General features: G+C 37.8%; 5 protein-coding genes and 1 non-coding gene across 7 annotated transcripts; 1 reads left to right on the top strand and 5 right to left on the bottom strand.

The window, feature by feature from the left end:
- The first annotated feature begins 3,039 nt into the window (after positions 1-3,039).
- LOC145209185 (kelch-like protein 12) lies at positions 3,040-10,447 on the top strand. 2 transcript variants are annotated; one of them, XM_080079453.1, is made up of 15 exons: positions 3,040-3,106; positions 3,255-3,343; positions 4,148-4,268; positions 4,502-4,655; positions 5,536-5,753; positions 5,936-6,085; positions 6,645-6,756; positions 7,018-7,097; positions 7,715-7,910; positions 8,066-8,206; positions 8,347-8,400; positions 9,083-9,208; positions 9,380-9,536; positions 9,604-9,677; positions 9,809-10,447. In XM_080079453.1, the coding sequence occupies exons 2-15, from the start codon at positions 3,279-3,281 to the stop codon at positions 9,865-9,867; spliced, it is 1,707 nt and encodes a 568-aa protein (XP_079935579.1). In that variant the 5' UTR covers positions 3,040-3,106; positions 3,255-3,278; the 3' UTR covers positions 9,868-10,447. The 2 variants fall into 2 exon arrangements, with proteins under 2 accessions (XP_079935579.1, XP_079935578.1); XM_080079452.1 differs by lacking the exon at positions 3,040-3,106 and having other exon boundaries at positions 3,148-3,343.
- Trnas-gga (transfer RNA serine (anticodon GGA)) lies at positions 6,258-6,331 on the bottom strand. The gene has a single exon. It is a non-coding gene; the product is annotated as a tRNA-Ser (tRNA).
- A 20,115-nt stretch (positions 10,448-30,562) lies between the features above and the next one.
- LOC145219444 (adhesion G protein-coupled receptor L1-like) lies at positions 30,563-35,735 on the bottom strand. The gene is made up of 12 exons (XM_080086841.1): positions 35,726-35,735; positions 35,345-35,380; positions 34,778-34,888; positions 34,479-34,517; positions 34,111-34,188; positions 33,912-33,989; positions 32,891-32,965; positions 32,699-32,776; positions 31,691-32,406; positions 31,407-31,632; positions 30,817-31,287; positions 30,563-30,750 (listed from the first exon to the last, which is right to left on the bottom strand). The coding sequence occupies exons 1-12, from the start codon at positions 35,733-35,735 to the stop codon at positions 30,563-30,565; spliced, it is 2,106 nt and encodes a 701-aa protein (XP_079942967.1).
- A 4,236-nt stretch (positions 35,736-39,971) lies between these two features.
- LOC145219347 (uncharacterized) lies at positions 39,972-44,678 on the bottom strand. Its single transcript, XM_080086753.1, has 7 exons — positions 44,627-44,678; positions 44,344-44,487; positions 43,970-44,101; positions 42,527-43,817; positions 42,236-42,338; positions 41,845-42,037; positions 39,972-41,413 (listed from the first exon to the last, which is right to left on the bottom strand). Exons 1-7 carry the CDS (start codon positions 44,676-44,678, stop codon positions 39,972-39,974), a joined length of 3,357 nt encoding a protein of 1,118 aa, XP_079942879.1.
- Positions 44,679-49,925: 5,247 nt separating this feature from the next.
- Positions 49,926-50,634, bottom strand: LOC145208882 (uncharacterized). Its single transcript, XM_080079129.1, has 2 exons — positions 50,306-50,634; positions 49,926-50,155 (listed from the first exon to the last, which is right to left on the bottom strand). The coding sequence occupies exons 1-2, from the start codon at positions 50,598-50,600 to the stop codon at positions 49,929-49,931; spliced, it is 522 nt and encodes a 173-aa protein (XP_079935255.1). The 5' UTR covers positions 50,601-50,634; the 3' UTR covers positions 49,926-49,928.
- A 7,059-nt stretch (positions 50,635-57,693) lies between these two features.
- Positions 57,694-62,421, bottom strand: LOC145219251 (uncharacterized). The gene is made up of 7 exons (XM_080086663.1): positions 62,370-62,421; positions 62,085-62,228; positions 61,711-61,842; positions 60,268-61,558; positions 59,968-60,070; positions 59,578-59,770; positions 57,694-59,135 (listed from the first exon to the last, which is right to left on the bottom strand). The coding sequence occupies exons 1-7, from the start codon at positions 62,419-62,421 to the stop codon at positions 57,694-57,696; spliced, it is 3,357 nt and encodes a 1,118-aa protein (XP_079942789.1).
- Between the last annotated feature and the right edge of the window lie 8,618 nt (positions 62,422-71,039).

Here is a 71,039-nt window from a genome sequence, read left to right as displayed (position 1 = left end):
CCACAAAGGGTTGAAAGTAGTCAATGGTTCAAAAGGACACATAGACACTAGGAAACAAATAAACAAACGGACAGTGAAACAATGGGTCACCACTGGGAACAAAGGAAGAGCACGTGGGCTTTTACTCCCCGCCTAGGCGGATATGCATTGGCCCGCGTCTCGATCGTAACAAAAACAAAATGGCGATTATATACATGCACAGGAAACACACAAAGCTTGAAACGAGGCCACTTATTGGACCACACTCGAAATTTCGAGAGGACCACACTCGAGAGCTCGAAATTTCCTTGAGAGTAAAGGTTTTCTGAGTCAAGTGCCAATTTACCGCTGTCTCTGTGGCCACTGAACGCCAACCCCAGTTTTCTGATATGTTCCACTGCTCGTATAATTTTCTTCAGAGCCTCTCTGTTTTTCTGTCGCTGCGTTTCAAAAGCCGAATTCGCTTGTTGGGAAACGTTGCCAATCCCATTTTTTATGCGCAATCGTAGTTCTGTTGCTTGTCGTATACATTCACTGTGAAAGCCATGCGCAAGATGAGACGTCAAATAACCATCTTTTCCGGTTAAATGTGTATATTTTTGCAAAGGAGTTTTGACTAATCGATTTAATATGACTTCGCGAATCTCCTGAGGAGCAAATATAACGCAATACAATACTCGCAGTAAAGTCCTTTCTTTAACTGTGAAAACGCAAAGCAATCGTAAAACCCGCTGATGTGCTGCTTTCCAAGATATTTTTGAGTTTTTTCACCTTCTTTGCGTTCGGAAAAAGGCCATACAAAACTGTCAGATCGAGACCAAACATTGTCAAGTAATTCCAATCGCTTTCTGTCATCAATAACTGGTGTATCAATCGCATGTCCAATATCTAATGGCGAAATAGCATCCGAAAGTAATTCAAAAGTCTTGGAAGATTTGTTACCCTGGCTTGTCGAGGCTATTTCTGTTTCTGAATTTTCCGAGGTGATTTTACGTTTTGGCAAAAATATGCGTTTATTTTATTACCTCGCTTCATTTTAAACAATAGTAGCCTACGCTGAATCTATCTCCACACAATTGTTTCTAACAAGTAACAATGGTTGCCTCCTAATCATACTGTTGTAGCGGCCTCTCTCACTACCGTTACCGTGTGCCTTCATACTACAGCGAACCGGACAGATTGCCTTCTTTCTCTGACTCTCGTCTTATGCGGCGTATTCGCTCATTGTGTTATTCTATTACCATGTACCTCGAATAAACACCTCGTACATTTGATGACTTATCTTCACTTATATGAGTGTGACTATTATAAAATCCATTGTAACATAATACGCGCAGTTGGACGCCAAGTGACCTAGATTGGCATGCATTGTTTATTGAGATGTGTGAATGTGATGAGCATCAATGCGTTACGCACATTGCGTTACAGTTTTGTCTGGAATTGCAAGATTCAATACTAAAACAGCCGGTCAAAATTTCTTGAGGGGGGAGGGGGCATGGCACGATGTCCCCCCCCCCTCCCTCCCATAAAATACGCTAATGGTCCCTCCCGTAAAACATGAATCAGGTACGATCATTTTGGATTTTTTTGCAATTATTTTCCTTCATTGACACCAACAAATATTAATAATGCAACATAAATTATCTAAAACACTTCATTTTGTAATTAGACATATGATTTCCATGAATCCGCGAATTATGACGATATTGGGTTCCTTTTATCTCTTATATCCCATACGAGCAAGAATGAGAAAGGTCAAACTTTCCACATTTAACCACTGGGGGTAGTATTTTATAAAGTCGTTCGTCCGCTTTTTATTGCAGAAATGGATAGTACTCGGGTATATGTTTCAAAAACACTTGTCAAACTTTTTCCTTCATTGCCGGAACATAATTTCGTTGTTCGTCAAACTTTCGAAAAATGTCTACTGAGCTGGGCCCCTTTGAACAAATGAACCACTTTTAACCACTGGGGGTAGTATTTTATAAAGTCGTTCGTCCGCTTTTTATTGCAGAAATGGATAGTACTCGGGTATATGTTTCAAAAACACTTGTCAAACTTTTTCCTTCATTGCCGGAACATAATTTCGTTGTTCGTCAAACTTTCGAAAAATGTCTACTGAGCTGGGCCCCTTTGAACAAATGAACCACTTTTAACCACTGGGGGTAGTATTTTATAAAGTCGTTCGTCCGCTTTTTATTGCAGAAATGGATAGTACTCGGGTATATGTTTCAAAAACACTTGTCAAACTTTTTCCTTCATTGCCGGAACATAATTTCGTTGTTCGTCAAACTTTCGAAAAATGTCTACTGAGCTGGGCCCCTTTGAACAAATGAACCACTTTTAACCACTGGGGGTAGTATTTTATAAAGTCGTTCGTCCGCTTTTTATTGCAGAAATGGATAGTACTCGGGTATATGTTTCAAAAACACTTGTCAAACTTTTTCCTTCATTGCCGGAACATAATTTCGTTGTTCGTCAAACTTTCGAAAAATGTCTACTGAGCTGGGCCCCTTTGAACAAATGAACCACTTTTAACCACTGGGGGTAGTATTTTATAAAGTCGTTCGTCCGCTTTTTATTGCAGAAATGGATAGTACTCGGGTATATGTTTCAAAAACACTTGTCAAACCTTTTCCTTCATTGCCGGAATATAATTTCGTTGTTCGTCAAACTTGTAACTTACGTTAACTTTTGACCTTCCTTTTAATTCACCACTGACTTGTAAAAGGATTTAGAGCTTTCCTTTTGGCTTTGTTTAAAAAAGTGTTTGTTTTTGATAATGAACAATGCTTGCAATGTGATTTTGCATAATGGTTGCGAAATCAAAAAAATTTCCTCTAAATATTTTTGACTTCCATTTCGGCGAAATGACATTTGTGAACAAATACTGGGTTATCTCATAAACATTCCTTATTCCTGAGAGGGAATTCCCCAGAAACAAAAGTAAACATAACAATCAAGACGGAAATTTAGTTTTGCTATTTTAGTAAAGTTTTATTTATTTAATTATTTCTTGATGTTGCAAAATTTCAGTAATATAAGGTGACACACGTAAAATATGTTGCATGGATTTGTGAATAAAACACGTTGTACTCAAGGGAATGGCGTAAAAGTTTTAAAACTGGTAAGCAAACAACTGTGATAAAGCAAGGTCGTACATCTGTACACAAAAATTGTTTCTGAGATGTTTATCTAAATATATGGTTGATAATTAACTTCAGAGTATAGATTCTTACACAGTGATGTGAGATTTGTCATTATATGTTTCAAAGAGATGTAGTCTGTAGTGCACAAAGATGAGCAATAAAAGACAGGTATCAATTGAAAACTATCCAGGACAATGCCTTGATTATCTAAATAGGTGAGTTTTGTTTTAATGGTTGATTTCTCGGCCTAAACGTTAATAGTAAAGGAACAGCTTCGAATAACTCATTTTGTTCGTTTATCAAACATTGCTGGTGGCTGACACTTACTTATAATACTTGTACCTCAAAATTGCATTTGAGAATGTTTAATGTGGGCCACTCTAAAATACGCAATCTACGCAATCTACTAACAAAAACTAACTAAGATGTTGACGGTTAGTGCTATTAGGGTCAGGGTGATGGTTTGTGATACAATTAACTTTATAATTTAACTTCAGATGCCTTTCAGGTCTAATTTTCTCTACAAGTGTTAACATGCGGTACCATACAGTGTTTAGTACCACTCTCAACACATATGAGAATATTAAGCCCAAACTGGACATCTAAAACTAAATTATAGTGTTAATTTTATTATAAACCCTCACCCAGACCCTAAAAGCCCTAACCGCCAACATTTTTTAAAGGTTGCATACGTTTTATAAGCAGATTGCGTACAGATTGCGTAGATTGCGTATTTTAGAGGAGCCCGTTTAATGTTGTATTTTTACCCCAGCCTACTTCCTAAGAAAAAAGCCGTTATTGTTTTGACAATAGCCAATCCCAAACCCAGTTTAAAAGTGAAACAAAACTATAATTTGCAAAAGTCAAACAATTCTAGAAGGGGCGAGTTAGTTATTGAGTTAAAAACAACAACTTTACATTTTTTATGAAAATTTTTTAATCATGTCATAAAACGTGCGTGAAAGCAGTATTTAAAGTAATACCATTCTAGTTGTTACTGATCAAGCTCTCACCTTTAGACAGAGAAAAGAAGGGTTTCTTTGTGATATTGAACTTGTGGTGAATGAAAAAAGATTTCCAGCTCATAGAAATGTGTTAGCAACAAGTTGTGATTACTTTGCAACAATGTTTCGAACAGATGTGAGTATTTAGAAATCGTACACCTTAATTTATATCCTTAAAACACATAGAATAAATTTAAGGTTTTTGTATTTACAGCGCTTGCATGCACAAATTTTATTTCACACACCATTGTTTGAGATTGTAATTAACATATCAAATGCTACAGCTACTGTTGGCAGCACAATCTATGTGTTTGTTAAGACTGTAAACACAATAGCCAATAATAAATGACTTAAACTTTCTTTGCTAAGATGATGGAAAAATACTCTGATACTGTTGAGCTGAAGGAGTTGTCTTGGCAAGCCATTGAACAAATATTGGATTTTATTTACTCTGGAAACATCTTTCTTTGTGTTGAAGATGTATTTGGCATTCTACAAGCTGCTTCTATGTTTCAAATGAAAAGTAAATGTTGTCACTTTAAATATTTTGGGTTGTGAACCTATAGCCCTAAAATAAACATGGCTTTGTAGTGGCTGTTTACAAAAGCATTAGATTTCACATCATAAAATTCTAAAATTGCCCAAGCTCTAAGTCATTTAAATGTAGCGTGATTTTGCATGTCCTAAATTTGATAGCTGTTCGTGTTTGTGTGTTGAGGATTAGGCCGTTACAATTTCTCTTTGTTATGACGTCAGAAAGCTTGTGTTTCCAGCCATGCCCCTGCAAATGGGATTTAGTGTTCCCTGCTGAATTTTGTACCACATGTTTTTTTCACTATATATAAAAATATGTGTTTCATTTAATAAAACACTCTACACTCCGCACTGGAAACACACTGGACAGTGTGAACTAGATACACACTGGACAGCAGAAACCAACTGGCCCTAGCCTACAATCATGACTATCGATGTGTTCAATCTAATGGCTGCGCCCAACAGCTTTGTTTCTGTATATAGTGGAATCACTCAAAAGAAAACTGACAGTATTCATTTTTTTCTTTTTAGGCCTCCATGCAATTTTTTGTAACCGAAAGTAATAGTATGTTGATTTCCATAGTTTGGTTTACATCAGCAATTTTTTTCACATTTATCACTTTAAATGCATCATTCACAAATTTGCCAGTGTTGGGACCTGTGAGCTTCTACCTGCAGAAACAAACAAAGGTTACAAAACTTAATTTGTGACCCAAGCAAAAATTGAAAGCATATAAGTCACAGTCTTACTGATGCACAAGCAGCAATGCGAGCTAAACCACCTTCTATTTTATTTTGTACCATTTCTTGCATTTAAAAACAGGGCCACTGATTTCTAGTAAATGTTTTAATTTTTTTCAACTATTTAGATTTGTTAGAAATGATTGATGAGTATTTGCTGGATGTTGTTGAACCCTCAAACTCATTAAACCTAAAGGAAATTAGTCATCTAGTTGCTTTGGTTTCTCTTCAACAAAAAACTGAGGAATGTACTTACAAAAACTTTAGTGAAGTTTGTCAATCAACAAAATTTTTGGATCTCCCTAAAAATGAAGTACAGATGTTTCTCCAATCTGATGAAATAAAAGTATGCACTCTATCATGACATTGATCCTGTAAAAAATGTTGTTGCTTTAAATTATTATTACAGAGCTAACAAATGTTTGTAAGAAAAAGATTACTTTTAATACTTTGTATTTGTAATGCATTACATATTTTAAGTAAAATTCAATTTGTCCGAACCAGTTTCTAATGCCATTTGAATGTCAGGTAGAAACAGAAGATGTGCTCTTTACTGCACTGATGAATTGGACTAATCACAATTTACCTAAAAGACAAGAAGCTTTCCCAGAACTTTTTGGTTTGCTGCGACTTCAGTTTGTCACAAAGCAATTTCTTTCCAACACTGTAAGAAAAGAGGTATGTGAAAATCCAGATGGTCGGTAAATATAAACCAAAAAAACCAGACAAGTCGAGTATGCGATATCAACTAATGAATCACAGTACGCCAGGCCCATTGAAGGCGCTATACCGAATCAGCCGGTCACCAAGCATTCACCACCATATGGCAAGGCGTAGGCTAGAAAAATCTAGCCTGCGGTGGGATTCGAACCCACGACAGGAGTCTTTCCGGGACTCGCGCTCTACCAACTGAGCTACACAGGCCCAGTGGAGAATCCGCCGAAAGTCGAATCACAAGCACCTCCCGGAAAGACTCCTGTCGTGGGTTCGAATCCCACCGCAGGCTAGATTTTTCTAGCCTACGCCTTGCCATATGGTGGTGAATGCTTGGTGACCGGCTGATTCGGTATAGCGCCTTCAATGGGCCTGGCGTACTGTGATTTATATATGAGTGTGCCGTGATCGCTGGTCTGCATCGACGCTTCAGGGCTGATCCCAGTTATGAATTTATGTTCATCAACTAATGAAATATGAAAATTTCTATTTATAATGATCATGTTTTTTTGTTGTTGATTAGAAACTTGTAAGAGACAATACAGCCTGTAGAGATTTGGTGGAAGATGCAATGCATTTTCACATTGAACCTGAACTTTTTGAGAAGCAGCAACCAAGAACAGGCCCAAGAAATGGTAAACTTTTGTGGACTTACAGGACCATGTCTGGCATGAATCACAATAGAAAAGCATGACAGAAAATAGTAAAATACTACACAACAGAAAATTTCATATATGCTCAATCCTTTTCTGGTTGCAAAGCAATTTTCTTATAATTTCTTCAAAAAACGCATATTACTTTAGATGGTAAAATATGTTTTGCTATTCCACAATTTTTTGTTAAGAAAATTTTGTTAAGAAAAATTCTTTTTTTACAGTTATCCCTTATTTTTTTAGTCAACAAGGGATTGTACATTTTGACACCACAAAATAGTGTTCAAACTCTCCAACTTACAGAAACCACTCCAAAAACGGAGGTATTGATATAAATTTTTGATTTTTTTTATCAATACAACTTCAATTTATAACACAATGGTTTTAACCACCATGCTTCAACATACTACCATGCCATGAGATAATGTATGGTTTGCCATTGAAAGTTGCTCAATCCTCACCTTGGTCAGGTGTCAGAACCTATGGCTGGCAAGCCAGAAGTTCCTCTTTTGATGATTGCCTCTGGCTCTCAGACAAATTTTAGTTCATATTTTTAAAGCAGTACAGTATGTCATAAAATATTTATTTTTGTAGTTGATTTCTTCAGTTAAAGGAAACAAAAAAATATTGTATGGCTCTCTAAGAAACACACTTTCAAATGCGTGGCTATATTGGCCCTCTTAGGACCCAGACCTAGGTGGTCTAAAACAGAGATCCTCACGGTGGGGATATCCCCCTTCTTGCATTACTGTAATGCTCATTAATGGCAATGGAGATCCTTTTTCACTTTTCTTAGACTATAGCATGAGCTGCTCAGTCAGATCATTGTTTATACCCAAATGAATCAAAAAATCATAGTTAATCCCAAGCATTTGATTAACATCTATGGATTGTATGCAATTACCCACATTTAGCTATAGTTATTTTTGGGTTTTGGTAGATTGTTCAACCACCTTTCCGTGTGAGCTACCACAGTGCAATTGTTCTGCATGAAAATAAAGTCATGTTTTGTGGAGGTCTTGATACCAATTGTAAAAGTGGGACAACATCAGTTATGTCATTTAATGGGAAATCTTGGACATTAGAGTGTAGTTTGAATTTTCATCGAGCTGGTGCAACTGCAGTATCAGTTAAGGGTATGAATTGGTCTGCATAGAGTGACAATCAATCCTTAATGTATAAAAATTGTTGTGACCTGATATTAGGAAGTTAAAAATAGTGTGAATCTTTTTAGGATTTTAATTACCAAAAATACAGTAACTTCACTATTGGGAATTCTCGGTTCATTTAGGTTCTGTTTACATTTTTGGTGGTTACTCAAATCAAAGATTTGAAAATCAAACGGAAAGGTATGTTGATGGTTGTTGGGAACATGATATGCAAAAGGATCAACAAAACAACAGGTCTGAGGCATGTGTTGTCGTTATTGGAGGTATGTAACTGTCAGGCATTTTTCAGCGTTTAGCTGTAACTAAAACTTATTAGATTTCCAAGGACTTTGGTAAAAAAGCATACATCCTTCTTAGTTCAAGATATTAGTTTTGACATAAAACAATTCCAAGTTTGTTTCAGAAAATGTTTTTCTACTTGGAGGAAGAGATACAAGACTTCTACGACCACGCCTATGTAAGAACTCATCAATGTTGCATTCCAACATTTTGCAAAATTTAATAGCAAATGAACATTTACAAAATAGAATAAACAAAGTTACATACTGATTAAAGCAGTGTTTTGCAACCTATAGGTCGAGATCCAAAGTTGGGTCGCCTGTTTTTTGGACAACAAGAGCATATAGTTTTTAACTTTATTTCGTAGCGTTTTTTTTAAAATTTCTCTACAGATTTAAATTGTTACCAAATAAACTTGGCATGCTATTGGTTAATTCTGTTTGTAACATCATAAGTTACATGTTAGCTGTCTGTTGAGCTTTGTCATGCTGATACCAGCTCTAAAGTTCGTGCTAAACTCAAAAGTTTGGTCAAAAAAGAAAACAAATACTATTTGTTTAATTTTTTGATTTTCTAAACTGGCATAGTTATTTTCAAAAGCATTACTAAATTATAGACTAAAATGCAAGCATGACAGTAAAAAAATATATATTATAGTGGAGAGAAATCACAAAACAAAATTTGCAAAGTATTTCGGTTGCTTTGAAAAATGGTTGGGAACCATTGGTTTAAAGAACCTAAAATGGAACAAGCAAACATTTATTAATCTGTATGTTTTTTACAATCACTGCATTTACTGCCAGTGCAGCATTTTAAAGGGGATAATAAGTGTGAAAGCTAAACAATTTGCTTTTGTACAGCTAGAATAATAAGTTCTGTTGATGCCGTAAATGTCAGGACAAACCAATGGAAAAAAGTTGCACCTCTTAATAATGCAAGAATGAATTTTGCTGCTTCCGCAGTTGGTGATGTGATCTACGTGTTTGGTAAAACATTGCAGCTTTTTAAACAAATTTTGTTATCAATTCAATATTTATCAAAATTCATTTTATTGAAGGTTGATGTACTATAGTGTTCTCATAACTAGCCAATCATTGATTGCCAATTTTAGCCAAACTGTGATTTGTCTAAATAATAATATGTGTGTATGTTCTTAGGCGGATGTTCTCACAGCAAGCAACCTTTCAATAGTTGTGAGTTCCTCGACACAAGTACTAAAAATCCCACCTGGACCACTTTGCCTTATGCACCATTTGTCTTGAACTATGCAACATCTTTTTTTATTTCAAATGATGAAATTATTGTTCTTGGAGGGTATGAATTTCTAATTTAAAGAAAGTAGCATTTCCTGAATCCTACTAACATCAACCATGTTTCACAGTCAAAGTACTCATTTATGTTGCTTCAGTACAAGAACACACACATGGAAAGACACATTCACCAACTCTCAGCAAGGTACATTTCTTGAAATACAATTCATGTTGTAATTTTAGATGTGTATTGAAAAGCGAAGGTTTAGTGCAACCTTGTAAATTTGAATCAAATTTGAAAAAAAAAACTTTAATTCAAATCATTACTTTACACAGAACAAGAAAAACTCGGAGAAGCTGTGATAAGTTCTAAAATTTTCGGATTCATAATGTAAATATTTAACCCAAGACTAAGTGAAAAATCATATATGGTCTGTTGACTGTCAAAAGATAGGCTCTTGTTTGAATCCAGTACCAGGTCGGATTTAACCTACCCAGATATACAAAGATGCCCAACATTGTATGCAAGTGCTTTAATGTTCTTTAATTCAAATAACAGATTCTAAATAGTAGTCTTGTATTTACTTATGTTTTATACACTTCAAGTGATAATTATGCACAATGTAACAGATAATTAAGTTTTTAAAGATATTTTTGTTGTGCTGTGCAATACAACATGTACATGTGTTTCTTCAACCACATTTTAATTATTTCTCAAACAAAATGTGCTGAGTCATGGTGCTTTTTTCCGCATAATCTATATGTCGGTCTTGTTTTACAATAGGGACAGTTAAAGTCAAAGACAGCTCCCTTTTTGTTCATTCATTAGTAGTTTTGGTAGGGGTTGGTTTATTCCAAAATTACACCCTTTGTGATGATTTTTTTTCTGGTTTGGTTTGTTCTAAGACTTCATACACTGTTCAACAATGTATCCCAATATTTTTTATAATTATGTTTTGTGCACTTTGTTTTCTGATTTATCACTGTTATATATTTATTTTCTTTCGTGCAATTTTAGTTTGTGGCACATTAGTAGCACTCAATTCCTTTGCCTGTTGAGGGGCATGAGTGTTAACCCAGAAATGCTGTTTTGCTAGTCAGGTACTTAAACCCCAAAAGTCTTGCAAGTTAGCTGCCAAAATAGATGCTTTTTGTAAAGAATACTTCCCTGTCGTTGACAATTGTTGTTTAGCCTTGTACATACGTAGGTGTTTAGCATGAAGTTCATTTTTTTTTTTTTTTTAAAGACAAGTTCATATTTTTATTTTATTTTTTCATTTTTTTTTTTTTTTTTTTAACTTTGCTAATTAATGTATGTGTGTCACATACGTCAATCAATTCAATCTCACACATTTTTGAATTACAGTTTTGAAACACCTCACTATCTTTTTTATGAGGTTTTTTTTATGTTTTTTTATGTAACGTTTCACACTTTTGTTGTTCATCAAATCACAAATATATTGCTACCTTGTTTCGTCTGATTCAAATGTAATACTAACGATTATAATCGATTATAACGTATAAAATCTGAGCAGCACTTTGCACGAAAACGAACGACAACACAACATGCAAAATCTCTATCCCAAAATCAAACACAGAAATCACCAGCCTTACAGGTAACATTAGTTTTTCAACGTGTTTAAGAACTCCCTAAATAATGAGATTTTAATTGCCAAAATACCAAACTTTGCTACATCACCGAACAAGTGAACTCGAGCATGCTTAAGTCGAAATTCCAAAAATGAAACTTGTCAATAAAATAAAAGAGAAAGGTGTATATGCAGTGGCGGCTCGTGCATAAAAATTGTGGGGTGCTGCTCCAAATTTTAGCCTTTGTTGAACAAATATAAGTTAGCAATATATAGAAAAGCTACATTTCTAATTTTCTAGCCATTGTTTTGTGTAGAAAAACAAGTCCATTGTGACGTAATTTTTGTTACGCAATAATGTACATGAGTGTAAACAGCATATGATATCATTTGTGTATTTTGTTTACTTGCACAGCGACGGGCCAAACCCAATAATGTGCAACAAAAACACACGTTACACGGACTCGAAACAAAGCGGTTGTAAATACGGTAAAACACGACAAGAATATTGAAAAAACAATAAGAAAAAAAAGTAACACACGTGACACGGAATCGAAGTATTTCAGTTAGACAACATTTGAAGTATTTCAGTTAAAACTTTGAAGTATTTCAGTTAGACAACATTTAAAAAATGGTCCTGTTTCATTTAAGTAACTTATGGTCGCAGTCAGCGTTTAACATATTCTATGACACTTCACAGGTTGTTGCCACACACACAAAAACTAGCCATATAGCTGTTTATTGGTATCATAAATGGTAAATTTAACAACCACTTTACATTTGTGTCAGAACTTGTTTATTTTAACATGTTTTCTTTGAAATTTTGTGCACAGACTATTATTTGTCTTTCAGATTCTTAACTGCTAAACTTGCTGCTTTATTTGCTGGCAAATAGCTTGTAATTGCTTTTTATAAGTGCAAAACTCCTTCAAGCTTTAAAATTTACAACACTCTCACTTAAATTTAAACCATATTATTAAACCTTGTGCTTCCTTTTCACAACCAAAATGAATCATAAAGTTATAGTTTGGGCATGATAATTGATAGCTTCTTCCTTGATACCAAATGACAACTGAGAAACTGTTTTTCTATTTAGTACTAGCACTGCAAGTGCAAGTCTTTTGAAAATAATGGTGTTCCTAACAAAGGTTTGCATCCTTTTCAGTTTTGAAAAGAACTGTTTTGCCTTTGCAGGACTCATGGAAACAGCAAACAGGATTTTTCATCCTAGTAATTTCACGTGTCAAAACATCATCTAGATTATTTTCAAAGTAATCATGAACATCAGATCTGCAGAAACATTTTCATTTCAGTAACTAGCTTTTCTTTGTCAACAATAGGATGTGCTTGGTGGTCACTACTATCTTGTCTGTAAAATGTTCATTCTTAAGAAACACTTCCTGTGAAGCAATTTAGCAGGTACTGTTTAGACAAACAGTACATGTCCATTAATTATTACATATGATTGCACTTGGTTGCAAATACTGTCCACATGGTGTATTAAGAAAGCAAAACTTCAAATTGTCTTTACTCAGGTATATCAAAAATCCTGTTGCTTCCGCAATTGTTTGTTTTGCATTTGATATTGCCTGAATTTCAGTGAGGCATTTAACTTTGTATCGGACTTTGGACTTTTTAATTTAAAACATTTTAATTCATTGTCGTGTCATATTGTCCCGGTCAAACTCGGTCAAACCTCACCTTTTTTCTACACAAAAGCTTGACCGGCTTTTAAACCTGTTTTCTAATCACCACGCTGGTCATATACTGGCTTAAGGCTATTGTTGTATCGCTTTTAACGTGTCAACAAGAACCACGTCTAAATTAACCTCCAGCCATGTTATACGTGACACTTCTGTAAAGCAATTTAAAGAATAATTACGGTTTAGAACTTACTTAACCTTCTCGGGCGTACGTTTTTACGACTGCGCTTGCATAACAACATTTGATCTGAACGCTATAAAGACCGACGTGTTTCAAACTAAAAATCAGTCATCTAGAGTTACCTTAAGTTACCTAGTGTTACCATAACAGTGCATAAGTGACTATAGAGTGACTAGAGTACGCATTGGAATTGATGTCTCACAGTTGATTCGTGGCGCGGTGACTTTTGTGTTGCGTGTTTAGCCGCAAGAGGCGCTTTCGTGGCTTGCCTTATTGAAATATAATGTGGGAACGTTAATTTAGTTCTGCGTTTTTTTAGGTTTGTTTCGACAGTGATAGTTTGTTTGTTTATTAGAGTCAGATATACGGAGTGTTTAATTGTCTACCCACTGGGTCAGTACAAATTTGGTGACCCCGACGTGATATTGATTTCCGCGCTTTTAACCTTCTGATAAAATCGCTGTTAACGACGCCTTAATTAATGACGCAGAAAACTAGTCTCGTTTCTGGATTCTTAAAGAGCGCACTCAAATTCAAAGGCAGTAAACCTTCTGAACAATTGTTGATAACGCCAGATATGTATTCTTCATCTCGTGCCGCTACCATGCCTAATGCTGGTCGTTCGGACGCTATAGTTTATACTAGTAGCGAATCAACTGGGTCCGACGATACTGATTGGTATAACGATATCAAGGGCCATAAGCCTTCAACAAGCGCTACCTCGCATTGTCCGGTTTCAGATGATAATGCGCCGGCCACTTCTCTAAAAACGCCGTCGGCAGCATTGTCTTTCTCCGTGCCTCAACCGCAATTGAGTTATTCCGCCACACGGTCAACTATTGACCAGGCCGCATCGTTGTTTTTACCGCCGAGCCAAGCAACGCGTGCTCCGTATTCTACGCCTCGTTATCCTGCTGTTCCCGCGCCTAATTTTGGTTTAAGCGAACTTGCACCTGCCGCATCATCCGTTGCTAAAATTAAAATACCTCCGATGTGGCAGGATTCTGTAAAGTTATGGCTTGCATCAGTGGAAAATACTTTTCAAACCACCAAGTAACTTCTGACGCGATGAAGTTTAATTTAATTGTCTCTTCGCTTAACCAGGAGCAAGCGCAAAGGATTGGCCACGTTATTTTGGGAGATGTCCGTTACCGTACCTACGACAATTTGAAACAGGCCCTTTTAAAGGCATTTGGTGCCAATCCTATCACTGAGGTTCATGAGTTGTTACATGATGTAACTTTGGAAAATAAGCGCCCTAGTGTTTTGTTGAATAGGATGAAGGTTCTTCTTGGTAACTATCGAGATTTGAGTCCAGACGCTGAAAAGTTGCTAAAAAAGTTGTTTTAAGACAGGTTGCCAGCTCATATCCGCATGATTTTAGCACCTGATTATGGCTTGTCAGTTGACGAGTTGGCTGAAAAGGCTGATCAAATCACGTTGATTAGCGAACTAACAAGGTTTCAGCCTGATAGGGTGGTTGAAAAGGTCGCGAATGTCTCTGCTGATAACGCTATGTTTACTAACACGCAAATGTTGATAAATGATAACATCGAAAAGCGTTTGCGTGAAGTTACAGAGGAATTGAAGGCTATTAAATCGGCTCAAACGGTTGCGTCTGTTGCCCCTCGTTTCCAAGAACCTAGAAGGCCGAATGGCGGGTACAATAGGTCTGGTAATTATAGAGGACGTAATGGCAATAACGGCAATTATCGCCCGAACGGTCGGTTCCCAAACTCGCAGTATCGCCCGAGGCAGTGGAACTATGGTGGGCAGCCGAGACATCAGGGTCCTCGCTTTCCACAGATGCCATCTCCTGATTTATGTTATTATCATAACATGTATGGTTCTGATGCGACAACGTGTGTTCCACCTTGCGCTCTTAACCGTCAAAAAAACGGGCAGCGTCCATCTCATTAAAGGTGAACGATGCAGGGGGCCAAAAACGTTTTCATACCTTCACCATTTTTGATAAAAGTAATAAGCTGAATTTTCTTGTTGATACTGGTAGTGCGCTGAGTCTTATTCCCCGTAATTTAGCGCGCGAATTTTGTCCAAGTATGCCTGTAAATATGAAATGTGCGCTTGGTAACGAATTTCAATCCTATGGGGAAGTTGAGTTGTATCTTAATTTTAATTTTGGTCGTTTTACGTGGACTTTTCTTGTTTGTGACGTCGATTCTTGCATTCTAGGCGCCGATTTTTTGAACAATTTTGACCTGTTAGTTGACGTAAAAGGGGGACGTCTGTTGCGCCGGAAAAAGGCAAAGGGAAAAAAGCCCGCTAATCGCTCTCTCGCAGTAGAGAACAGTTGTTTCGTCCAGTCGCAAGGTCAGGTTGCTCAAACTTGTAAAATAGCTGATGTAAGTGTCGCGCCTAAGGATGTTGATTGTGCGCAAGATGATCGTTATAGACGCATTTTAAAACAGTTTCCAGAGCTTACACAGCAGATTTCGGTTGATCGAACCGTAAAGCACAATGTGATGCATAGAATTGTGACGTCAGGAAGGCCAGTGTCGTGTCGGCCGAGACGATTGTCGCCTGAAGCACTGCGTGTCGCCAGAGAGCATTTTGCTAAGCTAGAGAAACAGGGTATTGTACGTCCGTCCACAAGCCCTTGGAGCTCAGCCTTACATTGTGTGCCTAAACGAGATAATACCCTACGATTTGTCGGTGATTTTAGGCGGCTAAATGTATTAACGGAAAATGACACTTATCCATTGCCATACTTACGGGATTTTTGTAATAATTTGCATGGCAAGCACGTTTTCAGCTCTATAGACTTGCTAAGTGCGTATTATCAGGTACCGGTTCATCCAGATTCTATTCCTAAAACGGCTATTGTTACGCCTTTTGGAAGTTTTGAGTTTTGTCGTTTGCCTTTTGGTCTTAAATGTGCTGGTCAAACGTTTCAACGGTACATCAATCGAGTGGTAAGTGGTTTTGAGGAATTTTGTTTTGCCTATGTTGACGATTTGTTGATTGCTAGCGTTGACGAGCAAGAGCATGAGAGGCATCTCAAACTCTTGTTTCAAAGGTTGGCGGATTATGGCATTTTGATAAACGAAAAGAAAACGCACTTGGGCAAAACTGAACTTAATTTTTTGGGGCATAGAATAACCAAAGATGGGCTAAAACCACTCAAGGACAGGGTGGAGGCTATACGCAACTTTCCAAGGCCCGAGACCGTCACACAATTAAGATCTTTTTTGGGGATTTTTAACTTTTATCGGCGATTCATTCCTCATGCATCAGACACTCTATGCCATCTTAACGTAATGTTGGGCAATGAACCTAAAAATTGTAAGAAACGTTTAGAGTGGAAGCCTGAATCCATTAAGGCGTTTGATGATATTAAGGAAATGTTTAGCGATCGAGTTTTGCTACACTATCCTCTGATAAATGGTCGATTCTCGTTGGTTTGCGATGCTAGTAATTTTGCTGTTGGTGCCTCATTGAACCAGTACAATAAGGGTGTATGGGAACCAATCGCATTCTTTTCAAAAGTATTAAGTAGTGCGCAAAGGAATTATAGTACGTTTGATCGAGAATTGCTTGGGATTTATCTGGCAATAAAACACTTTAAAGACATTTTGTAGGGGAGAAACTTTAATGTTGTTTCAGACCATATGCCTTTGGTTAAAGCCTTCCGTTCCAATTCCAGTAATTTTACGCCTAGACAACATCGCTATATGGATTATATTGCTCAATAAGCAAGTGACGTGGAATTTTTAAGTGGTTTTCAGAATGTTGTGGCGGATGGTCTTTCCAGGATTGTGGTAAACGCGATATCGCTTGCGGATGACTTGTTGTCCTTAAATGACTTAGCTCTACAGCAGCAAGATAGTGAATTTCGGGAGAGTTTGCAAGAGCTGTACGGGTCATTGGAATTAACCGAAAGGCAAGTTCCTAATAGTGATTTAAAATTGATTGGTGAAGTATCAACTGGGAACTTTAGACCTATTGTTCCACTTGCTTTACGTAAACGCGCCTTTATGACATTGCATGGATTATCTCATCCAGGTGTAAAGGCAACACGTCGTTTAATTGGTAGTCGTTTTGTCTGGCACGGTCTTAATCAGGACGTTAACGAGTGGAGTAAGAATTGTCTTGAATGCCAACGTTGCAAGGTTAAAAGGCATGTTCATGCTCCTTTGGGTCATTACATCGAACCCACAGGGCGATTTCAAGATGTTAATTTGGACATTGTTGGTCCTTTACCGTTGTGTGATGGTTATTCCTATTTGTTGACCTGTTGTTGTAGATTCTCTCGGTGGTTTGAAGCCATACCGTTGCCTAACGTAACTGCCACGACTGTAACTAATGCCTTTTTGTTGCATTGGGTTGCTAGATTTGGGGCACCATTAAGGTGTACATCAGATCGTGGGAAACAGTTCACCTCTGAAACCTTTAATGATTTTTGTACCCAATTTGGGATAAAATTACAGCAAACTACGGCTTATAGGCCTGAAAGTAATGGTTACATCGAAATCCAACATAAATATCTTAAATCTGCCCTTAAAGCGCATAGTCAACCTCTTAATTGGCATAGCAATCTGGGGCTTGTGCTTTTGGGTTTACGTAGTGTCCACAAGCCTGATATTGATGCGTGCGCAGCTGAATTGGTTTATGGGCAAACGTTGCGATTACCAGGTGAGTTTTTTGAGGAAATTGTACCTGACGTGTCCATAGCAGACAATTCCAAGCGACTAACAGCATTTATGTCGCATCTAAACTTTGCCAAGCGCAAACCTCAACGACAGGTAAATGTTTATGTTGACCCAGAACTTGCAAACTGCACTCACGTGTTTGTACGGGTGCAAGCCAAAAAGGGAACACTTTACCCCGCATACGATGGTCCCTTTAAGGTATTGAATAAGCATCCAAAGTTCTTTACCTTAGCTATGAATGGTCGCGAGAACACAGTTACTGTCGATAGGCTTAAGGTGGCTAATCTTCCTACTATTGAAGGCATAACCGATGCTACTGTGTTACCTAGACCCCCTGTTGATACCTCTGTCACTGATAACATCCCTATACTAACTAGTCCAACTGTTTATATAGATTCTAGAGTAGATACGGGTGACTTAAGTAACACTTCTGCCTCTGCACCACCAATTGAAATATCTGAACAAGACCCTCACATTACTCGAAGAGGACGTATAATCAGAAAGCCCCTTCGGTTTCGAGATTAAGCAAGAACTTGAAACAAAATGCATCCAACTGGTATTTTAATTTCCACATTACTTTTGTGCGATATAGCTCAAAGTGGGACGCAACAATTTAAACTCTGTCACGAAGCCTTGTTTAAAGGGGAATATGCCATACCTGAACCTATAACTTGTAAAAGGGCAGATGCACCAACCTTTCAGACATGTTTTGGCCGACTTTACAACCCTTCGGCAGACTTCATTCGGTTAGAGGTATATTCGTGTCAAATTTTTGAATCGACATACGAATCCCATTATTATTTTTTTTGAGGTAAATTTCATACTGAGAAATCTGTGGCTATTGCACCCCCGTCCTCAGGTGCTTGTGAAGATTGGCAACACACTCATACTGCACCTTTGATTGGGCGACTTAGTAAAACTAGTGATAACGTTTGGTCTTCCTCTAATGAAATTAAAGTAACTTATAAATGGCCTACATCTTCAAAAGGTGTTATTCATAATGGTGTTTTAACGAAATCAACTATTTTATACGATCCTATTCATAAGCAAATGAAAGGTGCTTTGGGAATTATGTCTAAATGTAACATACATAGGGGTAGTTGTGTTGTCGGAACTAGACTGTTTACCTGGAAAGTGCCCAACCGAGTTGATTGTCCCGTTGTCACGCCTTTGGGAACTCATGGTTTGACCTTGCATTATCGGCATACCGGCGATTTATATCGTTTGGAAGTAAAAGAATTAGGTTTAAGTATTCACCATCAAACCATTTGTTCTAAAGCCATTCGGGATTGCTATGGACAAGACTCAATTTGTACAGGTGGTATGATTATTGAACCCGCACAATGTAACGGTACAATTCGATTACCACTAATGATCAATAAAGCTAATTTTTCAACTCCTAATGGTGGTCCGGATAATGTTGGACTTTTTATTAACGAATCATTGGATACCGTTTCTGGGACAATAAGTCAACTCACTTCTGATATTCATTTTTTAGAATGTCAAACTCAATCATTACTAGCAACTATATATTCAATCTTGGCCAGACAATATCCTGGCGAAATATCAAGTAAACTTTTAGGAGGACAAAGAGCCGGTATAACTGTAGGAGATCTAATGACAGAACTCTCTTGTGAAGTTGTTAATGGAATTATAGTAGAAGATTTAAGACATAAAAACCTGTTTGCAACACGACCCTTAATTAAATATGTTGACTCTAAAGGTAACATGTCCGTAGGACAGTTATACAGGGATGGTTTTGTTTATCCAACTGTTAAATTTGTAGCAAATTATGCTCCGGGTAGAGTAATGTCTTTTAGAATTAAGGATACATATTACGTCTATGACAATTATACTCTAGTTCACGTTGACTCTAAAGTTGACTTTATAACACCTACTTTAGCACCTGTTAAATATCACCGGAAAGAATTAGATTTTCAACGGTATGAAGATAATTTGCCACGACCGAGTAGCGGTTTTGAAGATTTAAACTCAATGTTGGCGCTTCTCAGCCAGTCCCGCCTAACAAACGATAAACTTTACCAGTTCATTGACAGCAACACCAATCCTACAACAGAAGCGGACGTTTCATATTTGTCCTCAACTCTGGAAGCAGCTTCGAAGAACGCACTTCTACATTTGATCAGCTCAATAACCTCGCCATTTTTATGTTTTATCTTTGTAGTTATATACATTCTAGCAGGAATATGGGCAGTTTTGCTCACCGGATGGTTTATCAAGGTCTACGGCAGACTTGCATTTGACAAATTGATGGAGCTAAAGAACGCTCGACAAAATGAACAACCGGACGGTAATAATTTAGCTGACCAAGTACAGGCACAGCCCTTGTACCCTAAGTTAGCCTAAACGGACATGACACACAGTTGTATAACAACTACCTTGATATTGAAACGAAAACGATCATAACATTCGTTCTAAGTACCTAGTAGGTTGACCCTGTATAAAAATAATTTTAGATTTGACATGACTATATGTGAAACCAAAACGATAAATATGAAATTGTGTTTAATCAATTAAACGTGCCAAGGAAAAATGCAGGAGAATGCTACAGTAATAAAGCGGAAAGATGTAAAAGCAAATGCAAATGGCCTTGACATAGCGCCGCCGAAGCGCAAGCGTTCCTCGAACGCCAAGCCACTGGTTCATATTGAACTTTATAAATCAATGAGCACCGCTCAAAGCAGCATTGCTGCTCAGTCGCTAGGCCAAATACCGCCTAAAAGCAATTGCAACTCAAACGAGATTGATTGCCTAAAAATCCTTACCTTGCCTCGACGGCAGCGCGAAAATATAATAATCTGTCATAGATTGGCCTGTCGGTCGAAATGGCGAGAGTAATACCTCAAAATGCGACTCAACAACTCACAACCGCAGATTGCAAAAGCACTGCAAAACCTTTACAAGTGGGAGGCTGCAAAGCCAAATTTCACATGTAAAATCAAGTCGCCAGCATAGCTACGCGTCAAACCGTAAAAAAGCTTAGCAAAAACTCTGAAAAGTACGGCAGCTCGTTTAATTTCTTACAAGAATTCGAAACAGAAACACTTGTCAAATGTCAAATGTCAAAACTATTTTTATTTGTATATCACAAACCTACATAGTACTTAGAATTTGCGCCTTTTTTAATCGTATTGTATATATATACTTAATTATCCTTATATCCCTTTTAAAAAAAAAGCCCTTATAATCATTGGTGTGAAAATTTGCCGCGCGAAATGTTAAGTTTAGATTACAGACGTTCAAAAATCAACGAACGAATTCAATTGTTCGAATCACCGGATCAACTGTTCGAATCGCATCAAGCAACATTCTATCACAACTCCATTTGATCTCCACATGATGACGTTCGAAAATACAAAAGACTTTGTCAACTGGAGTTCACCAAAAAATACAAACAATCTATCACCACACAGCGTGATATCCAATCATCAAGCAAACGAAGAATGGACAAAAAATTTCGGCACAAAACATTTGACTTTGGAGCACGAAGCGTCAAATCGGAAACAATAAACGGACAACAAACTAATTCGAAAACATCATCCAGGAGAATCTCTTCCGGAAAACATTTCACGGGACGGAGAGTGATGTATCGGACTTTGGACTTTTTAATTCAAAACATTTTAATTCGTATAATTGTCGTGTCATATTGTCCCGGTCAAACTCGGTCAAACCTCACCTTTTTTCTACACAAAAGCTTGACCGGCTTTTAAACCTGTTTTCTAATCACCACGCTGGTCATATACTGGCTTAAGGCTATTGTTGTATCGCTTTTAACGTGTTAACAAGAACCACGTCTAAATTAACCTCCAGCCATGTTATACGTGACACTTCTGTAAAGCAATTTAAAGAATAATTACGGTTTAGAACTTACTTAACCTTCTCGGGCGTACGTTTTTACGACTGCGCTTGCATAACAACATTTGATCTGAACGCTATAAAGACCGACGTGTTTCAAACTAAAAATCAGTCATCTAGAGTTACCTTAAGTTACCTAGTGTTACCATAACAGTGCATAAGTGACTATAGAGTGACTAGAGTACGCATTGGAATTGATATCTCACAGTTGATTCGTGGCGCGGTGACTTTTGTGTTGCGTGTTTAGCCGCAAGAGGCGCTTTCGTGGCTTGCCTTATTGAAATATAATGTGGGAACGTTAATTTATTTCTGCGTTTTTTTAGGTTTGTTTCGACAGTGATAGTTTGTTTGTTTATTAGAGTCAGATATACGGAGTGTTTAATTGTCTACCCACTGGGTCAGTACAACTTCACAGTCACAAATTTATTTTTTCTTTGATAGCATTAAGAACAAAAACTGAGTATTTCTTGTTGTTGCTTACTCCTGCATGGCATTGGAGTAGCAGACCTTTTATACCATATTTTCTTAAAAGTTTTTAATTCAGTTATTTATTACAAATGTTAATCGTGACTTTTCAAGGTGTTAGATGACCTTTTTTTCTTTTTCAAGGTGTTAGATACACTTATTTAATTCAATGATACCTGCAACAACTTAAACCCACGTACAGTCAACTTAAAAAGTTACCACTAACCTTCAAATAAATAAATATTAGATGGCAAAATAATTATCTAACTGTTCTCACTGCCGAACTTAAGAATATAGTACACGGGTTTGGCTTTGGAGTTCACTGACGCGAAGCAGACAACACAACTAGCGCTACGTCACAGGAGGGGCTGCGGCAGCCACAGCCCCCTGTCGCCTAATTCGCCCGGCATGTAGCTTTTCCAAGTGCGCATGCGCACAACTGCAAAACGTCATGAAACGTCACGAAACTGGAGCTGCAGCTCCACCATAGAAAACATATTAATGCAATAATTTTTTTTAAAAAAGGGGAAAAAATGCCGATCAAGGTGGATTTTTTTCTAATTATATATTGCTAAAGAATGAAATGGAAGTTATCTGTAATATTGTGGTAGGAATATTAAGTAAAAATATCTTGGGGGTGCTGCAGCTCCACAGCCCCCTCGCACGAGCCGCCCCTGTGTATATGTATGACTGAGAAAGAACAGCCTCAAAACAAAACCAAGTCTTAAAAAATATTGTCTTTCAAATTCGGGGAATTAAATACATTAACGAAAATTATTATCACGTAAAAAACACTTTATAAACTCTATCAAGCTCGTTAATTAAAAACGACAAATTATGCCCTTGACGCCGAAAAAATTACTAACTTTTCGATCGTAATACAAATTAAACACTAACGTCAAGTTGTAATAACCTAATGTTGCTTAAAAAACAGTAAAGTACGTTTGTAAATCAAATTATAAACAACACAAGGTAAAAACGAAAAGTATTTAACAACCATATTTGCTTCCATTACAAACTTTCGCATTGTTTACCATCAACGCAAAAAAAAGATTTAACGCAAACGTTTGTATTGAATTTCTGTTATTGCTAACAAGCGATAACAAAGATAAAAATACACTTCAAAATCTGTATTTACAGCATGAATATAAAACTGTCATTATGCTCACATGACGTAATACACACGTCTTAGGCAAGGAAATGTTTAAATGTTTTCCTCAAAAGTTTCAAGGGGGATTGGATCTGGATCTCTCTCTGGTCCGTACCAGTAGAGCTTGTACCGCTCAGGATAATTTGTGCCACTTCCACAGAACGTGCGTCTCACATCTGGACTCACGATGACGTAGATAATGAAGACAAAGACTCCTTGCAAGCCGATTAACGTCATAGTGACGTAGATATCAGCCAGGGTGACTTCAATGTTGTGAATTCCTGACAAGAAAAAAAAATGTGTAAAAACACTTAAAATTTTAGAGCAACCAAGTGAAGTGAAAAAGAACAATTTATTTTGCCCTGAACGTAAACTGCAGTAATAAAGTAATATTGGAAAATAAAATAAACGATGTTTCACTCATTAAATGCTGCATTGCAACAGATAAACCAAGCAAAAGCAAAGTTTGTGACGCACCAACCTGGTATAAAGTACTTGATCCACGGCACCAGCAAAGCAAAGCACGTCATCACGTATTCCACCAACATCCGGAACACGTGATCAATATCCACGTCATAAACCGTCATGGCGCCATAGGTGGTTGCCTGGTGAGCTGCGTCCGCGGAATTTGGCTTTACTCGGGAAGCAAAGGCTCCGATCAGAATTGCCAGCAAAAAAACAAGCAATAAAGATGGTTGCTATGGGCACGGTTACTCCGGTCACAAGGGCGATGGAATCGGGTTTGATCCAGCATCGCTCGTATCCGTACTCGCTCATCGAGATGTAATCGACCTGCTGCAGCGCGACGGCAATTGTGACGCCAGCTATGATGAGGGGAATACCCCAGCATATAGCGAGCTGAATTTGAAGGAGGCGACCCGGGTTTTGACGTTTGAATCGGAAAGATCGAGGATTCAAGTTGGCGAGGATTGTCGCTCCATCGGCGAGAGCCAGAAGTCCTGACACAAAAAATATTACGGTCCCAAATACTAAGTAATTTGATAAAATTTTCCAGTTTCAACTATACCAGATATGCAAGTTGTGTTTTGTCGAGCAATAAATAGTTAATATTTGTAGACTTACCGGTTGTCATCATAAAGTAATGACAGAAAAATGTGACCAATTCACACTGTGTTCTCCCATTTATTGCCAGTCCTTCGAACAAGAGAACAATGTGGAAAAGAAAGAGGGTACAGACAAGGCTTATTTGCACTGCGATTCGGTCGCACTCCACCTGTACACTGAACTTGAGAAGTGCCATCCATGTGAGAAATAGAACGACAAGACCTAGTACCAATCCACCGAAGAAAATTACCTAAAAACACACATGTTGTTGTTATTGTTTTTTTTTTGCCACAAACACAATTTTTAGAGTTGTACATTGAGACACACTGACTAAAATAAACAAGCAACAAAAAACAAATATTAATTAATTTACATTAGTAGGCATTGACTTACACTGATTCCATCGGGTCTGACTTGTGCGACGATTTGTGGAGCCACAGTGAAGAAACCAGGTTGATCACACGAACACGTCACCATTCCGTAAACTGACTTTCCCATGCAACCATCGCGTGTGAAACGACTGGCATTATTATCCAGACGCAGACAGATGAACTGAAACGACGATATCTTGTACCATGATCTGTAAACGTCGAACAACTTTCGTGGTGCTTCTTTCTCCAATGTCGAGTCAACTGCAAACCAAGTAACATATAATTGAAACAAAATGCTACATTTTTCGTTGTTGTCCATTTTTTGGCTAAATATGCTATATGTTTCGGTACATGTATTATTTTAATTTGCTGTTCATCGATATTATAAAACAGTAAGGTTAGATTGTTATGTTTATGCGTTAAATTTTGTATGTGGAAAAACGTCAAGTCGATATTTTAATCAGAAGGTTCACTTACATAGCAGGCAGCTAACACTGACTGGCAGTGACAAATATTTCCGCTCTAGGCGTCCTGATATTTTGTAACATGACCCCGCATGCCGTCAACGACCATAGCAGTTTACTATGTTGCGAAGCCAATTAACGACCTCTCCTTTGTGTATAATCAAAACTGTTAGACTTACCTGTCACGTTGACACTGAATTTTACATTGACGTCGATTGGGGATCCATCAAGCAACTTGTACGCTTGAATACCCAGGTAAGGGGCGGCGGTGCTTGGATGAATCGATGTGTGGTTTGCAATCTGCCAGAAGGAGCTGGTTGTGTCGCGAAAAACGTAGAACGGTCTCAGTTTGCTAAGCTCGAATAAGAACTGCGTGAAAACAAACACAATGAGAGTAGGAGATCTCTTCCCACGAATCTCAATGCTACTGAATTCAAGTAGCTGAGTTGATCCATCAAGATTGGTGGTAAAAATGGGATTGACTTCAGGGATTTGTCCAAATTCCATTTTAGCAATGCCAGGGACCGACAACTTGGTTGTTGTGTTGCCAGCATTGTTTATGGTCAAGTTCACTTCAAACTCGTCAAACTGTTTCAAGCTTGCGAGCAACTTTGCGTTGGTTTGTGTCACATTGGGCCGGATGAATCCACCCAAAACCTGGTTTATCGTGTCTTGAAATTCTGAAACACAATTTACATACTTCGCACTTCTGGTTTAAAAACTGTAGAGCAGCCTGTACTTAGCAAAGTAACAAAAACAGTTACCTTCCTGCTGCGCGGTCTGTTTTTTTTCGTTTGTACTAACTTCAGTTGCGGTGGAGTTAATTGGAAAGACGGATTGAGTAGATGACTCCGCCAGACTAGCGGCTTGTGTAGTTTGGATTTTAGTAGTTGGGTCCATTATGGGGGATGGTCAAATTAACGTCTGGCGTAATTGGGGACATGGTTTTGTGGGATGGGTCCATTGTAGGGGTGCTTGGATTGACGTTAGGGGTGGTTGAGAACACGGTTCTTGAAGATAGGTTCATTGTGGGGGTGCTTGGATTGACGGCTGTGGTGGTTGAAGATACAATTGGGGTACAGAAATACCCAGGTGGGACAGTTGCGTTGACGCTGTTGTTAACATAATGGGTTTGGGAAGCTGCAGACGTGGATACTGTGGTGGGTGAAGTCATGGCCGTGGTCGAAGTTTCATTGGAACATGTTGCTGAAAAGATTAGTTTTAAGTCACACAACTACAATAGTGTTTTCATGTTTTTATTAAAGCAATTCTTACATCATGTTTTAAAATGAATAAAATCAATTTGACGACGTTTTTTTAAATTCTAAAGCCTGTCCATACCTTTGAATGATTTTCTAATGCTTTTTACTAATAAAGGTCTCTAATGATATTCATATTTACAATAAACTTTATTGCACTAAACTTTATCAAACTTTAAGTTTTTAAAAGCTTGGCCTATCATTTATGTTACATGGGGTATTAATAATGGCAGTTTTTCATTTTTACATACCTGATTCTCTGCACGGTTTCACAGTAAATTCTATTGCAGCTGTAACCAAAAATAATAATATTAGTGAATTACGTTTATTCAAAAAGAGAGTTTTATTAAAAATTCATTACTAAAAAATTTATTAGTTTTACCATGAAACTATCGCACTTTCTCATACTGCTTTACCATTACGATGTTTATCTTTAATTTAAGTGAAGGTTGCTTTGTCCTTTCATTGATTTAATAGCATTTTTATTAAAGAACATGGACTTGAATGTTTTGACTTGACAAACTGTTCAGCTGCTAAATAAGAAAAAATGTTGCATAAACAGTAACAAGGGCACTTACTTTTTCTGTTCTTTACTATGGCATCGACTTTAAAGCTGTGGTAAAGGTTATGGTTTACTAGGTTCCACTCTCCAATGTTTTTGATTTTGCAATTGCTAGACCCGGTATACGCTAAAAACACCACACATGAGGTTTGTAATTCTATTCGTTACCTGTGGTGGCACTAACGTGTATCTGCAAAAAAAATCTGTGATAATCAACTATAATGTTAGGCACACATCTAGGCTATTTTGGGGGTATCATTGAAGAGAAGATATGTATTTTGTTACAGTATTTTACTGATAACAATCAAATGAAAAAATACATTATTCTTTTTGCACGCTCACCCAAACGATAGACTCTTGCTTCGTGGCAAGCTCCTTTAGTATATATGTAGCAGCATTCGCCGTTCTTTACTGCAATCCGAAAACAATCTTATTAAATTAAATAATTATACATAGGTAATTAATACAATTTAAGATACATTCTTATTTGAAACAGCGGTTAGTCAGGAAAAATTCACATAACCAACAGACGGTAATTAATAGATTCAATATTAAAAACTCAAAATGCCACTTTGTTCCGAATTTTCAAATATTATTTTACCTAAAACCTTTATAGCTGTATTTGTCTTTTCTGGAAAACAAAATTTATCAAAATGCATGATTACAAAATCACACTTTGTATACAATTGTCGACTTTTAAGAATATTGAGGTGCAACTAGTAAAACTAAAAGCAATATTTGGTATTTATTTAGTTTCGAAAATTGGTGAACGATTCCGAACAACAGTTACCAATACGTTTATTTTGTTTGTGTTACCTTGCAAACGGTTTTCAGTGTTTTTCAACAGTGTTAATGTCCCAAATTGGTTTATGGTCAAGTATAAACAACCAACACCCTCTTTTTACTTTTCAAATAATAATACAGGAATATGTAGTACTTTGTTGATTCACTTTATCATAATCTATCCCGTAACAAAAGGGTTACAGTGCAAGTCGGATGAATAAATTTGACCTAGGTACGCCACGCAATTTTCGGATACAAATAACTTACTTCCATCAATAAGTTCCAAAGTATTATTAGCACAGGATAGAGGTAATTGAATTGATGCATTCACTGATGACGGGGAACCAGATAAACATGTTCGAGTCCCTGCACATACGTTAACTATTAAATGTTAATGAATTCCCTAACTTTTTTGGATCAAAATTCCCATGGATCAAAATAACTATTGAAGTTGCAAAATTCGGAGTTATTTTATTACGCTGTTATTTTATTACGCTGTATTTTATAAGTATCAAAAACAAAAGTTTTATTTTATCTGCAGTTATTGAATGATTTTTTAAGGCAGATTTAAACAAAATTAAGGGTGACAGTATATTTTCGCAACCCAATTAACAACAAAACTGTGTTGCAACATATATTGTGCAGAACAGCCTTTGATGATGGAGAGACACAAAATAACACAGCAAACCCAAAATCGTCGATCCATCCTTGTTACAATCACAGTTGATTTTGATTTAGAGCATACTATATAGAAATACAAACTGTTTCGTTTATATGCAAAAAATTTTTTTTTCTATAAACTTTATTTACGTATTGATACAATTCAATCATCACAACATTTACTGAAATGTAACACAAAACTACAAACAAACACTAAAATCCAACTGACTATATAATCAATCAGAGACATGGGCGTCCGCAGCGGGGGGCAAGAGGGGGCGCGTGTTTCTCAAGGCGTTAAGTTGCAGTCAAGGGCGTTCAAGCTGCAGCCGTACCGCCACACGTGAACATGTTCATTAAAATATATGTACTGGCCGCCGTGATGAAATCAAAACTCCTTTGCCAAATATTTTGATTTTCATACTGCTCTAAACAGATTTTATGTTACGGAAAAGAGTATTACCAGCCTATTAGCCATATGCGTCAGACTTTTTGTAGACCTATTGTGTACAAATAATGGAAAAAACATCACAATATGGATTATGACGTCATAAACAGTTAAAACTTAACTGTTTAGCTCAATCTGTGCATCAAGTTGGAAATTAATCTGGGCTTTTGGGGCGTCAAAAGATGGTATATATATATGATATAAACCTATTCTGTAATTTTAAAACAAAAACCCACAGGTAAGTAGCGACTGTTGGTGAAATTAGGATCTGCAATGCGGCCGTCGTAGCGAAAAGGTTGTTATGGTGTATAAAACTAGATTAAAAATCACATGCGGGGCTCGGCATAATTTCCAAACTGCAATGTGGCCCCCGAACCCCACGAGTTTGACACGTCTGTAATGGACTTTAAAAATGTGTTCTGACTTCGGTGTGTGTCATTGTTTTTGTGTTCTCACTTTTGCGTGTGTCACGACTTTTGTGTTCTGACTTTGGTGTGTGTCATGGTTTTTGTGTTCTGACTTTGGGGTGTGTCACGACTTTTGTGTTCTGACTTTGGCGTGTGTCATGGTTTTTGTGTTCTGACTTTGGGGTGTGTCACAGGTTTTGCGTGTATCACGAGTTTTGTGTTTTGCACTTCTGGGCCACCGTAGTGGTTCCTTACCTTTTTGACCTTGCGGCACCCTATCAATGAGATAAATAGATTGCGGCACCCTGACAAAGCTGGATCAATTTTTTGAGGTTCCTGTATTTCAAATAACTGTATGAAATACGGAGTCGAAAATAACTGCGAGACGCGAAACTTAATTTAGCCAACTTGATATTCCTTATATTCGTGCAGATGGTATGTGGGATGTTAATGTAGATTGTTGGATTATGTGAGTTTTTGATGGGAAGCAGGACGATCGCTGAAACTGCGTAAGAGTCTGGAGTCAAAATGTGACCTGACATGCTCATGAAAGTAATGATGCAAATCGGCAGCCAACAACAGAAGTCGGTTGCTATGAAAAACGTGATTTTCTTCTGCATGCTCTTGATCTGATGGTTCTTCGCTTTCACCTACGCTCATTTGTGGGATTTCATGTAAATCATCACATACGCGGTGGCGATGTACAAAAGTGCGACAAAGTTAAACGTAATTACAATTAATGATTTTATGTTGGCATTTAATTCCTCGCTACTGATGACAAAAAATATGTTTGACAGAACATTTACCTTTATACGTACATTTGCCATGAAAGTGCAGTGTGCTGTTACCTATTAGGAAGTTATCAAGGTTATTGATTGATGCTATCCATGTGAAGTCTCATATCAATTTTAAAACTCTTCTAGTTTGGCTGGCTAATTCCGCATGCTGTGACTGTGAATGTTAAAACAACCCAGTGTGTGTACTTTAGTTTTTAAAAAAAGCTTTCGCGTTTAAAATCATTTGCCATGCTCTTCAATGTGTTTAATTTTGTGATGCATCAAAGTAAATTTTAACCACGGTTTGCAAAACTGCAGCTGTGTCACGTTCTACCTTAATTTCGAGATTATGCTATTAGACCTACTTTTCTTCTGTATTAAAGATTTAACTTTTATCTATTAGTATTTTTGAAGCTGTGTTTGAAATAATACCGTACACTCAGAGTAAATTAACTTTCAAATCAACCCATCTCGTAAGAACACCCCACACACATTTATTAACAAGCGGCCATTCAAAATATTGTGGACGTGGTATTATGGTTGATGTTCGAAAACGACAATAAAGTTCCGATTGGTAGGACATTGTTTTAAATTGCCCTCACAACAAGTGCGCCAGATGAGAAAGGATTTTTTGTAAGCTAATTAAAAATTTGTTTACAACTCATTCAGCGTTTTCATCATTTGCCTGCTGCTGAAACCTGACATCAACGTTACACTTACACGTCAGCATTTCCTGTCTAATGTCGTCATCAATGACGCAGTACAACAGGAAGACGACGATTCCCTGCGAACCATTCACTAAGCTGTGGATGTACATGAACACCTCGTTCGAAATCTCATTCCCCACTCCTGAAAAACAAGTTCATTTTTGACCACCTGATGATAATAAAGTTCACACGCACAAACATATTTTACCTGTAAAGAAAGCCAAAACCCAAGTTCCACCAAGCATAAGTGAGAGCAAGATAAAAGACTTTGCTGCTCTCAACGCATCTCCTGTCCCTGGATCTTCTCCTCTGTTCCGCATCTTTTTCGAGTACAGTATCACGTGTGTGGTTTTCATGACAATGATCAAGTTGGTTAGGAGGACAAAAGCGAGAGGAACAACGACCGCTGCATAGAAGACTGGTGTACCGGGAGCCAACCAACATCTGTCGTACTTGAGAACCTGTATATATTGGTTACATTGCTCGTACAACGGTTGGGGCTTCATGTATATACCGAGGGAAAACCCCACGGCAATGGATATTCCCACTATAACAGCGGGAATGATCCAACCGATCAACATGAAGACTTTGAGACGGTTTGACGAATTCTGAGTTCGGAACTCGACTGGAAACGATGTTGCAATGAAAAGACGAATTCCTTCGACCAGAAACCACATTCCTAAAAACATACATTTCAATGGTTAGAATAGATGATCCTAGTTCCTTTAAAGAAAATTTCATCGCTCTCCGTAACGTTGTAGTATTTCTGACTAGTTTACACTGCAAGTTGTTTTGCACCTTTGCACAGCAAAAGGTATTGGTTGGTTGCTGTGTGAATTGCACATGGAACCTCATGCATGACTGCAAGGTCATGTGATATGTTGACAACATGGAAAAGCAGAAGTGCCAGTGACAAGCTGATTTGAACCGGAACCCGATCTCCGCTGTGTTTCGATCTGTAGAGGATTATTATGGTGGCGACCAGAAACATGATTGAAGCTAATTCTGTGGTATAAGATGTGACCTAAAACAATATCTGGGGTGTTAGCGGCTATGTAAGAATGTAACATTTGTATGTTTACCTTGATGCCAAAGGGTATATTGGTAGATTGGACCGCAAATAAAACGGTGAAAAGGGTGAGATGATTGCACTTGCACATGACGTTGCCTGTTACGTCATCAGTCATTGTGACGCAACCACGATCAGAATACTTTCTTTCTACTCTGTCATAGAAGAGACAGATTGGTTCCAGTTTGTTGATCTTCAGGTTCCTTTTGTTTTTCTTTTCTTCTTCTTCGATCTCCTTGCAGACGGATTCTGGTGAAGTCGAAGGTCCGACGAAGCTTGCCCTTCCAGGAAGTTGTTCGTTTTCTTCTTCATCTCGCAGTGGAATCGAAAAATTGTTGACATTCCACCCAACAATAGCGATATAGGTTGTGTTCAATGTTGTTATGTACCGGGTTAAGGTGAGAAAACCGGATTCGGCCAGTTGAGTTTGTACAGTTTTTGTCGTATTTATCTTAAAGACAAACACAGCAACCACGAGTTGTCTAACTCCTTTTGTTTGTAACGTGAAGTCGATGTGCGTGGATCCAAGCATCAGGTTAGCATTGTATTTACTCTTATTTTGTTTGACAAGTTCGATGTGTAAATGACCGTTGCTGTGGTCTTCAGTGATATTTTGTGCTTCGGTTATGTTCCTTGCAAAGTTCTCTAGCAAACTTTCAATCTCTTCTAAATCATTCGGATTAGCTGGATTCAGGTTATGAACTTCAGTTTCTAGTGGGGCCTTACGATCTACAAAGTTACACATTGTATAAATGTAGACGTGTTTTACATTAGCAAAAGTCAGAATTGGAGCAAGAAAATTCTGAAAATACGTCCCAGTCCGATTATAACTTCCTTCGATAAAGTCATGGGCACTTGACAAAATAACATTTAAACATTGAGAATATTTTAATGCTATTTGGGCGCAGAAACTTTCTGTCACGAAAGTACTACTACTATCTGCCTTTAAATATACTCTGGTTTAGTAAGATAGCAATTGAAACTTAATAATCCTAGTTATTTCCGAAGTTGTTTTGTTTACCGCTTGGTTCTTCTGTCACGGTTGAAACCTTTTCAGTAGTAGTCGGGTTCTTGATGGTGGTTCTGTCCAAATTGCTTGCTGGAAGTTAACAACAATATGCATAGATTGTGTAAAGATACCGTGTTTGTTTAAACATTGTGATTTAAAAACATTATTAATTAACGAAATAATATTATTTTCTTACTACCGTACTTTGTCTTTCTTTCGTGGTTGACAGCTTGTCAGTCGTGGTCGGGGCCTTGATGGTGGGTTTGTCCGAACTGTTTGCTGGAAAATAGCAAAATGTGTATAGACTGTGTGTAAAATTAGTGAGACTGAGTTTGGTTTAACACAGTGGTTCCCAACCGGGGAGGAATTCCTCCCTAGGGAGGAATTTTATGATTTCAGGGGATGAATTTCATAAAAATGTAAAAAAATTATATTGGAAATGTTTCAGAATAATTTTGCATATACATTAGAAATGTCCATTATAATTTGTATGCAGTTCACATTTTGAACCGGTTGCCAAGGATTCTGAAACAGACATCCCTAATTATAAGGTCTACTTGTATATACGGCCGCATGTTACGTTTCAGGCGCTGAAATTAATTGATTATTGTCGTAACAAAGTCCATTGTTTCAACGTTTTTGTTTTTTGACAATCTGTCTGTTCCTGAGGCCGTACGGCAGGGGTGGGCAATCTGCGGCCCGCGGGCCGCATGCGGCTCTTTATTAACGGTTGTGCGGCCCGCAGAGACGCTTGGATTTGAAAAGTACTGGCAAACGAGTCCAATTATTACATATTTTTGAGCTGATTAATGCGCCTGATGCTAGTTTTTTGAGACCTGGCAAAATATGGCTAGAATCAAATACGAATTATACTTGTAGTTAAGCATATTTGGTAAGAAACCAAGCAAAATCACTTTGTGTTATACACAGATGCGGCCCGCGACGCAGTTTTGACATTTATAATTGGCCCTACAGTAACAAAGGTTGCCCACCCCTGCCGTACGGCCACATTACAACATATTTCAGAGATTATAATGTGAAATTAATTTGAAGATATTTTAAATTGCTATAATTTTTCATGCTATATATGTTTTCGTCATATGGGGAGGAATGAATAGTTCGAAAATGGGCGAAGGGAGGAATGTAACAAAAAAGGTTGGGAACCACTGGTTTAACACAATAATATTAAAACTTTACTTATTTTCGAATTGTTATTATTTCTTACTAGTTAGTTTGTCTGTCGTGGTCGAAACATTGTCAGCGGAAGTTGGGGTCTGGATGGTGGTTTTGTCTAAAGTGGTTGCTGAATGATTAAAGCAGTATGCATCAATTATGTTTGCAATGAGAGTTGGTGTGTTTAGTTAAATACTGTGTAATAAAACCCTTTGTAATTTGGTTATTCTTGTGTTTCTTGTTTTGTTTACCATTTTGTTTGTCTGGAATGGTGGTAACATTGTCAGCAGTAGTCGGGGTCATGGTTGTGGTTTTCTTTGTGCAGGCTGCTGGAAATTAAGAATTGCTTGTCACATGACATACACAAATACTAAGTTACATAGCAAAAATATTTGTTTTTTGTAGCAAAAAAAAAAAATTGTCAGGCGTTGATTAGTAATAGGCATGACGTTAATTAATGGATTTGTTTAGGAGTTCTTCACGATTTACACAATATTGTGCGAATAGACATTGAAATTATTGTCGCATGTGCAAGTGAAAACCTTTTTAGTGGCCATAACTTACAGTGTGGTGCTATGGGCGTCAACAAAATCGGCTTTTTTACGCATTTATTACATACCTGTATCATTGCATGGTAGCACAGTAAATTCTATTGAAGCTGTAACCAAACAAATTGTCAGTGAAAAACGGTGATTAAAAATCTTCTAACCTGGACACTAACGCACTTTCTTATACTGCTTCAAATTTTCTTTTTTTGTATTTTTGGTTCAATTCAGTGCGGGTGACACTTACTTTCCATTGATTGTTTTAGAAGCATTTATGTGAGAAGGTTTAGCCGTGAAACATTTTTGCTTGACCAACTGTTCGATTGGTCAAATTAGAAAAAGTTGTTGCATAAACAGTAACAAGTATACTTACTATTTCCGTTCTTAAGTATGGCATCGACTTTAAACCTGTGGTAAAGGTTATGGTTCACTTGGTTCCAATTTTCAATGTTTTTGATTTTGCATCTGCTAGACCCGGCAAACGCTAAAAACACCACACATGAGGTTTGTAATCTATTCGTTACCTGTGGTGGTACACTAACGTATATCTGCAAATAATTTCTGTAATAATAAACTATAATGTTAGGTTAAGGCTATTTTTGTATTGTTTATTAAAAGATATGTATCACGCCATAATATTTTGTAATAATAATCAAATGAAAAAATACAGTATTCTTTTGGCACGCCCACCCAAACGATAGAATGTTGCTTCGTGGCAAACACCCTTCCAATATAGGTAGCAGCATCCGACGATGCTTCCTGCAATCCAAAATCAATCTTATTGAAGTAATAAATTATACATAGGTAAATAACACAGTTCAAAATACAATCTTATTTGAAACAGCGATTATTCACGAAAAATTCACATAACCAACATTTGGAAAATTATAAATTCAATATTCTAAACTCAAAATGTCCCATGATTTTTCAAATAACTTACCATGATCTTTAAACATTATAGCTTCATTTGTCTGACCTGAAAAACAAGTTTCATCTTAATGCATGATTACGAAATCACACTTTCTAGCAAATCGTCGACTTGAACAAAACAACACTGCCACTTTCCTTTCCAATTAGTTTGACAAGAAACTTTTGACAAGCTGACCCAACACGTCCTATCTTTGTCAGGCGCATACGGTAAAGGTTTGGGCACAAAAGAGTTTATTTATGTTTCATCTTGTGGTTTTTATGGGAACTGAAGATGTCATTTTGCGAAACATAAATATTCCAAGATATTTATCGTCAGATTTCGTTACTAGGAAAAAACTTTCCATTCTTAGTTAAACACTCAAAATGCCACCATTTTTAAATATTATTTTACCTCCAAACATTATAGCTGACTGATTTGCCCGATCTGAAAAACAAATTTCCATCGTAATGCATATAGCAAATTGTCGACTTTTAAGAATTTTAGGGTGCAAGTAGTAAAAATAACCTTACATTTATGTTTACTTATTTTCGAAAATTAGTGATAGGCCTAATTCCGAACAACAGCTACCAATACGTCTATTACAAATTTTGAGTGTTACATTTTGCAAATGTTTTTCTACAGTGTTAATGTCACGAATTAGTTTATGGTCAAGTATAAACAACAAACACCCTCTTTTGACTTTTTAAATAATAATACAGGAATACGCAGTACTTTGTTGATTCACTTTGTCATTTCCTATCCCGTAACAATGGGTTTGGATAGGACGTCGTCTGAATAAATTTGATCTAGGTACGCCACGTAATTTTCGGATACACATAACTTACTTCCATCAAAAAGTTTCAAAGTATTATTACCACAGGATCGGGGTGATTGAATTGATGCAATCACTGATGTCGTGGAACCAGATAAACAGGTCACAGTCCAACTTCCTTGGTTGAAAAAAACTATTGAAGTTGGAAAATTCGGAGTTATTTTATTACGCTGACGTGTCGAAAACAAACGTTTTATTTTATCTTTAGTTATTTATTGATTGTCAAGGCAGATTTAAACCAAATTAAGGGTTGCAGTATAGTTGATAGTTTCGTAATCCAGAAAACAACAAAACTGTGTTGCAACAAACATTGAGCAGAAGAGCCTTTGATGATGGAGAGACACAAAATAACACAGCAAACCCAAAATCGTCGATCCATCCTTGTTACAATCACAGTTGATTTTGATTTAATGCTCACTATATTTAGAAATACTAGCTGTTTTGTTTATATGCAAAGAATGTTCGTGTCAACTTCATGTACGTATTGATACAACCGCAATGCCTAATCACCATTATCTCACCATCACAACATTTACTGAAATGTAACAAAAAACTACAGACAAACACTAAAACCCAACTGACTAACTTGTATAATCAATCAGAGACAACATTTAACACAACTAACACTCGCACAAACAATAAGGAATTATTCTTTGCCAGATAACAGACACAGCTAAATATCATTCTATATACAGCTTAATCTATTATCGCACTTATAACCAGTTTAATTTAAGCGGAACAGGCTCGGTATTTCGTGCATTGCGACAGGATGATGCAGTGCACGATAAGAGGTAGTTCATGACAGTTGACGATTATTTACGTCGTTTTGATTCCATAGAGTATCAAAGACTACTTAGATGCGAAATGGCAAAGTGGATTTGTAGAGCATTAAATTCGCGGTCTTAATTAAAAAACAACAGCTTCAAAAGCAACATACGTTTTACATGTTTTGGCGAAGTCACGCTTCCAAAACTTAAAATAGAGTTCGACAAATGAATATGTTCTATGGTCCTAAGACCACAAGTTTTGTATTGTCCATACGCAGGTTGTGTTTGCTACTCCTGCTTAGTGCGGCGGTTTCTATATTTAATTACTTATACTTCTGGTCCCTTGCTGTGGACTCCACGGAGTGACTATACCTTTAAGATTGCAGCGTATTTTTTTTATAATAATGATGGTAATGTTTTTTTCAATTATATTTATCGTAGCAGGAAACACCGTATGTTTTAGAATTTCTGAATTTGTACACAAAGTTAGTTTTATAATTCTTATGCCATCTGTAGCCTGTGATGTATGTATTTATCGCCAGATGTCGTCCCTGAGTTATGACGTCACGTTTCGTATATGACCGTGTACCGCGTCTTAAACGTGGCAGTCAATACAGGTAATCGCTTAAAGGTGTGTGCGTTCATGACATGGTGTCAGAAGTGGGATTCGAACCCACGCCTCCATTCGGAGATAAGTAAAATGCAAAGGAAGAGCTCGGGAAAGTATATATTGGCCTGGGTTATCCAACGACATATCTGGTTTGGTTTCTTCCTGTGCCATTTGTGCAAAATTTAGGTCACAGCAACAACGCCAACCGTTAGAACCTCACCAAGCTCCTTTGTATCCGTTTCAGAAAGTGGCAACTGACCTGTTCTATTGGAACCGAAAATTGTTTTTGGTAACAGTGGACTACTACTCCGGATATCCAGAAGTAACCCCGTTGACTACAACTTCTGCGGCGTCTGTTATAAATGGTTTGTAAACTATTTTTTCCAGGTTTGGAATTCCCGAAACTGTTGTTAGTGATAACGGTCCTCAGTTTTCTAGTGAGGAGTTTGCAAAATTCGCCGAAGAATGGAGTTTTGTTCATTTAACCTCGAGTCCACATTATCCACGATCTAACGGACTGGCTGAGAGAAGTGTCCAGACAACGAAACAACAGCTTAAAACAGCTCACGTTTTAACTACTTAAAACTTTTAGGCTGTTTCTTTTACTCATACAAATATTATAGTTCATACACTTATTATAACTGGACCTAGTGGTAGGCGGGAACTTGGCCGAATGGCCTGGCGCGCCTGATCCATATACAAAACCTGATCGGGATTCGTCCCCGGGAGTATCCTGGGTTCGAACCCCGTGAACGACAAAGGACAATTTTCAGTTCTCGGACTGCCGCCTGATTGTCGAAAAATACAATGAAAAATACAAGACCTAGTGGTAAAATCACACAATCCAGAAACTCAAACCTGTTCAATACCGGTTTCGACTGGCCATGTTTTTGTGGGCTCGGTAGAAGCAGCATTTACAAATGTACACAAATGGAAAATGAACGAACAGGTAAGCCAGTTGCACGTAACGCTAAAAATTAACATTTCAAATCTCTACACATGTTTGTAAATCTTTTCTGTCGTAAAACAGAATAGAGGGGAAGGGCTGTTTAAAAAAGACTTGAATTTCCCACAGTGCATGGTTACTCGCTAGAAGCAATTAAATTCTTTCTTGTGTGCAAACTGGAACGATCTTTCAATTTCTTTATCTTTTCGTAGATGGTCTGTGGGATATTGGTGTAGATCAGTGGTTCCCTACCTTTTTGATCTTACGGCACCCTATCAATGAGATAAATAGTTTGCAGCAACCTGGCAAAGCTGGATCAATTTTTTGAGGTTCCTGTATTTCAAATAACCGTATGAAATAAGGAGCCGGGAATAACTGCGATACGCGAAACTTGATTTAGCCAACTTTATATTCCTTCTATTCGTGTAGATGGTATGTGGGATGTTAATGTAGATTATTGGATTAAGTGAGTTGTTGATGGGGAGAAGGACGATCGCTGAAACTGCGTATGCGTCTGGGGTCAAAATGTGACCTGACATGCTCATGAAAGTCATGATGCAAATCGGAAACCAACAACAGAAGTCAGTTGCTATGAGAACCGTGATTTTCTTCTGCATGCTCTTGATCTGATGGTTCTTCGCTTTCACCTACGCTCATTTGTGGGATTTCATGTAAATCATCACATACGCGGTGGCGATGTACAAAAGTGTGACAAAGTTAAACGTAATCACAATTAATTATTTTATGTTGGCATTTAATTCCTCGCTACTGATGACAAAAAATATGTTTGACAGAACATTTACCTCTATACTTGCGTTTGCCATGAAAGTGCAGTGTGCTGTTACCTATTAGGAAGTTATCAAGATTATTGATTGATGCTATCCTTGTGAAGTCTCATATCAATTTTAAAACTGTTCTAGTTTGGCTGGCTAATTCCGCATGCTGTGACTGTGAATGTTAAAACAACCCAGTGTGTGTACTTTAGTTTTAAAAAAAAGCTTTCGCGTTTAAAATAATTTGCCATGCTCTTCAATGTGTTTAATTTTTTAATGCATCAAAGTAAATTTTAAACACGGTTTGCAAAACTGCAGCTGTGTCACGTTCTACCTTAATTTCGAGATTTTGTTATTGGGCCTACTTTTCTTCTGTACTAAACATTTAACTTTTATCTATTAGTATTTTTTAAGCTGTGTTTGAAATAATACCGTACACTCAGAGTAAATTAACTTTCAAATCAACCCATCTCGTAAGAACACCCCACACACATTTATTAACAAGCGGCCATTCAAAATATTGTGAACATGGTATTATGTTTGATGTTTGAAAACGACAACAAAGTGCCGATTGGTGTGACATTGTTTCAAATTAACTACACAACAGGAGAAGAAGAAAGGATTTTTTTGCATGCTGACTAATTTTGGAAGTTTATTTAACTATCATCGACATACAGTTGGATGAGAGGACGTTCTGCGTGATGTTTTGTGTTGATCGTGCTGTCTAAATCAGACCTTCGAGCTTTTTGAATTTCCCGTAGCGCATGGTTGCCCTTCGCTATAAGCAACTAAATTAGAGTTCATCCTTCTAGGCAAACTGACACGATCTATTAATTTCTTTACATTCATATAGATGGTTTGTGGGAGGTTGGTGTAGATTATCGGGTTAAGTGAGCTGTTGATGGGAAGAAGGACGATCGCTGAAACTGTGTAGGAGTCTGGGGTCAAAATGTGACCTGACATGCTCATGAAAGTCATGATGCAAATCGGCAACCAACAACAAAAGTCGGTTGCTATGAGAACCGCGATTTTCTTCTGCATGCTCTTGATCTGATGGTTCTTCGCTTTCACCAACCCTCTTTCGCGGGATTTTATATAAATCATCACATACGCGGTGGCGATGTACAAAAGTGCGACGAAGTTAAACGTAATCACGATTGATGACATCACATTGACGCTTGTATCCTCTTTGCTGATGCGAAACAGGCGAGGAATGCAAACACTACTGCTGCTGTAATAACCGAAATAATTGTCCCACATGGGCACCACATAGCTGTGACTTGACCTTAAATACTCGGCAAGGTCAACCCAGTCATATGACGTCACTTGTGGTTGAGATTTGTTTTCGAGGGCACCGATGCGTAACGCGAACTGCCTGACGTCAGCGAGTGAAACTTTGTCAGTGTGAAAATAAGGACTTGGTGTGATTTGAGCGCTTGTGATCATATCGGATGAGAGGAAGCGGGAGAGTGGAAGCAAAGCGATGAAAAAGGAAATGAGCCAGATGAGGCAGATCCACATCATAACGATTCGTGCTCTGACGCTCCGCGAGTTGAAGGGATTGAAGACGCTGTAGAGTCGATATGAAGTGATACAAACCAGGGTAAGGACCGATGTTTCACTTGAAACTACAGTCATGACACCAACGGCGTTGCACAAGTCGCTTGATCTCCATGCTTTATCAAACAGACAGTAGATGCCTGAAAACTCAACCGCTTTAATCCCGATCACGAGCAGAACAATCCCCATCAGCAAATCCGACACCGCAAGATTAAATATCAATACACGATTTATTAATCCCAACTTGACACGTGTTTTATCGCTAGTCAACCGATGAAAGTAAAGTGCCGTCTTCATTATGACTGCCAGGTTGCCAAACAACGCGAAGACAGCCATGAACCAGACGAGGATCTCCAGGGCGCGGACTTTTATCATTTGTTCGTTGGATGCAAGTGCGTCGTTTTGCAAGTAGTTTGGAGGACATTCGTCCGAGGAATCGCTGCAGTCAGAAACACCGTCGAGGACTTTGGTCGTTGGAACAAACAGAGGTTTTTTGTTGCCGCAGTAGAAGTGTGAGGTGGTCGAGCAGTTCACTTCATCAGTCGAGTTTACACAGTCGGACACGAGGTCGCAGGTTTTCTCTACTGGAATGCTGATACGATCGCGAAAACCTGCATATGGTGACAGATTCATGCAAATGGACTTGGTTAATCTTAGACTTTTTGTGGCACAACAAAAACGATGCTCAAAAGATTTGCACCCCAAATAATAAAGCTTCCCACATCGGGATTTCTGACCCTGCAAAGTGTCAAAGCTCGAGTGTAGTTTAATACGTATTGATTTTTCGTTTTTGCTCATTACTGTTTCAATTTATTATCTCACTTTCAAACGCAATGTTGAAGTGAAGAAATGTTAGTACGTTAGAATTACAAGTTTTGAAAGACATGTTTTGACAACTGAGGTTTAGTTTTTTGCTCTAAATGTGTGACTATTAAAACGATGTTTTGCTGACGATGTTAAGAAAAGTGTACGAAGTTAAAAAACAAAAAACTTTTTTGCCTTCTCCAGAATAAATCTTAGGTACACAAACTTTAAATATTACCTTGAAGTATAGAGCTCACTTTGCCGGCGTTGCACTTAAACTGGTTAGGGCAATTTGTTTCGTCGTATCCTTCTCTGCATTCGTCTATCCCGTTGCAAACCGATTTACCGAAGATTAGGTCCAACAACGGAGTGCACTTTCTCAATTCAACCCATACTTGCAGACCTCCAGTCATACTTTTAGGAACTGGAAACTGGAAATCATAAACAAATACACACCATGATCACTGTGCGTGCTTTGTCTTATACAAGTGGCAAAAGGCAACAAAGTATATAGTTAAATCAGGAAAAGGGTGCAACGCAAAACCGAAATTATTGAACTCCTGGAATCAGAATAGAAATAATAACCATTTGATGTTGCAAATGAGATTTTTTGAGATTATAAAACTTACGTGATGACTGGCAATTTGGTCGCATATCGGAAGTCGGTTGCTGCAGTTTGCTCTTTCGCTGCATTCGTCCTCAAACACAGAACATTCAACAATACCATCACACCTGCAAAGTACAAAGCACACAAGATTTTATCTTGCATTTTTGTTTTGTCATCGAATCTAAAACTATAAAGTTTTGCAAAATATATTTTGTAAGAGCCAAAATTGTACCGCAGTGATTTTTTTTTCTGAAGTTGTATTTCCGATTTACTGTTTTGCGCTAATACTTTTAATTCGAAGACTTGATCTTACCTTTTAGCTTGAACTGGAGCAAAAGAGTTAACAAGGTCCTTGTTTATAACAAGTGTAGCAAAAGTTCGTACTTCAGAATTAATGACGTTGCATTGAAAATCAGGAATATTTCTGATGCTGCTCTGTTTGGTCTGTTTCCCACAATTCAGCTCGTCAAGCTTCGTGATTGGACAATCTACTCTACCGTCACAAACTTGCGACTTGGCAATACAAACGTTTTCAGAACCGCATTTAACTTGTCCTTGACTACAGAAAATGCAGGGTGAGCTTCCAGGGACTCCGTAGCAAACATTATCACACAGATATCTTGACGAAGCCGATGCTGGGACACTCTGTGCGCAAAGGCATTCGTCTGTGACATCTGGACAGTCGAAAATTCCGTCACACAACTGTTTTGGTGAGATGATGATGTCAGAATACAGACAGCGGTGACAATTGAAAGTTCCGTTTACGAAACATAAGTCGGATGAGTCTTGGCAGTTTGGATATTCGTCTGTTAACGACCATTGTGGAATTACGCAGTATTCAAGGCGATTGTCAAGCCCTGCGATCTGCTTGTTACATTTAAAACCGGTAACTTGTCTAACATCCTCGGTACTTCCTGGACAATCTGAGTATTCATCACACGAGTAAGTCCGGACAACGCAAGTGCCAGGATCATTTGGGCAGCGAATCATCCTCGGCTCGTTACAGCTCTCAATCTCATCGCTGCAGTCACCGCAGTGATCCATGCCGTCGCACAACAAGTAGTTGGGAATGCATCGCTTGCTGTTGTTGCAACGGAACTCTCCCTCCACACAAGTGTCGCTCATTGTCAACGGAACTTCGTCACTTCCGTCTTTGCAGTTCACGAATGTGTTGCCTCGCCACGAGCGAGGAATACAACGACCGTTGTCGCTGCATTGGAACTCTTTGTCTGGACTGCATTTGAGAGCTTGCTTCTCATCAGAAGCATTGGGACAATCGTTAAATCCATCTAATACTCGATATCTTGCCAAGCATCTCCCATTTGACTCACATCGAAACTCAGTGACATTGTGACAACTTGTCAACTTGTCAACTTCATCCCGTCCATTTGTGCAGTCATTTACGCCGTCCAGAACCCATTCTCTTGGAATGCATTGCAGGGGAGCAGTGTTGTTTTTGCAACAAGAGAATTCTGAGATATCGCACGAGGCGAGACTCATTTCTTCGTCACTTCCGTCCTTCACTATCATCGTGTCACAGTCACGCTTTCCGTTTTGCACCAGCCAACGTGGAATACAAATCCTGCTTCGCTTGCATGTGAACTCTATAACAAACAAACGTCAATGATCGAGTCATATCAGTCGTTTTGGTTTGCTCCTGATGGAAAATGGAGTCGCCCAATTTATTGACACAATATTTTTCCAGACGCGAGTGTTGACTGTGAATAACTTTTAATGTGTTTTGCTCTCATCTTACCTGAATCATTCCTGCATGGTAAAACCAAGATTTCGTTAAGTTTGCAGCTTTCCGGTGTGTTAACCAGATGCCGAGGTACGCACTTTTGTGAAAAGCGGCAGACGATTTCATCGTCGTTGCATTTGAGGGAATCTTTGGACAAATAATGATAGTGAGTGAAATTATTATAAAGTGATTCATTTGATAAGTTTTCTGAAAACCGGTTACAAACTTTCATATTTGATTTTTTTGCAGCATAAAGTTTTGCTGTTGTGTGGCACTTGTATGACAAAGAAACACTGCAAGCGATACAAAACCATCCCAATGTCTTTGCATTTAATGTTCATGCACTTGTGCAGATATGCCACATCAACAATTCAAAACAAATCACGAACCCATGTACTCATCGCTTTTGTTAGTTCCCGGACAATCTGGGTGATAATCGTGAACCATGTACCGCGGAATACACAAGTTGGATCCAACGCAGCGATGGTATCCGTCCTCCTCTCTGCAGAGTGACTTACCAGGAGCGTTGCTTGCTACAAAACAAATGTTCGCCTGTGGAGTGATAAGACGTTGGGACTTTTGTACGTTTGTCGCCAAAAATGTGTTTTCAGACCCTCGTCTAATGTACCGTGGTTAGCTGTTAATATATTTAAAACCTGCTGTAGCTCTTACCTTGTTTCATACAAATACAGCATAGATATAGTAGGATCCCAACTTTGGCCATTATTATACTCGAGCAGCACTCAATCTGCGAAAATTTAAATACATGACATCAAACCGTCGGTAACAAAGTTGACACAAAGTTGGTGAGAACAATTTGGTCACCGACTTGACTTTGCATTATGCGATAAAACATTGATGAAAATCGTTCCGATCTGATTTGCATTTTAGCCAATATGATGAGAAATCAGTGACTTCATTATTGCACCTGACTCGATTTAAAACTTTGCATAGAAACCGATTATTGTTTTAAATCAAATGAGGAAACGCAACCGAAATACTGCTGTAAGTCAACAGAAATAAATCTTTGGTCTTGTTCCTGATGAAAGCGACCTGTATATGACGTCGAAACGTCTGCTTATATAAATCCCTAACGTTTAGCGCATTTCGAACATCTGCAATAGTCAGGAAATTTACAGTTATATTTCTCGAGGTAGCCATCAAAATATAATCAACTTCGATTCACTAGCTCACTGCTCAAACAGAAACTCAAAACAACTTCTTTAAACCTATATCAACAAAAATATACGAAACTAAACACACAACGAGTTCAAACTTCCTTAGATCTGACAATGGGGCGTGAAACGTGATCTGACCTTGATAATATTAATCTCACGAAGCTTTAAATTCACAAAGAATTTGTGCAGTTTTCTTTAGTTTCCCTTCAAGTGTTGGATGTTTATTCGTGACGCAACGAAGTTTGCTTGGTTTCATAGCTTAAGTCGATTTGATAAAATGTTTTTCTCGTCCCTTTTGTTCAGCAAAACAGAAAAAATATTTATTTGATCCCCCACGTGTCTTTGACCACAACGCTTCTCGAAGTCAGCAATTCAAACCGGTTCTAAGTATGGTTACAGTGCACGTCTTGAATTGGCGCACCTGCAAGCCAGAGGACAGATTTGTGTTTTTAAGCTTATTGAAACAGTCAATAAAAGACTTTTAAAACCGTATTGTTAGCTAGCACTTTGTGCCTTTTTATGATACCACAAATAATCTTAAAATGTAAACGGAAATAAGGATACTTTACAATCGCCTATTTGCCTTACAACTTACAAGATGAGAGATAAAATAACTAAAGTCTTACCAATGATAAAGCCAAATTAAACAAGAATATCGTTTTTCGGTCTGTGGCCCAAATGTCTACCTATAGTAGCGATTCGTGGCTCACCACATGCTGCAAATCTTTCTTTTCAAAATTTGAAATTACATGATCTTTTAAAGAAGTAAATCCAAACCTTATGTAACTTTTGCTACATAATTATTGTTTACAAATAATATGTTTCTCAAAACAAAGCTCATAATATCTACAATACAACAAACCAGTAGAATCTGTTCAAATGGCTCTGTGGCCCATTGAAAATGTCTTAGTGGCCTAGTACTGGGCCATGGCCCACAGTTTGGGAACCACTGCCCTACGGTGTTGCGATTGTATGATGCCACAAAGTTACTCTGTAATCAGTTATTGCAAAAGAGGTGCTGAGTCAGTTTCTACATCCATTCCGAATTCATGACAAGTTTAGTACTGTCCTTCTCCACCGATTTTTTTAGTAGTAATTTTGTATTTGGCTTTTGTATGAAATAAATCATACACCCTAAAAAAATCTACAAAAAAAATCTTAAATCTACAACACAAGTGCAAGAGTACTACCTGAACAGACCCAGCTTCGAAATCCAAATAATGATGTCATAAGCTACACATATTTCATTTTAACTACAAGTCATGTACACGATATATTCACAAGCACAGCTATACCTCACAATCAAGTTACTACAGTACATACAAGTTATTATAGTTTTATGTCACAGTAGTAGACGGTCGCAAAGTTAGAGTTTGAACTCGGCCCGAAATCCAAACGTATGAGCCAGTTTAGGCGCAAAACTAAGAATTACCAGTGAAATTGCGTGAAATTGCGACACAGCGTGGCCAAGTGTAAAGCCAGCCCCGAATCAAGCCCGTTTTGTTCAAGAGCAAATACGAATCTGACCGGAAAAATTGGCCTGATTTACGACCATGATTAATATATTTCCAAATACTAAATTATCAAATACCAAGTAAAAACGTTTACTAAGACATCAATATTCGATTTTTTCATCCCACCCACGTCGTTGTTTTTCTTAATTTGCTTTCCTATTATAGGTCAATTAGCCTTTATTTTGGCATCGATCTCCTTTTCCAGTCCTTCTTGACGGTGGATCGTTCCACAAACATTACAGTGTAGTAATCGCTTAGTTTGGGCTGCATTGGAGAAAAGAGTTCCCATACACCGCTGGTAAAATGCTCCACAAATTTTCCACTTCTTTTTGCTTTGAACTTTGATCGTATGTCAACAAACCTTCCCTTCAATGTTTGTTCATCGGCTCGTATCACATGTTGTTCTCCACACAACCTACAAGTAAAGACCGCGACGCCACTGTCCTCACAAGGCAGGTCGTGAAAAAGTGGAATTGTTTCCTGTAAAGTTTGAAGGTGATCGTGCGGCTGTTGTTCCACAGCGCTACACAATGAACAGCCATAACTGCATGGAGTAGATGATCCTACAGACACATCACTATCATTAAGTGCCACAGTTGTGCTTAGTTTATGTGCCAAATGATCGTTGCATAATAGAATTAGTATATGACAGGGATCAAAAAACAGCTTACGTCGTAACGGTATATGTATGTCCTGAAAAATAAAATAATGAAGGGTACCGAAATAGGAAACAGTGCATGACATCATAAACAAAAATAACAATGTCGGTACTGGCACATTATAATTGTTTACATCCTGCCATTATTTAAATAATTGCTTCTCATCGGAGGTTATCAGACATACACTTTTATTCGCGTAAAAATCTTTTTTGCCTCTTGTTCTGTGTTTCTTGGGTCTAAGTAAAAAAGATTGGGTTCGCTGTGATTTGTCTATCTGTATTCAACATTAAAATTTTAGTCTATAATAGATTTGTGCAAATCAGCAAATTTAGTCAATAATAGATTCGATTTTTTTTTCGTTTATTAATTGACGATATTAACCTTCTTCGGCTGATTCCTAACACTGTATCAAGTACTGAAGTTACTTTTTTCTTGATCCCGTTTTATCCAGTCATCCAAGGCAGAACGCATTACGTGTTTACTATTCATCTGTTGTACAGAAAAGTTGTTTTGGTGTAAAAAATTGGTGTAACCTATTAGCCTCTATATTAATCTGTAAGTTTAGTAAATTCAAATTGGTGGGACCTTGCAGTACCAAATCCGTTAAAGTTTAAAACAACCTATAATACAAATGTCGGTATGTCAGTAAGTCAAATCATATGTCGTTCTAATCCCTACAAAATCGGGAAGCAAAAACAAATTCGTGTACTGAAACTAACAGATTGCTTACACAAAGTGGTTTCCACTTAAAATAAACTCGCACATCCGCGAAATCAAGATCACCGAAGCTATTGTAGTCATTGCCCTCACAAACCTCCTCAATTGGCGACAAGACTTCAATGCGGTTGTCACTTTGGCCTAATAGAACAGTATTGTAAAAACGTTATGACACTTAAAAATAAAAAAGTGTGAATTTAACAAATTATTTCATCTCATTGCAATCTCTATTTGACCGAATTAGTATTAATTTATTCCTTTTGATTGCCGTTGCAATCAGCTCAATGAATTTTTTTCAATTAGCAGGTTCAAAATAGTATGCTTGTATTTGTTTATTTTGTACACACTTCAAGTAATAATTATGCACAATGTAACAGATAATTAAGTTTTTAGAGATATTTTTGTTGTGCTGTGAAATACAACATGTACATGTTTTTCTTCAACCACATTTTAATTATTTCTCAACCAAAATGTGCTAAGTCATGGTGCTTTCAGTTTGATGTCGGGTATTTTAGCACAAACTATATGTTGGCCTTGTTTTACAATAGGGACAGTTAAAGTCAAGACAGCTTCATTGGTAGTTCTAGAAAAGGGTGGTTTATTCCAAAATTACATTCATTGTAATGATGTTTTAAATATTCAAACATAAAAATAAGTTTTTTATATCGTGACCTCACGAACACTGTACAACATTGTGACCCAATATTTTTTATAATTATGTTTCGTGTACTTTGTTTTTTGATTGATCACTGTCTTGTACTTTTCTTTCGTGTAATTTCCGTCTGTGGCACATTTGTAGCACTCAATTCCTTTGCCTGTTGAGGTGCATGAGTCGTGTTAACCCAGAAATGCTGTTTTGCTAGTCAGGTACTTAAACCCAAAAAGTCTTGCAAGTTAGCTGCCAAAAAAGATGCTTTTTGCAAAGAATATTTTCCTGTTGTTGACAATTGTTGCTTAGCCTTGTACACATGTAGGTGTTTAGCACGAAGTTCAGTTTTAACTTTGCTAATTAACTGTATGTGTGTCACGTACGTCAATAAATTCAATCTCACACATTCTTGAATTGCAGTTTTGAAAGACCTCATTATCTTTTTTATGAGTTTTTTTATGTAACGTTCCACACTTTTGTTGTTCACCAAATCACAAATATATTGCTACCTTATTTCGTCTCATTAAAATGTAATACTAACGATTATAATCCATTATATCGTATAAAATCTGAACCACAATCCTTGGTAACATTAGTTTTTCAACGTTTTTAAGAACTCCCTAAATGATTTTAATTGCCAAAATACCAAACTTTGCTACATCACCGAACTATTAAACTCAAGCACGCTTAAGTCGAAATTCCAAAGTGAAAAAATAAAACTTGTTAATTAAATAAAAGAGAATGGTGCACATGTATGACTGAGAAAGAATAGCGTCAAAACAAAACGAAGTCTCAAAAAACATTGCCATTCAAATTCGGGAATAATATACATTAACGACAATTACTATTACGTAAAAAAACACATTATAAACTCTATCAAGCTCGTGAATAAAAAACTACAAATTATGCCCTTGACGCCGAACAAATTACTAACTTTTCAATCGTAATGCAAATCAGTTCAAACGAAACAACTAACGTCAAGTCGTAATAACCTAATGTTGCTTAAAAAACAGTAAAGTACGTTTGTAAATCAAATTCTAAACAACAAAAGGTAAAAAACTTTAACAACTTGAGCTTCCATTACGAACTGTCGCAATGTTTATCAACAGTTTATTGCAATTAAATCATAATTTTATGACAGACGATAACAAAGATAAAAATACATTTCAAAATCCGTATTAAAAGCATCAATATAAAACTGTCATTACAGTATTATGCTCACATGGCGTAACGAACACGTCATGGGCAAGGAAACGTTTAAATGTTTTCCTCAAAACTTTCGAGAGGAATTGGATCTGGATCTCTCTCTGGTCCGTACCAGTAAAGCTTGTACCGCTCAGGATAATTTGTGCCTTTTCCGCAGAACGTGCGTCTTACATCTGGACTCACGATGACGTAGATAATGAAGACAAAAACTCCTTGTAAGCCGATTAACGTCATAGTGACGTAGATATCAGCCAGAGTGACTTCAATGTTGTGAATTCCTAAAAAGAAAAAAACAATGTGTAAACTTATGCCCTAAACGTAACTGCAGTATTAAAGTAATATTGGGAAATAAAACACGATGTTTTACTCATTAAATGCTGCATTACAGCAGATAAACCAAGCAAAAGCTAAGTTTGTGACGCACCAACCTGGTATAAAGTACTTGATCCACGGCACCAGCAAAGCAAAGCACGTCATCACGTATTCCACCAACATCCGGAACACGTGATCATTATCTACGTCATAAACTGTCATGGCGTCATAGGTGGTTGCCTGGTGAGCTGCGTCCGGGGAGTTTGGCTTTGCTCGGGAAGCAAAGGCGCCGATCAGAATTGCCAGCAAGAAACAAGCGATAAAGATAATTGCTATGGGAACGGTTACCCCGGCAACAAGGGCAATGGAATCGTGATTGATCCAGCAACGCTCGTATCCGTACTCGCTCATCGAGATGTAATCGACTTGTGGAAGCGCGACGGCAATTGTGACGCCAGCTATGATAAGGGGAATTCCCAAACATACAGCGAGCTGAATTTGAAGGAGGCGACCCGGGTTTTGACGTTTGAATCGAAGAGATCGAGGATTCAAGTTGGCGAGGATCGTCGCTCCATCGGCCAGAGCCAGAAGGCCTGACACAAAAAATATTACAGTCCCAAATGCTAAGTAATTTGATAAAATTGTGCATGTTCGACTATACCGGATATGCAAGTTATGTTTAGTCGAGCAATAAATGGTTGATAATTTTAAACTTACCGGTGGTCATCATAAAGTAATGGCAGAAAAATGCGACCACTTCACACTGTGTTCTTCCTTTTGTTGCCAGTCCTTCGAACAAGAGAACAATGTGCAAAAGAAAGAGGGCACAGACAAGGCTTATTTGCACTGCAATTCGGTCACACTCCACCTGTACACTGAACTTGAGAAGTGCCATCCACGTGAGAAAGAGAACGACAAGACCTACTACTAATCCACCGAAGAAAATTACCTAAAATAATGCATGTTGTTGTTGCTTTTAATTACAAACACATTTTCTGGGTTGTTTTTTTGAGGCAGATTGACCCAAAAACTAGGGATAAAAAACACAAAATAATTTAAGTACATTTGAACGCTTCGACTTACACTGATTCCATCGGGTCTGACTTGTGCGACGATTTGTGGAGCCACAGTGAAGAAACCAGGTTGATCACACGAACAAGTCACCATCCCGTAAACTGACTGTCCCATGCAACCATCGCGTGTGAAACGACTGGCATTATAATCCAGACGTAAGCAGATGAACTGAAACGACGATATCTTGTACCACGATCTGTAAACGTCGAACAACTTTCGTGGTGCTTCTTTCTCCAACGTCGAGTCAACTGCAAACCAAGTTACATTTTATTGACACAACAACAACAAGCTTTATGGCTCGACATGGGCCGGCATTTCTTATGATTGTTGGATGTTACAAAAATCGTCTTTATACAGCAATGTTATAACAATTTAATTTTAATTTGCTCATTAGCGACTCTATAGAACAGTAAGGTTGGTTTGTAATGTGTGTGCGTAAAATTGTGTATGTGGATAAACGTCAAGTCGGTATTTTAATCAGAAGAGTCTCTCACATAGCAGACAGCTAACACTGACTGGCTGTGACAAATATTTCCGCTCTAAGCGTCCTGATATTTTGTAACATGATCCCGCATGCCGTTAACGACAACAGCAGATTACTATGCTGCGAAGCTAATTAACGACATCTACTTTGGTGTATAATGAAAACTGTTAGACTTACCTGTCACGTTTACACTGAATTTTACATTGACGTGGATTGGGGATCCATCAAGCAACTTGTATGCTTGAATTCCTAGGTAAGGTGCGGCGGTGCTTGGATGAATCGATGTGTGGTTTGCAATCTGCCAGAAGGAGCTGGTTGTGTCGCGAAAAACGTAGAACGGTCGCAGCTTGCTAAGCTCAAATATGAACTGCTTGAAAACAAACACAATAAGAGAAGGTGATCTCTTCCCACGACACTCAATGCTACTGAATTCTAATAGCTGAGTTGATCCATTAAGATTGGTGGTAAAAATGTGATTGACTTCAGGGATTTGTCCGAATTCCATTTCAGCGATGCCAGGGACCGATAACTTGGTTGTTGTGTTGCCAGCGTTGTTGATGGTCAAGTTCACTACAAACTCGTCAAACTGTTTCAAGTTTGCTAGCAACTCTGCGTTTGATTGTGTCACATTCGGCAAAACGAATCCACCAAGAACCTCGTTTATCGTGTCTTGAAGTTCTACACAATTTACATACTTAACACTTGTGGTTCGACAAACCGTAGAGCAACCTGTACTTAGCAAAGTAACAAAAACAGTTACCTTCCTGCTGCGCGGTCTGTTTTTTCTCGTTTGTACTGACTTCAGTTGGGGTGGGGCTAATTGGAAAGAGGGATTGAGTAGATGGGTCCTTAGTTAGATTTGGATTTACGGCTGGGGTAGTTGAAGATATAATTGGGGTGCAGTTATGCCCAGGTGGGACAGTTGCGTTGACCCTGTGGTTAAGATATTGGGTTTGGGAAGCTCCAGACGTAGATACTGTGGCGGGTGAAGTTGTGGCCATGGTAGTGGCCTCATCAAAACAATTTGCTGAAAATAAAAAATTTCACACAGTTCAGGTGTATTCACAATTTTTAACTTCGTAAAAGATTCAAAAAATATTCATGTCCCGTTGTTAATTTAACTAAACATTTTTAATGCTAATAATTAAAAGAGAGGTTCAATAATATGCAAATTCTTAACTGTATTAACTCCGCTGTTTGTTTCATCACATTGCCCGCAATAAGATATAAAATAGACTATATTTTTGGGACGAGTTCACGCGGATCAATGATTTAGAATCACTGTTATGCACACTATTATAGAAAACGACGCTAAAATTATTATTGCACATGCTAGTGAGAAAGTGTTTGTGGGCATTACCTAAAGTATCTGTTACATGAGTATTAAATGATGACAGTTTTTCTTATTTATTACATACCTGCATCGTTGCACGGTAACACAGTGAACTCTATAGCAGCTGTAAGCAAAGTAATGTCAGTGAAAAACGCACTTTCTCATATTGCACTATTCTTTACATTTACTTTTTGCTGTTCTCAAATAACATAACTGAAGGGCAACTTTGACTTTACATTAATTTTTTGACCGTGAAATATTTTAACTTGCTCAACTATTCGACTAAAAAAATCAGAGAAGACTGTTGCATACGTAGTAACAAGGACACTTACTTTGTCCGTTCTTTACTATGGCATCAACTTCAAATCTGTGGTAGAGGTTATGGTTCACTTGTTTCCAATTTTCAATGTTTTTGATTTTGCAATCGCTGCCCCCGGCATACGCTAAAAACACCACAAATGAGGTTTGTAATTTATTCGTCACCTGTGGTGGTACATTAACATATATCCGCATAAAATTTCTGTGATAATCAACTATAATGTTAGGTTAAAGACACACATCTAGGTTATTTTGGGGGTATCATTGAATAGAAGATATGTATTTTGCTACAGTATTTTACTGATAATGATCAAATGAAAAAACACTGCATTCTGTTTCGCACGCTCACCCAAACGATTCTCTGTTGCTTCGTGGCAAGTTCCTTTCACATATGTGTAGCAGCATTCGCCGTTCTTTACTGCAGTCCAAAATTAATCTTATTTAATAAATCTTATTAATATAAGTCACAAGATAAAAACATCAATAATAAGGAACAAAAATAGAAACACAACAAAACAAATTGACGAAAACATTGAAATAAAAACAAAACACAACTGCCGCTTTCAAATTGGTTTGACAAGCAACGTTTGACATGCTGACCAAACAGCGAGTTACGTCTTATCTTTGTCAGGTGCACGTCAAAGCTTTAGACACAAAGGCTTTTATTTGATGTTTTATCTTGTGGTTTTTATAAGAACTAAAGATGCCATTAAGCGAAATATATATATGTTCCAAGATATTTATCGTCAGATTTCGTTATTAAGAAAATAATTTCCATTCTTAGTACAACACTTAGAATGCCACTTTATTCTGAATTTTCAAATCATATTTTACCTAAAACTGTTATAGCTGTCTTTGTCTTATCTGAAAAACAAATTCCATTATAATGCACGTCCACAAAATCACACTTTGTAGCAAATTGTCGACTTTTAAGAATATTGGGTTGCTATTTTTGTGTTTATTTATTTTCGAAAATTGGTGAATGATTCCGATCAACAGTTAGCTATACGTTTATTTAAAAAATTGTTTGTGTTACCATGCAAATGGTTTCAGTGTTTTTCAACGAGTTAATGTCACGTTTTTTTTAGTCGAGTATCAACAACAAACACCATCTTCGTGCTTTTCAAATAATAATACAGGAATACGCAGTATACTTTGTTGATTCACTTTATTATTTTCTGTCTTGTAACAATACGGTTTCATAGGACATCGGCTGAATAAATTTGATCTAACTATACGCCACGCATTTCCAGCATACAAACAACTTACCTCCATCAATAAGTTTCAAAGTATTATGAGCACAGAATCGGGGTGATTGAATTGATGCATTCAGTGATGTCATGTTGCCAGTAAAGCATGTCCGAGTCCCTGCACATACGTTAAGTTTTAAATGTCAATAAATTCCCCAAATCCGGGGATCAAAATAACTATTGAAGTTGCAAAATTCGGAGTCATTTCATTGCGTTGAAATATCGAAAACAAAAGTTTTATTTTATCTGCAGTTATTGAATGATTTTTCAGCCAGATTTAAACAAAATTAATGGTAGCAGTATATTTTCGCAAGCCAGAAAACAACAAAACTGTGTTGCAACAAACATTCAGCAGAACAGCCTTTGATGATGGAGAGACACAAAATAACACAGCAAACCCAAAATCGTCGATCCATCCTTGTTACAATCACAGTTGATTTTGATTTAAAGCACACTATATAGAAATACTAGCCTAGCTGTTTCGTTTATAGGCAAAAGAAACATTTGTATCAACTTCAATGCCTAATCACCATTATCTCGCCATCACAACATTTACTGAAATGTAACACAAGACTACAAACAAACACTAAAATCCAACTGACTATATATTCAATCAGAGACAACATTTAATTAAACTAACACCTGCACAAACAACGAGGAATAATTCTTTGCCACATAACAGACACAGCTAAATATCATTCCATACAGCTCAATCTATTTAATTATCACACATAACCAGTTTAATTTGAACGGAACAAGCTCAGTATTTCTTGCGTTATGACAGGATGCAGTGTACGATAAGAGGTAGGAAAGGTTAATTACAGTTGTCAATTATTTGCGTCGTTTTGATTCCATAGAGTATCAATGACTACTACGTCATGGCAATGTGGATTTGTAAGGACTTATTTGCGGTCCTAATTCAATGTCGTCAACAACTGCTTCAATAGCAATATACATTTTAAACTTAAAATGGTGTTCAAAAAATGTATATGTGGTATGGTCCTAAGACCAGTGCGGCGGTTTTTGTATTTAATTACTTATACTTCTGGTCCCTTGCTGTGGACTACACGGAGTGACTATACCTTTAAGATTGCAGCGTATTTTTTTGTAATAATACTGGTGTGACTATACCTTTACGATTGCAGCGTATTTTTTTGTAATAATACTGGTGTGACTATACCTTTAAGATTGCAGGGTATTTTTTTTATAATAATGGTGATGTTTTTATCATCGTATTTATGGAAGCAGGAAACACCGTATGTTTATAAGTACACACAATTTCTAAATTTGTACATTTAGTTATTTTCATAATTTTTACGGCATCTGTAGCCTTTAACTACTTGGAACTTTTGGGCTGTTCCATTTACTCATACAAATATCATAATCGATGCACTTATTATAATTGGACCTAGTGGTAAAATCACACAATCCAGAAACTCAAACTTGTTCAATAGCGGTTTCGACTGGTCATGTTTTTGTGGGCTCAGTACAAGCGGCATTTACAAATGTACATAAATGAAAAATAAACAAACAGGTAAGTCAGTTGTACCTAACGCTGAAAATTGACATTTCAAATCACTACACATGTTGTAAATCTTTTCTGTCGTAAACCAGTATAGAGGGGAAGTGCTGTTTAAATAAGAGTGTCGAACTTTTTAAATTCCCTGCAGCGCATGGTTGCTCTTCACTAGAAGCAATTAAATTCTTTCTTGTGGGCAAACTGGCACGATCTTTCAATTTCTTTATCTTTCAGTAGATGGTCTGTTGGGTGTTGGTGCAGATCAGTGGTTCCCTACCTTTTTGACCTTACGGCACCCTATCAATGAGATAAATAGTTTGCGGCACCCTGGCAAAGCTGGATCAATGTTTTGAGGTTCCTGTATTTCAAATAACTGTATGAAATACGGAGTCGAAAATAACTGCGAGACGCGAAACTTAATTTAGCCAACTTTATATTCCTTACATTCGTGTAGATGGTATGTGGGATGTTAATGTGGATTGTTGGATTAAGTGAGTTTTTGATGGGAAGAAGGACGATCGCTGAAACTGCGTAAGAGCCTGGAGTCAAAATGTGACCTGACATGCTCATGAAAGTAATGATGCAAATCGGCAGCCAACAACAGAAGTCGGTTGCTATGAAAAACGTGATTTTCTTCTGCATGCTCTTGATCTTATGGTTGTTCGCTTTCACCTACGCTCCTTTGTGGGATTTCAGTAAATCATCACATACGCGGTGGCGATGTACAAAAGTGCGACAAAGTTAATCGTAATCACAATTAATGATTTTATGTTGGCATTTAATTCCTCGCTACTGATGACAAAAAATATGTTTGACAGAACATTTACCTCTTTACGTACGTTTGCCATGAAAGTGCAGTGTGCTGTTACCTATTAGGAAGTTATCTAGGTTATTGATTGATGCTATCCATGTGAAGTCTCATATCAATTTTAAAACTCTTCTAGTTTGGCTGGCTAATTCCGCATGCTGTGACTGTGAATGTTAAAACAACCCAGTGTGTGCACTTTAGTTTTTAAAAAAAGCTTTCGCGTTTAAAATCATTTGCCATGCTCTTCCTTGTGTTTAATTTTGTGCTGCATCAAGTTAAATTTTAACCACGGTTTGCAAAACTGCAGCTGTGTCACGTTCTACCTTAATTTCGAGATTATGCTATTAGGCCTACTTTTCTTCTGTATTAAAGATTTAACTTTTATCTATTAGTATTTTTTAAGCAGTGTTTGAAATAATACCGTACACTCAGAGTAAACTAACTTTCAAATCAACCCATCTCGTAAGAACACTCCACACACATTTATTAACAAGCGGCCATTCAAAATATTGTGAACATGGTATTATGTTTGATTTTTGAAAAAGACAACAAAGTGCCGATTGGTGTGACATTGTTTTAAATTAACTACACAACAGGAGAAGAAGAAAGGATTTTTTTGCATGCTAACTAATTTTGGAAGTTTATTTTACTATCATCGACAAACAGTCGGATGAGAGGAGGTTCGGTGTGATGTTTTATGTTGATCGTGCTGTTTAAATCAGACTTTCGAGCTTTTTGAATTTCCCGTAGCGCATGGTTGCCCTTCGCTGGAAGCAACTAAATTAGAGTTCTTCCTTGTAGGCAAACTGGCACGATCTATTAATTTTTTTACATTCATATAGATGGTTTGTGGAATGTTGGTGTAGATTATCGGGTTGAGTGAGCTGTTGATGGGAAGAAGGACGATCGCTGAAACTGCGTAAGAGTCTGGGGTCAAAATGTGACCTGACATGCTCATGAAAGTCATGATACAAATCGGCAACCAACAACAGAAGTCGGTTGCTATGAGGACCGTGATTTTCTTCTGCATTTTCTTGATCTGATAGTTGTTCGCTTTCACCAACCCTCTATCGCGGGATTTCATGTAAATCATCACATACGCGGTGGCGATGTACAAAAGTGCGACGAAGTTAAACGTTATCACGATTGATGACATCACATTTACGTTTGATTCCTCTTTGCTGATGCGGAACAGGCGAGGAATACAAACACTACTGCTGCTGTAATAACCGAAATAGTTGTCCCACGTGAGCGCCAAAGAGCTGTGACTCGACTTTAAAAAGTCAGCAAGGTCAACCCAGTCATATGACATGACCTGTGGTTGAGTTTTGTTTTCGAGGGCACCGATGCGTAACGCGAACTGCCTGACGTCAGCGATTGAGACTTTGTCAGTATGAAAATACGGACTTGGCGTGATTTGAGCGCTGGTGATCATATCGGATGAGAGGACGCGGGAGAGTGGAAGTAAAGCGATAAGGAAGGAAATGAGCCAGATGATGCAGATCCACATCATAACGATTCGTGCTCTGACGCTCCGCGAGTTGAAGGGATTGAAGACGCTGTAGAGTCGATATGAAGTGATACAAACCAGGGTAAGGACCGATGTTTCACTTGAAACTACAGTCAAGACACCAATGGCGTTGCACAAGTCGCTTGATCTCCACACTTTGTCAAACAGACAGTAGATGCCTGAAAACTCAATGGCTTTAATCCCGATCACCAGCAGAACGATCCCCATCAGCAAATCCGACACCGCAAGATTAAATATCAATACACGATTTATTAATCCCAACTTGATACGCGTTTTGTTGCTAGTTAACCGATGGAAGTAAAGTGCCGTCTTCATCATGACTGCCAGGTTGCCAAACAACGCGAAGACAGCCATGAACCAGACAAGAATCTCCAGGGCGCGGACTTTGATCATTTGTTCGTTGGATGCAAGTGCGTCGTTTTGCAGGTAGGTTGGAGGACATTCGTCCGAGGAATCGCTGCAGTCAGAAACACCGTCGAGGACTTTGGTCGTTGGGACAAACATAGGTTTTTTGTTGCCGCAGTAGAAGTGTGAGGTGGTCGAGCAGTTCACTTCATCAGTCGAGTTCGCGCAATCGGACACGAGATCGCAGGTTTTGTCTACTGGAATGCTGATGCGATTGCGAAAACCTGCATATGGTGACAGATTAATGCAAATGGACTTGGTTAATCTTAGACTTTTTGTGGCGCATCAAAAACGAAGGTTAAATGATTTGCACCCCAAATAATAAAGCTTCCCACATCGGGATTTCTGACCCTGCAATGTCTCAAAGCTTGAGTGTAGTACGTATTTATTTTTTTCGATTTTGCTCATTACTGTTTCAATTTATTATCTCACTTTCAAACGCAATGTTGAAGTGAAGAAATGTTAGTACGTTAGAATTACTCGCAGACAAGTTTTGAAAGACATGTTTTGACAACTGAGGTTTAGTTTTTTGCTCTAAATGTGTGACCATTAAAAAAATGTTTTGCTGACGATGTTAAGAAAAGCGTTGCTAACGAAGTTAATAAATAAAAAAACTTTCTTGCCTTCTCCAGAATAAATCTTAGGTACACAAACGTTAAATATTACCTTGAAGTATAGAGTTCACTTTGCCGGCGTTGCACTTAAACTGGTTGGGACAATTTGTTTCGTCGTATCCTTCTCTGCATTCGTCTATCCCGTTGCAAACCGATTTACCAAAGATTACGTCCACCAACGGAGTGCACCTTCTCAATTCAAACCATATTTGCTGACCTCCAATCATACTTGCAGGAACTTGAAACTGGAAATCATAAACAAATACACACCGTGATCACTGTGCGTGCTTTGTCTTTACAAGTGACAAAAGACAACAAAGTACTGAGTCAAATTAGGAAAAGGGTGCAACGCAAAACCGAAATAATTGAACTCCTGGAGTTAGAATCGAAATAATAACCATCTGATATTGCAAATAAGATTTTTTGAGATTATAAAACCTACGTCAAAACTGGCAATTTGGTCGCATATCGGAAGTCGGTTGCTGCAGTTTGCTCTTTCGCTGCATTCATCCTCAAACACAGAACATTCAACAATACCATCACACCTGTAAAGTACAAAGCACACAAGATTTTATCTTGCATTTTCGTTTTGTCATCGAATCTAAAACTGTAAAGTTTTGCAAAATATATTTTGTAAGAGCCAAAATTGTACCGCAGTGAATTTTTTATTTTTTTTCTGAAGTTGTATTTCCGATTTACTGTTTTGCGCAAAAAAACTTTTAATTCGAAGACTTGATCTTACCTTTTAGCTTGAACTGGAGCAAAAGAGTTAACAAGGTCCTTGTTTATAACAAGTGTAGCAAAAGTTCGTGCTTCAGAATTAATGCCGTTGCATTGAAAATCAGGAATATTTCTGATGCTGCTCTGTTTGGTCTGTTTCCCACAATTCAGCTCGTCAAGCTTCGTGATTGGACAATCTACTCTACCGTCACAAACTTGCGACTTGGCAATACAAACGTTTTCAGAACCGCATTTAACTTGTCCTTGACTACAGAAAATGCAGGGTGAGCTTCCAGGGACTCCGTAGCAAACATTATCACACAGATATCTTGACGAAGCCGATGCTGGGACACTCTGTGCGCAAAGGCATTCGTCTGTGACATCTGGACAGTCGAAAATTCCGTCACACAACTGTTTTGGTGAGATGATGATGTCAGAATACAGACAGCGGTGACAAGTGAAAGTTCCGTTTACGAAACATAAGTCGGATGAGTCTTGGCAGTTTGGATATTCGTCTGTTAACGACCATTGTGGAATTACGCAGTATTCAAGGCGATTGTCAAGTCCAGCGATCTGCTTGTTACATTTAAAACCGGTAACTTGTCTAACATCCTCGGTACTTCCTGGACAATCTGAGTATTCATCACACGAGTAAGTCCGGACAACGCAAGTGCCAGGATCATTTGGGCAGCGAATCATCCTCGGCTCGTTACAGCTCTCAATCTCATCGCTGCAGTCACCGCAGTGATCCATGCCGTCGCACAACAAGTAGTTGGGAATACATCGCTTGCTGTTGTTGCAACGGAACTCTCCCTCCACACAAGTGTCGCTCATTGTCAACGGAACTTCGTCACTTCCGTCTTTGCAGTTCACGAATGTGTTGCCTCGCCACGAGCGAGGAATACAACGACCGTTGTCGCTGCATTGGAACTCTTTGTCTGGACTGCATTTGAGAGCTTGCTTCTCATCAGAAGCATTGGGACAATCGTTAAAACCATCTAATACTCGATATCTTGCCAAGCATCTCCCATTTGACTCACATCGAAACTCAGTGACATTGTGACAACTTGTCAACTTGTCAACTTCATCCCGTCCATTTGTGCAGTCATTTACGCCGTCCAGAACCCATTCTCTTGGAATGCATTGCAGGGGAGCAGTGTTGTTTTTGAAACAAGAGAATTCTGAGATATCGCACGAGGCGAGACTCATTTCTTCGTCACTTCCGTCCTTCACTACCATCGTGTCACAGTCACGCTTTCCGTTTTGCACCAGCCAACGTAGAATACAAATCCTGCTTCGCTTGCATGTGAACTCTATAACAAACAAACGTCAGTGATCGAGTCATATCAGTCGTTTTGGTTTGCTCCTGATGGAAAATGGAGTCGCCCAATTTATTGACACAATATTTTTCCAGACGCGAGTGTTGACTGTGAATAACTTTTAATGTGTTTTGCTCTCATCTTACCTGAATCATTCCTGCATGGTAAAACCAATATTTCGTTAAGTTTGCAGCTTTCCGGTGTGTTAACCAGATGCCGAGGTACGCACTTTTGTGAAAAACGGCAGACGATTTCATCGTCGTTGCATTTGAGGGAATCTTTGGACAAATAATGATAGTGTGTGAAATTATTATAAAGTGATTCATTTGATAAGTTTTCTGAAAACCGGTTACAAACTTTCATATTTGATTTTTTTGCAGCATAAAGTTTTGCTGTTGTGTGGCACTTGTATGACAAAGAAACACTGCAAGCGATGCAAAACCATCCCAATGTCTTTGCATTTAATGTTCATGCACTTGTGCAGATATGCCACATCAACAATTCAAAACAAATCACGAACCCATGTACTCATCGCTTTTGTTAGTTCCCGGACAATCTGGGTGATAATCGTGAACCATGTACCGCGGAATACACAAGTTGGATCCAACGCAGCGATGGTAGCCGTCCTCCTCTCTGCAGAGTGACTTACCAGGAGCGTTGCTTACTACAAAACAAATGTTCGCTTGTGGAGTTGTAAGACGTTGGGACTTTTGTACGTTCTTCGCGCAAAAATGTGTTGTCAGACCCTCGTCTAATGTACCGTGGTTAGCTGTTAATATATTTGAAACCCTGCTGTGGTTCTTACCTTGTTTCATACAAATACAGCATAGATATAGCAGGATCCCAACTTTGGCCATTATTATACTCGAGCAGCACTCAATCTGCGAAAATTTAAATACATGACATCAAACCGTCGGTAACAAAGTTGACACAAAGTTGGTGAGAACAATTTGGTCACCGACTTGACTTTGCATTATGCGATAAAACATTGATGAAAATCGTTCCGATCTGATTTGCATTTTAGCCAATATGATGAGAAATCAGTGAGTTCATTATTGCACCGAACTCGATTTAAAACTTTGCATAGAAACCGATTATTGCTTTAAATTAAATGAGGAAACGCAACCGAAATACAGCTGTAAGTCAAAAGAAATAAATCATTGATCTTGTTCCACGCGCATTCACTGTTATTTACCCTGATGAACGCAACCTGTATATGACGTCGAAACGTCGGCTTATATAAATCCCTAACGTTTAGCGCATTTCTAACATCTGCAATAGACTGGAAATTTACAGTTATATTTCTCGAGGTAGCCGTCAAAATATAATCAACTTCGATTCACTAGCTCACTGCTCAAACAGAAACTCACCTATTTCAACAAAAATATACGAAACTAGACACACGACGAGTTCAAACTTCCTTAGATCTGACAATGGGGCGTGAAACGTGATCTGACGTTGATAATATTAATGTCACGAAGTTTCAGATTCACAAAGAATTTGTGCAGTTTTCTTTAGTTTCCCTTAAACCGTTGGATGTTTATTCGTGATGCAACGAAGCTTGCTTGGTTTCATAGCTTAAGTCGATTTGAGAAAATGTTTTCCTCGTCCCTTTGCGTTCAGCAAAATAGAAAAAAATATTTACTTGATCCACCATGTGCCTCTGACCACAACACTTCTCGTATTTAGCAATTTAAACCGGTTCGAAGTAAGGTTACAGTGCACGTCTTGAATTGGCACACCTGCAAGCCAGAGGACAGCTTTGTGTTTTTAAACTGACTGAAACAGTCAATAAAAGACGTGCAAAACCGAATTGTTAGCCAGCACTTTGTGCCTGTTTATGATACAAAAAATAATCTTACAATGTAAACGGAAACAAGCATACTTTACAATCGCAAATTTGCCTTACAACTTACAAGATGAGAGATGAAATAACTAGAGTCTTTCAAATGATAAAGCCAAATTAACAAGAATATCGTTGGAGAAAAATTATAACACTCTCATGTTCGACATAACGGCGTAATGTGTTATTAACAGACAAATAAGGTTATCAAGATTATTAATTACTAGTAGCCTTTTAAAGTCTCGATTCTCTTTTAGTTTACCTTGCTGATTTTCTGCAGCTTTGTCGTTTGTGTTAAAAACAGTGTTGTCCTTTTCAATTTTATAAAAAGCGTTTGGGTTCAAAATTGCTCGCCAGATGTAGCATCCCCTATAGCAGGGGTTTCCAAACTTTTTCGGTCTGTGGCCCAAATGTCTATTTAGTAGCGATTCGTGGCTCACCACATACTGCAAATCTTTCTTTTTAAAATTTAAAGTTGCATGATCTTTTAAAGAAGTAAATCCAAACCTTATGTAACTTTTGCTAAATAATTATTGTTTACAAATAATATGTTTTTCAACACAAACCTCATAAGATCTACAGTACAACAAACCAGTAGAATCTGTTCAAATGGCTCTGTGGCCCATTGAAAATGTATTAGTGGCCTAGTACTGGGCCATGGCCCACAGTTTGGGAACCACTGACCGAAGGTGGTGCGATTGCATGATGCCACAAAGTTACTCTGTAATCAGTTATTGCAAAAGAGGTGCTGTGTCAGTTTCTACATCCATTCCGAATTCATGACAAGTTTAGTACTGTCCTTCTCCACCGATTTTTTTAGTAGTAATTTTGTATTAGGCTTTTGTATGAAATAAATCATACACCCTAAAAAAATCTATAAAAAAATCTTAAATCTACAACACAAGTGCAGGAGTACTACCTGAACAGACCCAGCTTCGAAATCCAAATAATGATGTCATAAGCTACACAGATTGTATTTTACATACAAGTCATGTACACAATATATTCACAAGCACAGCTATACTTCACAATCAAGTTACTACAGTACATACAAGTTCTTGTAGTTTTATGTCACAGTAGTAGACGGTCGCAAAGTTAGAGTTCGAACTCGGCCCGAAACCCAAAAGTATGATCCAGTTTAGACCCAAAACCAAGAATTACCAAAGTGAAATTGTGACACAGCGTGGCCAAGTGTAAAGCCAGCCCCGAAACAAGCCCGGTTTGTTCAAGAGCAAATACGAACCGGACGGGAAAAATTGGCCTGATTTCCAATTATGGTTAACGTATTTCCAAATATCAAATTATCAAAAACTAGAAAAAAATGTTTACTAAAACATCAATTTTCGATTTTTTCATCCCACCCACATCGTTATTTTTCTTAATTTTACTTTTCCTATCATAGGTCAATTAGCCTTTATTTTGGCGTCGATCTCCTTTTTCTAGTCCCTATTGACGGTGGAACGTTCCACAAACGTTACAGTGTAATTAAACCTATCCTTTAATGTTTGTTCATCAGCCCGTACCACATGTTGTTCTCCACACAACCTACAAGTAAGGACTGCGACGCCACTGTCCTCACAAGTCAGGTCGTGAAAAAGTGGATTTGTTTCCTGTAAAGTTTGAAGGTGATCTTGCGGCTGTTGTTCCACAGCGCTACACAATGAGCAGTCATAACCGCATCGACTCGATGATCCTACAGACACATCACAATCATTAAGTACCACAGTTGTGCTTAGTTTATGTGCCAAATGATCATTGCATAATGCAATCAGTGTATGGCAGGGACCAAAAAACAGCTTACGTCGTAACGGATATATGTATGTCATGAAAAATAAACTGGGAAACCTACTAGAAAACAGTGCATGACATCATAAACACAAATAACAATGTCGGTACTGGCACTTTACAATTGTTTACATCCTGCCATTATTTGAATGATTGCTTCTCATCGGGGGTTATCAGACATACACTTTTATTCGCGTAAAAATCTTTTTTGCCTCTTTTTCTGTGTTTCTTTGGTCTAAATAAAAATGATTGGGTTAGCTGTGATTTGTCTATCTGTATTCAACATTAAAATTTTAGTCTATAATAGATTTGTGCATATCAGCAAATTTAGTCAATAATAGATTCGATTTTTGTCTTTTATTAATTGACGGTATTAACTTTTTATTAATTGACGATATTAACTTCTTTCTGTTGATTCCCAACACTGTATCAAGTTCTGACGTTTACTTTTTTCTTGATCCCGTTTCATCCAGCCATCCAAGGCAGAAAGCATAACGTCTTTACTATTCATCTGTTATACAGAAAAGTTGTTCTATTCTGCTAATTGGTGTAACCTATTAGCCTCTAAATTAATCTGTAAGTTTAGTAAATTTCATATCGGTGGGACCTTAATTATTGATATTTCAACACCATGCAGTATCAAATATGTTCAAATTTAAAACAACCTATGATACAATGTCGTATGTCAGTGAGTCAAATAATATGTCGTTCTGCTCCCTACAAAACTGGGAAACAAAAACAAGCTGATGTGCTGAAACTAACAGATTGCTTACACAAAGTGGTTTCCACTTAAAATATTTTCGCACATCCGTGAAATCAAGATCACCGAAGCCATTATAGTCATCGCCCTCGCAAAACTCGTCAAATTGCGGCAAGACTTCAATGCGGTTGTCACTTTGGCCTAATAGAACAGTATTGTAAAAACGTTATGACACTTAAAAATAAAAAAGTGTGAATTTAACAAATTAATTCATCTCATTGCAATCTCTATTTGACCGAATTAGTATTAATTTATTCCTTTTGATTGTCGTTGCAATCAGCTCAATGAATTTTTTTCAAATAGCAGATTCTAAATAGTATGCTTGTATTTGTTTATTTTGTACACACTTCAAGTAATAATTATGCACAATGTAACAGATAATTAAGTTTTTAGAGATATTTTTGTTGTGCTGTGAAATACAACATGTACATGTTTTTCTTCAACCACATTTTAATTATTTCTCAACCAAAATGTGCTGAGTCATGGTGCTTTCAGTTTGATGTCGGGTATTTTAGCACAAACTATATGTTGGCCTTGTTTTACAATAGGGACAGTTAAAGTCAAGACAGCTTCATTGGTAGTTCTAGAAAAGGGTGGTTTATTCCAAAATTACATTCATTGTAATGATGTTTTGAATATTCAAACATAAAAATAAGTTTTTTATATCGTGACCTCACGAACACTGTACAACATTGTGACCCAATATTTTGTATAATTATGTTTCGTGTACTTTGTTTTTTGATTGATCACTGTCTTGTACTTTTCTTTCGTGTAATTTCCGTCTGTGTCACATTTGTAGCATTCAATTCCTTTGCCTGTTGAGGTGCATGAGTTGTGTTAACCCAGAAATGCTGTTTTGCTAGTCAGGTACTTAAACTCAAAAAGTCTTGAAAGTTAGCTGCCAAAAAAGATGCTTTTTGCAAAGAATATTTTCCTGTTGTTGACAATTGTTGCTTAGCCGTAGGTGTTTAGCATGAAGTTCAGTTTTAACTAAGCTAATTAACTGTATGTGTGTCACGTACGTCAATAAATTCAATCTCTCACATTTTTGAATTGCAGTTTTGAAACACCTCGTTATCTATTTTATGAGGTTTTGATGTAACGTCCACACTTTGTTGTTCAACAAATCACAAATATTATTTTATTGTTACCTTATTTCGTCTCATTAAAATGTAATACTAACGATTATAATCCATTATATCGTATAAAATCTGAGCAGCACTTTGCACGAAAACGAACGACAACACAACATGCAAAATCTCTATCCCAAAATCAAACACAGAAACCACAATCCTTGGTGTAAGTTCCGACAAATCACTTAGTCGTTCACCCTTTGGTTTTAAAGATATATATATTTCGCTATTACAGCATCGTCAGTATTGATACTGAGTATCACAATCCTTGGTAACATTAGTTTTTCAACGTTTTTAAGAACTCCCTAAATGATTTTAATTGCCAAAATACCAAACTTTGCTACATCACCGAACTGTTAAACTCAAGCGTGCTTAAGTCGAAATTCCAAAATGAAAAAATAAAACTTGTCAATTAAATAAAAGAGAATGGTGTATATGTATGACTGAGAAAGAATAGCGTCAAAACAAAACCAAGTCTTAAAAAATATTGTCTTTCAAATTCGGGGAATAATATACATTAACGAAAATTATTATCACGTAAAAAACACATTATAAACTATTTTAAGCTGGTGAATTAAAAACGACAAATGATGCCCTTGACGCCGAACAAATTTCTAACTTTTCAATCGTAATGCAAATCAGTTCAAACGAAACAACAACAAATTAAACACTAACGTCAAGTTGTTAACCTAATGTTGCTTAAAAAACAGTGAAGTACGTTTGTAAATCAAATTGTAAACAACAAAAGGAAAAAAAAGAAAAGAAATTTAACAACCATATTTGCTTTTATTACAAACTTTCGCATTGTTTACCATCGCTTTAACGCAAAAATTTTTAACTTCAATGCAACCATTTATATTTAATTTCTGTTATTGCTAACAGACGATAACACAGAGAAAAATACATTTCAAAATCCGTATTTAAAGCATCAATATAAAACTGTCATTACAGTTTTATGCTCACATGACGTAATACACACGTCATAGGCAAGGAAATGTTTAAATGTTTTCCTCAAAAGTTTCAAGGGGAAGTGGATCTGGATCTCTCTCTGGTCCGTACCAGTAGAGCTTGTACCGCTCAGGATAATTTGTGTCACTTCCGCAGAACGCGCGTCTCACATCTGGACTCACGATGACGTAGATAATGAAGACAAAGATCCCTTGTAAGCCGATCAACGTCACAGTGACGTACATATTAGCCAGGGAGACGTCAATGTTGTGAATTCCTAAAAAGAAAAAAAATGTGTAAAAACAACAATTTCGGAGCACCCAAGTGAATTGAAAAAGAACAATTTATTATGCCCTAAACGTAAACGACAGTCATAAAGAAACATTGGGAAATAAAACACGATGTTTTACGCAATAAATGCTGCATTACAACAGACAAACCAAGTTAAAGCAACGTTTGTGAGGCACCAACCTGGTATAAAGTACTTGATCCATGGCACCAGCAAAGCAAAGCACGTCATCACGTATTCCACCAACATTCGGAACACGTGATCAATATCTACGTCACGAACCGTCATGGCGTCATAGGTGGTTGCCTGGTGAGCTGCGTCCGTGGAATTTGGCTTTGCTCGGGAAGCAAAGGCACCGATCAGAATTGCCAGCAAAAAACAAGCAATAAAGATGGTTGCTATGGGCACGATTACCCCGGCAACGAGGGCGATGGAATTGGGTTTGATCCAGCAACGCTCGTACCCGTACTCGCTCATCGAGATGTAATCAACCTGTGGAAGCGCGACGGCAATTGTGACGCCAGCTATGATCAGGGGAATACCCAAACATATAGCTAGCTGAATTTGAAGCAGGCGACCAGGGTTTTGACGTTTGAATCGAAGAGATCGAGGACTCAAGTTGGTAAGGATCGTCGCCCCATCGGCAAGAGCCAGAAGTCCTGACACAAAAAATATTACGGTCCCAATTGCTAAGTAATTTGATAAAATTGTGCATGTTCGACTATACCGGGTATGCAAGTTATGTTTAGACGAGCAAAAATAGTTAATATTTTCAAACTTACCGGTTGTCATCATAAAGTAATGACGGAAAAATGTGACCACTTCACACTGTGTTTTCCCATTTATTGCCAGTCCTTCGAACAAGAGAACAATGTGGAAAAGAAAGAGGGTACAAACAAGGATTATTTGCACTGCAATTCGGTCACACTCCACCTGTACACTGAACTTGAGAAGTGCCATCCACGTGAGAAAGAGAACGACAAGACCTACTACTAATCCACCGAAGAAAATTACCTAAAATAATGCATGTTGTTGTTGCTTTTAATTACAAACACATTTTCTGGGTTGTTTTTTTGAGGCAGATTGACCCAAAAACTAGGGATAAAAAACACAAAATAATTTAAGTACATTTGAACGCTTCGACTTACACTGAATCCATCGGGTCTGACTTGTGCGACGATTTGTGGAGCCACAGTGAAGAAACCAGGTTGATCACACGAACACGTCACCATCCCGTAAACTGACTTTCCCATGCAACCATCGCGTGTGAAACGACTGGCATTATAATCCAGACGTAAGCAGATGAACTGAAACGACGATATCTTGTACCACGATCTGTAAACGTCGAACAACTTTCGTGGTGCTTCTTTCTCCAACGTCGAGTCAACTGCAAACCAAGTTACATATTATTGACACAACATGCTACCATTTCAGATGTTTTGCATTTGTTTTGCCAAACAAACTCTATGACTCGACATGGGCATGCATTTCTTATGATTGTTGGGTGTTACAAAAATCGGCTATATGCAGCAATGTTGTAACAATTTATTTTAATTTGCTCATTAGCGATGTTATAGAACAGTAAGGCTGGATTGTCATGTTTGAATGTTGAATTGTGTATGTGAATAAACGTCAAGTCGGTATTTTAATCAGAAAGGTCTCTTAAATAGCTGGCAGCTAACACTGACTGGCAGTGACAAATATTTCCGCTCTAGGCGTCCTGATATTTTGTAACATGATCCCGCATGCCGTTAACGACAACAGCAGATTACTATGCTGCGAAGCTAATTAACGACATCTACTTTGGTGTATAATGAAAACTGTTAGACTTACCTGTCACGTTTACACTGAATTTTACATTGACGTGGATTGGGGATCCATCAAGCAACTTGTATGCTTGAATTCCTAGGTAAGGTGCGGCGGTGCTTGGATGAATCGATGTGTGGTTTGCAATCTGCCAGAAGGAGCTGGTTGTGTCGCGAAAAACGTAGAACGGTCGCAGCTTGCTAAGCTCAAATATGAACTGCTTGAAAACAAACACAATAAGAGAAGGTGATCTCTTCCGACGACCCTCAATGCTACTGAATTCTAGTAGCTGAGTTGATCCATCAAGTTTGGTGGTAAAAATGTGATTGACTTCAGGGATTTGTCCGAATTCCATTTCAGCGATGCCAGGGACCGATAACTTGGTTGTTGTGTTGCCAGCATTGTTGATAGTCAAGTTCACTATAAACTCGTCAAACTGTTGCAAGTTTGCTAGCGCTTCTGCTTTTGATTGTGTCACATTGGGCAAGACAAATTCACCAAGAACCTCGTTTATCGTGTCTTGAAGTTCTGAAACACAATTTACATACTTAGCACTTCTGGTTTAAAAACTGTAGAGCAGCCAGCACTTAGCAAAGTAACAAAAACAGTTACCTTCCTGCTGCGCGGTCTGTTTTTTCTCGTTTGTACTAACTTCAGATGCGGTGGTGTTAATTGGAAAGACGGATTGAGTAGATGACTCTGCCAGACTAACGGCTTGGGTAGTTTGGATTTTAGTAGGGGTTGTTGAGGACACAGTAGGGGTTATTGGGGACACGGTTTTTGAAGATAGGTTCATTGTGGGGGTGCTTGGATTGAGGGATAGGGTGGTTGAAAAAATTATTGGGGTACAGTTATACCCAGGTGGGACAGTTGCGTTGAGGCTGTGGTTAAGATAATGGATTTGGGAAGGT

Source organism: Phallusia mammillata, chromosome 1 (assembly GCF_965637545.1).
Source record: "Phallusia mammillata chromosome 1, kaPhaMamm4.hap1.1, whole genome shotgun sequence".
NCBI classification, from domain to species: domain Eukaryota; kingdom Metazoa; phylum Chordata; class Ascidiacea; order Phlebobranchia; family Ascidiidae; genus Phallusia; species Phallusia mammillata.
This window is presented reverse-complemented; position numbering and strand designations above follow the sequence as displayed.

What these genes read in the sequence shown, in the direction of transcription:
- LOC145209185 (XM_080079453.1), top strand. Translation starts at nt 3,279, where the DNA reads ATGAGCAATAAAAGACAGGTATCAATTGAAAACTATCCAGGACAATGC. An exon ending in TCCAATCTGATGAAATAAAA is followed by an intron (nt 5,754 to 5,935) that starts GTATGCACTCTA and finishes TTTGAATGTCAG; the next exon opens with GTAGAAACAGAAGATGTGCT. An exon ending in ACTTCTACGACCACGCCTAT is followed by an intron (nt 8,401 to 9,082) that starts GTAAGAACTCAT and finishes GCTTTTGTACAG; the next exon opens with CTAGAATAATAAGTTCTGTT.
- LOC145219444 (XM_080086841.1), bottom strand. An exon ending in GCTACCATGCAATGATACAG is followed by an intron (nt 34,189 to 34,478) that starts GTATGTAATAAA and finishes CTTAATTTCCAG; the next exon opens with CAGCCTGCACAAAGAAAACC. An exon ending in ATACCTTTTGCTGTGCAAAG is followed by an intron (nt 31,288 to 31,406) that starts GTGCAAAACAAC and finishes GTATGTTTTTAG; the next exon opens with GAATGTGGTTTCTGGTCGAA.
- LOC145219347 (XM_080086753.1), bottom strand. Translation starts at nt 44,678, where the DNA reads ATGGCCAAAGTTGGGATCCTACTATATCTATGCTGTATTTGTATGAAA. An exon ending in CAAAAGCGATGAGTACATGG is followed by an intron (nt 44,102 to 44,343) that starts GTTCGTGATTTG and finishes ATTTGTCCAAAG; the next exon opens with ATTCCCTCAAATGCAACGAC. An exon ending in ACCAAATTGCCAGTCATCAC is followed by an intron (nt 42,038 to 42,235) that starts GTAAGTTTTATA and finishes TATGATTTCCAG; the next exon opens with TTTCCAGTTCCTAAAAGTAT.
- LOC145208882 (XM_080079129.1), bottom strand. Translation starts at nt 50,600, where the DNA reads ATGAGCGAGTACGGATACGAGCGTTGCTGGATCAATCACGATTCCATT. An exon ending in GATCAAGTACTTTATACCAG is followed by an intron (nt 50,156 to 50,305) that starts GTTGGTGCGTCA and finishes TTTTCTTTTTAG; the next exon opens with GAATTCACAACATTGAAGTC.
- LOC145219251 (XM_080086663.1), bottom strand. Translation starts at nt 62,421, where the DNA reads ATGGCCAAAGTTGGGATCCTGCTATATCTATGCTGTATTTGTATGAAA. An exon ending in CTGTATTTGTATGAAACAAG is followed by an intron (nt 62,229 to 62,369) that starts GTAAGAACCACA and finishes TTTGTTTTGTAG; the next exon opens with TAAGCAACGCTCCTGGTAAG. An exon ending in ACCATGCAGGAATGATTCAG is followed by an intron (nt 61,559 to 61,710) that starts GTAAGATGAGAG and finishes TGTTTGTTATAG; the next exon opens with AGTTCACATGCAAGCGAAGC.